Genomic DNA, 72,089 nt, shown 5'->3' with positions numbered 1-72,089 from the left:
CAGCTTTTCTGAAAAGGTGTCATTTGCTTTAATTTGATTGTTTTTTTGGGGCGGCCATTAATATGGCTTTTATTTAGCCCCCCTGTGGTTTTCCCTTTCTCGGCTCTCTGCAACCCACCGCACCTCCCTCCACGCACAAACGCACACACTCCTTTTTAGCGGGTTTCTTTTCCACAGGAAGTGCTGGAGGGCTAGGTATTAGTAGGGGGAAGAGTTGACAGCTGAAATGATCCTCCACGCTGCCACAGCAATGTACAGGAAAATCTCCCACCACCTCCCTGAATCTTAATTACAAGGTGTGATGCACGATGATGTTCGTTCCTCCGTGTGACAGAAGTTGAAGGCAATCATGGCTGCTCTGGCACTGAGTCAACGAAATCGTGCATAATGACACATCTGTAATGTGAGTTCTGAGACCTTTCAGCTTGACTGAGTAACGCGTCCCCCAAAAGAGAAAGACATGACTGTGTGTTGACAACGTTGGCGCCGTGCCTTCTACAGCTGGTTCACTGCTGTCATGTACTGTAGCTCTCTTACGTCTGCCACAGAGAGCAGTTTTCCTCAAATGTGCTCCCGGGTATGGTCTGACACGGGATGCTGTGATATCAGAAATGAGGTACCACATTAGCCCTGGAACCCTGGTTTGGGTCCTCCATTCCTCTCTGGTCCATTTAAAATGCCCCCTGCCTCCCGTCCTCCCTCCCTCTGTATCTGTCTCAGTGTCACCAGCCAGCTTCCTCCGTTCCTCATGCAGAAGGTAGCGACGAGCGAGCTAGAAAGCACGCTGTGATTTAGGACAGCTTAGCCGTTACAACTGTCAGCACCCCCTCCCGACACACAGGATTCATAGCCTCCGCCTCTTATTTTAATAAGGTCTGACTGCTCCCGGACTACACCATATTTCTAGCTGGGGGGTGGGGGAGTCTTTGAGGAGAGCCGTCATAATTCAGAAGCGGCCAATTATCACTTCCTGATGTGTCATGGGGTGTAGGGGGGAACGCCGCTTGCCAGGTTTGCTGTACACTGTGAGCGGGCATAAAAATGTGACAACAACCAGCCTCCCTACATCCTCCCAGTCTGTTGGATGGCGCTCCCCAGAGGATTGCCGAAGCTCTGACGTGACGTTTGCTGCCTGCATCATGAACTTGTCACTCCGAAACGGAAACAGCATCGCCGCAGATTGCAGGGGTTCGAGGTAGATCTGGAACAAGCTTCCTCAGCTCCCCAGCCTGGTGATGGGCCCGCTTCCCCACTCTTTGCCCTGTGCAGTGACACACATTTTCTTGAAATACACTTTTGGAATGATGACATCACTGTAGACAATACATCTCTGTTGTGATTCATTCACCGTGAGGGCCTTGATGACTTGTGTTGTGAGTAGAGGGGTACAGGACTGGATGTGGAGCAGAGTTATTGGGGAAGACTTCCGATCCAGGTGCTTGTATAAAGCGTTCGCTAACAGGCACAAGGCCCTTTTATAAACATTCATGTGTTAATAAGACGTAAATGTTAATACTATTAGTAAGGGTTAGTGTTAAGGTTAGTGTTATTGTTAGATGAGATAAAGGTTAGTTGAAAGATCATAAGACATGAATGTGTTAATAAGACTAACTTGGTCAGGCCTTATCAGCTATTAACTAATGCTCAACACAGGCACTAGCATCTAAAGTGTTGCCGTGTTGATGAAAGGGGAGGGATTGGGTGTGAGATGGCAGAAGAGCGACGGCACATTCATTCGAGCGCCAGCTGCTGAAGACGAGGCCCGGAAGGCCAATCTGCTTGAAACGCTGCACTCCCATTGATCTCCAAGTCCAGATCCCCTCCCAGCCCCCACCGTTACGTCACCGCTGGCTGGGCCACGTGGCCTCGCCAGGCTGGGTGTGCTCCGGGTCCAGCGGACCCTGCCCTACACTCAGGAAATTAGAAAATGGCAATCTTGATTTACAGATTAGCCCCCGAAAAGGCTGGTTCGCATCCATAGAGCTGCCAGTGGCTGTAGCTCCGAGATGGCTTGGAGGCTCCCTCGTGACATGCCGTTCACGTGGCAACACGCGCCCCGGCAGTGGACGTAACGACCCATGGTTTCGAAGGGGGGGACAGTGGTTTCATACCTCCAAATGACCACTTTGTGGTGGAGGTTTGTGGAAGCCCTCTAGTGAGCTGTCAGTGTCAGGGACTATTACTCTGGTTGAACCGTGTTGTTCTGCTGTGGGGTTATTTCAGTGGTCGGATCTCATCAGTCTGTTTGAGTGAGCTGTCTGTCAGTAAAATCAGCTATACCTACAAGAGGCAGCTATACCTACAAGATCCATCCATCCATACTATATATGGATGGATGAAACAAACCTTTGTTGCATAAGATAAATATTATTCAGTGAAAGCAAAGGAAAGCAGAACACAATGTCTTGTACAGATGATTAAATAATACAGTATATCTGGACTGATATCTACATTCCAATCCGTACTTAAACGGGAATAATCATAGCCACCCATCTGACTCGCACGCAAATCCTGGAGTTGAGAAATAAAATAAAAGTGAATTCCTCTGGGATGGTCCACTTCTCAAACTTGCCTGAGTACCAACTCCTCAGGGGATGTCTCCTCTCCCCTCCCCTGTCAGGAAGTCATCTCCCTCAAGGTAACACTCTCCTATCTCTCTTTTTCTCCAGAAATAAAAAGTAAGGCTAATATTGTTCAGCACTAAGCCTTCTGTTTACTTGTGGGTTTAATGCAGCAATGCCTTAATTGCATTCATTATCAGAGGCTGCAGGTCTGCTTCTAGGCTGTGGGAGATGGGGGATTTCACTTATCTCTTGTTTATTCAAAAATATATATAATAATAATAACTTCCTCGAGATAATAAATAATGAGAATGCATTGGAGAAATAAATAATGAAAAAATAACAGGATTTCCTCCTTTCTTTTATCTACTCCCCCATTCTCTCACTCAAAAGGAAATGGAGATATTTTGGCCATCTTCATCGAATGACTCAGAAACATATTTGTTTTTTAAATATTGGAATATAAAATGTTGCAAATAGGGACAGACGAAATAGTAACATTTCAAATAATCTGATGATCCTGTTTAGGGTCAAACACTTTTATGGTACAGCGTTCTTATTATGTTACATAAAACCGTGTTTTCCTCTATTTTGTGTTTCCTAACTCCAAGCATTCAGCATACTATAACTTTCATATATCTGTGGTATGTTAGTGTGGTTGTCTGAACGCACGGTCTTCTAAACATTCAGATCTGATCTAATCCTGACCATAAATCCTTCATTGCTGGTTAAAGATGAATAGCTTCTCATTCCATAAGACTTAGGCCTGGCTCTAGACTGGTACATCAGATGACATATGCAAAGGCAGATGGGATGGATGCTCTATCCAGGTTTTTATATCAGTGATGTCGGCAGCGTGTTGCACCAACCGGTCAAGCCAGGCGCCAAATCAGATACTGTAGCTAGCTGATTGATGCAAGCTCCTCTGCAAACAGGATATAGGAAACGTTGCTTCAGCTTCACGTGAATATGAATTTCAGAGCCTTGCTCGATGTACAGTCTGACTGTATGTATCAGCCTTACTGTATTGGGTTATAACTGTTAAATGGCCCATTGTAAAGTCATAGTTCATGTTATAACAGCTGGAGACAAAATTCCAAAATAACAAGCAAATAACCCTATTGCATTGCATAATGCGTTCGTATAGGCAGACTCTCCGTCGGCCTGCGGTCTAATGCTCTACCGCGGAACAATCCACAACACAGGACTTGAGTGCTTCTCAGCGCAGTGTTTTTTCCTCTCCATCGGTGGCGTCTAAAGTGACTGTGAAGTGTAAGAACGTGACAAGGGGAGCTGGGGCTCGCTGCACTGGCTGCCTCCGAGCTCCATGTCCGGGGAGAGGCCTGGTGCCATGCACTCCACAGGGACGGCGTCGTGAGGGAGGTCTGTCCATATGGACCTCTTTTCTTTTTTTGTGCTGTTCCTAGTGGACCTTAACCCACACACATACACACACACACACACACACACACACACAGTGAGAGGTCAGAGGACAGTACACCTGGCAGTCTTCCCAGAGTGCACCAACCTAATGGACTCGCTGGAAGCGTTACTTTGACACACACACACACACACAGAGAGACGGTTGCCGGAAAATGTCCGGAATATCCCGCACTCACAGCTTCTCTGGAAATAGACTTGGGAAGGGGCGGAAGTGTGTCATGTGACTCGTCACTGTTGACACCCCGCAAAGGGACAAAAGGACCAATGCCAAAGAGTTAGCCATTCCTGCATCCACCTCCACTTACCAGTCCCTCAGTGTTGATCCAAAATACAGGCAACAAACGATAGCCTTCCACCACTCCTGCAGGTGTGTGACCACTATCCTTGCAGGACACGTTCACATTGTTCCACGTACGCCACATTTCCTGAATAGTGCTTGGCCTCTCCTTGAACACTTACGGAGCGTTTCCTTGCGCGAGTCGCAAAGCTCTCCCCGCTCTCTGCTTCCTCCACGACTCCTCCTTTCAGACCACCTTTCCTATGCCTTTTTTTTGGCACCGACTCTCGCGAAACTCGTTCGTCTAATGAGGAAGCACATTTTGAATGGCATGTTAATAATCATATCACATCCGGAATGGGCCACCAGTTAGACACTAATTCATGGGCAGGTAAAAGCCTGGCTGGACATTAACAACGTTGTGATAAGATGTCGTCTCGAGGAAAGTGGGCAGAAGAATCCGGCGTGTCGGACTACTCCAGGTGCTAACTCGACAGCGGGGAGAGGAAGTCGTTTAGCATCGTTATGCAGATCCATCCCTCCTGCTCCCTCCGTCCTCTTTGGTTTTAGCCTGGCGGAGCAATAAAGAAAAAACAATTTCCAAGAGCATTTTGATAATGGCGTCACTCCCTTTCCAGACGTGTGTGTGGAGGTGAGATGGGACGAGGGAGAGGGGGGAGAGGGGAGGGGAGGGAGAGCTTATTGTTATCAGAGAGAGGGAGAGGGGGAGGAGGAATGACAGTTCCATTACCTGAAAGTCGAGGATGCCGTCCCTTATCCAACAAGTATGGTCCTTCTCCCCCCCTCTCTCTTCCTCTTCCCATTAGTGGTTTATCAATACAGGAGGTCAGCCATTTTGGGCCTCCACGCTGATGGCCGCCTCTCATCGATCAGACGTTGGAACAGCAATGATTGCTGTCACTAATCAAGACTCTGCCGTGAATTATCTGAGAGCGATGGACTATTTCCGCTTGGCCTACCCCGTAGGTAGACAGGGATGGTCTGTACTCACTGTGCTGTCAATGTCCCAACTGCAGGTTTTTTTTCTTTCTTTTTGTTTTACAGCGATTTATTTAGTAAAGTTTCATGCTTAGTTTGACTTTTCTGACTTGAGTATGTATGTATGTAATGTATCAGCGTTGCTCACTGTTATTGTGCCATCCTATGGACAGGTGTTTGTCTGAAACCACACCAGTGTTTCAGCATGCATCCATTACAATATTTTTTTTTTTTTAAGTATAAAATCGCATCGCCAGTTCTTTTCACCTGAGTAAACACCTGTAGATAATGAGCAGGGTGTGATGCAGGGTCACACGAGCAGCCGCCGACACATGTGGACTGACAATGGACGTTTCAGCGAAATGACAACAGCTCAAAACAGAGCGCTTGCCGTCCTTTTCAAGGGGACAGTCTGGTGGCAGCGTCGACATGGGAGGTGAGAGGGTGGGGGCCATTGGGTTGAGATAACAGTTTCAGGAAACCAATTCCGTTCTTGGGAGAAGGGGGGGGGGGGGCGGGTGGGGGGAACAGAGCCGGGTCACTTCCTCCCCGTTGCATTGATGTGTTGTCGGGGAGGCACAACTGGGTCACAACAGGTCTTCTTGAAGAGGACATCGAGCCATGATCAGCCTTCTGAACCGCCCATCCCGTCCCACGCACCCGTCAACCCCCGCCCCACCACCCGCCGCCTCCCCCATGTCGAGGCTGGACGTTGAGGCTGCCGTCAATAGTCAGTAATTAGTGTTGTCGAGTTGCCCGCGATGCCACCCACGTTCATCGACGATGCGCACAAGGCTAATGGCTTGCCGATGGTAATTAAACTTCAAATATAGACATGTAAGCAATCATCTTAGGGGCATCCAGGGCCCTAATGCAAAATGGTGCCCGAGCATGACTAACCAATTTGCTCAAAATGCCAGAGGTAGAATGGAAGATTCCAGTGGAACACTTGGCTCCACGTCGTATTTCCCACCGTGGTTGTAATCCTTTTCTTGCTGCCAGTTCTCAAGGGGGAGATGGAGAACAGTGAATTTCATGGTCACTGACACTTTCTGCTCCCCAGCGCAAAAAAACCCAAAAAACATCGGAGGATGACTTTTCTTTTGAAAAAAACGCTTGACTGATCGATTTGCAATTTGTTGTTTCCGCCTTGATAGGTGAATATTGTATTGATTTTTCGTCATGATAAAGCACTTCAAAAACAGAAATAAAGCACTTCAAAAACAGAAATGCACAAACATGGAATTTGAGTAGCATTTCAACAAAATATTTCCCCCTATAAAACGTCTGATATGGCCAACCTACATCATACATCCCAGGAGCTTTCCAATGTAAAATTAAATGTGTCTGAATAATTTAACTGGCGAGAGAAGACCATTTAGTTCGCCATTAAAAATTGAGGCCACTGCTGCCACAGTAACTCTTGAATTTGTCTTGAAATATACCTAATTTGATTGGTGCTAAACTGCTACCAACTTATTAAGCACGCAATAGGACCATCGTCACTTACCGCTCGCTTTGAAGGACCTTAGGATGCCTTCACAGCACAATACTAAACTACCTAACCACGTGAACTAATCAGTTCTCTACCTGACTACATGTGCTAATCATTTCTCTTTGACTCCAGGGCTCGTTCAGAGTTTTTCGGAGGTTTATGGTGTAAGCTGTAATACTGACAGGATTACTAGGCTTCAGCAGCAGACAGAATCTGACCAACAAGGCCTTCCCTGAGCTAGCAAGCTTAGCGCAACGAGGGAGCCCTGGATTGCCGTCCAGGGAGTGTGTGGAGTGTGTGTGTGTGTGTGTGCGTGTGTAAATATACTTAATCCAGACTTGCGACAGGATGCTCGGTTGGATGACTAATAAACAGAGATCAGGGGGAGCAACACAGCTCTTATTTCCAAAAGGGCAAAGAGAAGATAGTAAATGAAATCTCCTCAACCTTCCAGACGTTAAGTAGACAGCGGTACCGCCAGTGGGGAAGGAGGGAGAACGATGGGTCTGTTAGAAAAACAAGTCATGTCCAGAGATACAGTTTAATGCAGGCACTCTGAATCATCATCTTCACCCGCCATAATGACATTTGCCATCACTGCTGGGCAAACACCAACTTCATTACAGAGACGAAGGACTACGTGAAGGATGGGGCTGGGCGGTCGTTCATTTGCCGGAAAATAGGCTGACTCTCTCTCTTTTTCAATGGAATCCGTAATTAATGTTTTCAGGGAGCCATTAGCTTTTTTTTCTTCTTCCCCAGATCCTGTAAAACAAAGAGAAAGGAAGTGTGTGTCTGAGAGTGTGTGTGTGTGCTCTAGAGATTTTGCAGATGTCAGCATAGCCCAAAAACTGAGCTCTCCCTTTTGTGCTGTCCGGTGACCTTCCCCTCTGACATAGCAGCACCCAGAATCCCGTCACCTGACAGGAAAATCATCTCCTATTGGTGAAAGCCGGCATAGTGACCCCCCCCCCCCCCCTTCCTTCAAGCGCAGCCATGTCATGGCTCGCGCTTCCTGCTCCCAGTCCGGCCTCGTTCCCTCCTTCAGACTGACAGAGAGAGGGCAAACACACTGAACTCACCCCCTCGCCCCTGTCCTGATGGATGAGCCCCGGTGCCGGCAGCCCGGGTCGCTAGACGCTACAGCTCAGATAAATGCCAGTGTTTAAGGGTTAAAAGCACGCTCCTCCACTACTAAAGATGTCTATCAACAGAGAATAACTAACCCTCCTGACCTGCTAAGTCAGCGGCGAGCACAGAGGTGGCCAGGGAGATCCGCAGCCTGCAAATCAATCATGAAGTAAACATTGGGACAAGATGAACTCGCCGCGCGATAACAATTCTCCTGGAATATTGTGGGCTGGAAAAAGGGATAATGAGAGCGAGGGAGGGGAGTAGGTAGTCATAGTGGTAATAATAATGTGGAGCTAATAAAAAAGATAAGCCATCAAAACTGAAGCGGAGTGGCGGGTGGGTGGGTGGGTGGGTGGGGGGGATGGAGGAACAATATCAGTTTCCATTCTTCTGATGGCACAAGGGGGGTAGCTGTTCATTACGGGAGAGGCAAAACCCAGATCAGAACAAAGGCCCTTCAAAAATAAGGCCAAGATTTAAGCGCTAAGAAGGTAATTAAAATCAATCACTTAAAGACTATTGGGGCTTTGCGGAAATGCATGATGGGAATGGAAACATGGTGGTCGTTAAGTACATCGTGTGGGTCTGATGTAATTACGTCTGAAACCTCTCAAGTACGGGGATTAAACATGATCGTGCCAGAGTAGGTTAGGGAACAGATTAACGACGGGCTCTTGTGTAGGAATGAACTGGCCGGACCCGCAGTTTTTCCCTGACTGTGACATGCAGAAGTGCACCAATGACCGAGTGGTTTATGCATGTAAATAGATAGTCTGCCACCATGTTTCATGTTTATTTGCTTTTTTTTGCTCCCTACCGGTCTAAGATCTTCCTTATATGGCTGCAAATCTTCCTTTCTACATAAAAAGTGTCTATAATGGCTTAAATCTTATGTGAGCTACAATTCTTCTTATAAACCCTTTAGATTATCCCCTGAAGCCCGTATGACCATTTTACCAATTAGTTTGTTGTGATTGAAGTGTTTTCCGATTGCAAATTATTTTGACGTGGGTTTGAATGGGAACCAACCACTAACCAATCTGGAATTGTCCTCCAAAGTGTCCACCTGGAGCCAGAGACAGGCCAAGGCACGTATCGTCAACAACAGCCCTTAGAGGCAGGAGGAGTGTGTGTGTGTGCGCGTTGGGGGGTGGGCAGAACAGGAGCCGTTGGACTAGAATCTTCGTCATCCTCCCCACTCCATCAACTCCAATACACCCACTGAGATGATGCGTGAAAATACATTGATGGTACAAGTGAGAGGATGAGCGGGGAGACGCGAGGGAGAAGATGGAGGGAGGGGAGGCAGGGAGAGAGAGGAGGGTGGAGAGCTGTATTTCTGTGTGCAACGATGAGAAGCCCCAGCCAGTCAGCTGGGGGCCTGGGGTGGGGTCCGATGTTTACATTTAACAAAGCCGGGTGGTGCGCGTGGGAAGGGGGGGGCGAATCTCCCTTTCAATCCCCTCTCAACCGAAGAGGAGCAGAAGCCCTGTCAGCCTCGAGCAACTGGTGAGAAGAGCGTGAGCATCTTTCATTGTCTCTGTCAATGAGGGATGAAAACTCGCACATAAAAAAATAAAAAAATACTGTCTGGAGAAGGTGCAGCTGTCAGACAGAGGGTGCAGAACCATCCGGATAAAGCTTGATGAGGCCTCACCCAGCTAAGAGTTAGACTCTCTGTTTAGTTTTAGCACCAGAATCTGGCAGGACTCACCAGAGTCTTTGCCTTGTTGGCCCCCAAACATAACAGAACAGATAATAAAGAGATAGGTCCCGACCTGCAACAAGGTTAAGTAGGTTGAGTGAGTAAAAACAGTGCATGCCAACACTGCCGTTGTAAAAAAATCCACAACCTTTAAGCAATACACAAAGTTTATTTAGACATCGCAACCACGTCATTCAAATACACTTCAATATATGTCAAGTGTTGGTGCTGGTTTGGTGAATGACACATCAACAACCTCAACAGCCTTCCTCTTACAGTCCTTAATGCTGTCCTGGTGTAAGTATCGTCTCACTTCCGTGGTCCAGTCCTCTATCACAGCTCCTCTCTAGTACTTCATTATTTACATTATTATAATGGCGTCGAGGCATCCTATTTTCTCCCTGCAGAGCACCTGCTCAATCACAAAGAGATATGATGTGATTCAGAGAAATGCTAAGAGAACCAGCATGGGTTAGATTACTTTCATTAAGACAGCGCATTGGAATAGACAGCTCACTTTACACCCGGCTCAAGATACAAACCAAATAACGTCTCCCCCAACATCAGCCTAATAGATATTGTGAATTGGGAGCATAAAGGGATTCTTTTATCAAATGCCAACAAATGAGTACCATTAGAGCTACACACCCATAACAGCTATTCGGGAGAATGGCGAGAAAGTTTCAAACTCGGCAATGGGGCAAATGCATCAGTGATGCAGTGTTCTGTTTTTAAAGAAACACATCAGATTCTCAGTGTTGTTTTATTCTATGTAAACAAATGCGGTTGTAATAAGTGCTTTTTAAAGACTTAAACCAACATTTCCACATTAAACATAGTTGTCAGCACAGTGCCTCTGAACTACCCTGAGTTTGTGGGAACAATGGGTGGAACAGAAATGGCTTCCTTATTACCGACAGTATCAAAGTACGCTTGACGTTTACACGTTCACATTTCTTTAAACATTCTCGTTCTCAACAGCCATTGTAAAGGAAACACATTTAAGAAATGCCTCATGTATGCTTTCGAAACCTTGTTGGAGGGATCCCAACAGTTAATGTCCAGGTTGAATCGCTTGAGTCAACCTCAACAAAGAGTGACACATTTGCATTCACAACAATATTTGTCTTTTCCTCCTCTGAGAGGAACCTTGCATTTAACCCTCTACATCCCACAGCTGGCGAGACTGGTCATTCTACATATCGCTGTAACCATGTAACTAAAGTTTAACAGTGCAACCAGTTACAAAAGAAGCACCTTGTAAAAAGTATTCTAAACCTATGATGAACCATGTAACATTTCTGAAAAACAATTGGTTGACGTAACAACTGCAGACCTGTTCTTTAATTGTACAGTACAGACTTGTATACACATGGAAGGTGGTGACTGCTGAAATTCCATGAACAATCTCTCTCCAATCTGTCCACAGGAAGAATCAACGCCTGGCGGGCAACGAGACTACAAAGGGGTCCTGCACATCCCTTGTGACAGCAATGTGAGTAGAATGTGTTTTTCTTGACCTTAAAACAGTCCTTCTTCATGGAATGTCACCGGAGATGTTCCTGAGCCACATCACTGCTGTGGACCCAGGTGTTGAGGTTCTGCTGTAATTGCCCCCCCCCCCCCCCCCACGGCGCCAGTGACTGTGGCACACCTGCATGTTGTCAGAACATGGTGGCTCGTCTTTGCAACGTAAATAGATGGCGACGCTTGTGAACTTGTTTCTAGCTAAGGTGTGCGGAGGCCAACCTTTTTAAGTGAAATGTTAAAGTCCACATTTGAATTGGGGGCGAGAGAGATTGTTAACAGATGGTTGAAATATCCTTTTCTTTAGTGGAAAAGATACGTCTCTGCCCAAATTGAACTCTATAATATGAGTAATGAGAAAAGGTCAGACATAAAAGAATAGAGAAGCGTTTTTGCAGATAGTGAATTGGGAGGCTGGGCATCATCATACGAGGTCAGTGGACCACTAAATGAGATTTGCTCGAACATATATTTCTTTCACGCTCCCAATTGCCATCCAGTGACTAGCAAAACATATTCCAATGTCTTTCTCTGCACGAGGCTGTTTGAGTTCATTAAGCACAATACGATTGCAGGGACTTGGGTCTCACAGAGGACATATACCGTGGGTGAATATTTGCCACAAGGGGCAGTGTAGCAAAAAGTACAGGTACAGGACTTGCAGGTCAGATGGTTTTTCAGAAACCCCAGGTTTTGGGGATCTTTCAACGTGTGAAACTTGTTGCCCTAAAACAAAAGCCATAAATGAACTGCTCTTGGCACATTTGACATTTCTTCTGCTGAAATAATTGGATGAAAAGCATAAAGGCCCTTTACCGAGGACCCATAGCATGTCCAAATCAACCCCCTGTCTAACCCTCTCTGACCCATATAAGTGCTTCCAAACCAACATATGATCACCGTGGGAGACATGAGAAAACACAAACAAACAAAGGGTCTGTTTATCAAACGAAACCCCCGACGGGAGCAGGCGTCAAAAAGTCAATTTGTCTTGCTGAACGAGGTGGCAGAGGAAGGGCGGATTTAAAGAACTGGGTCTCCAGCCGCCTCTCACCTTCGGCGATCTCTCAGCTCGGAATGAGAGTGCTCCATCATCGGGTGTGCTCTGTGACACCGGCTGGGGGATCGGGCAGAAAGAGCAATGGTGGGTGTCGCACTCGCCGCCACCGCCACATGTTCCTCAAAGCGGGCTGAACTCATTGTGGTTTCACCTCACGCGCCGGCCCTAGAGATGCAGGAAGGAGCCAGTCCAGTGAGCTAGCTCGGTGACTGGTCACTGTAGAACTGGGCTCAACTCACAGCGGTACTACTGTAGCTTTATATCCTCAAGTGTTGAGAGATCTTGTCAGGGTTATGGTTCAAGTTCTGGTCGTAGAGTTTCTTTGCTACGCACGTCTTCCCTAGAACATTTTGAGCTAGGCATCTGACAAAACAAGCAAAGATACAAATGTAGTTGCATGGAAATGTTCAAGGAAGTTGTAAAAATATTCAAGATTGGACACTGAGGATTTACTGGGTCAACTTGTGTATGAACAGTGGGGGTTGTACCATTCTTCATTCTCCTTGAACTTGTTTTGAACAAGACTAATCTGCTTCCTCCCTGTATGAAATAATTAGAGATTGTGAGCATCACTGGACAACAACATGCATTTTAATTTAATCTAATTACCTGAAATGCAGGACTCTATCCATAACTGTCACTTTAATCATGAGGTGGATTCAGAAAATGTTGTTAAACACATAAAAAAGAGAGTACCATTTCTAAATCACCTCTTCTACAATAGTAAGGGAGTAAGTATTGATGCTCTCTTTGTGTTCGTGAAATAAGCAAATGTTTAAGTTTGCACTAAACATTTAAACAGACTAAATAATTTCCTGTCAATATCTCCCATGGATCCCACCCTCGTTTGCAGCCCCTCCACTCCATAACATAAATCTGGGTGCTTATTTCAAAGCACCTTTTAAGAGGCTGGAGAAAATGTCTATCTGGAATGCGCAGGGAGTTCCTTCACATCTGCCCCCAAACAGTCATGCTGAAAATCTAAGGCAAATTTTCATTTTACGGCCTGTCAGCTTTCTGATATGGAGCAAATGAGTGCGGCAGCAAACAAATCTATCAAATCCTACATCAAAACAACTGTGCTCTCTACCCCTGTGACTCGGGGACACAGACATGGCGGGAGGGAGAGCAGAGAGGGGATGAGAGGAGATGGAGGGAGGAGGTAGGGGAAGGGCTACTGGAGCTTTGATCTAGCCTGATGACACTATAGAAATACATTCGCTTCAATCAAGCGGGTATTTGCAGTAGACTTAACATGACCAGGGATAGGAAATTATTGCCTGCAGGGATCATATCCTACATACATTCACTAAAATATTCCATAAAACGCAGTCAGTTTGAGAAACTGCCAAAAAGGATGGTGGTATTTTAGGTATTTATATTATATTGCATTTTAAAATGCAATCAAGGATTGTTGGCCTTTAGGGCCGGTTTGTCAGTTGGTCTTTTCTTTTTCTTGGCCTTTTTTGGATGTATTTATATGGATAGAGACTGTAGGAGGGAAACAAGAAACCACGGAGAGAAAAAGGATACGATATGCAGGAAATGGCCCCCGGGACGGAATTAAAAACCAGGCTCTTGCGTGGGAGTCAGGTGGCTGAGCGGTGAGGGAATCGGGCTAGTAATCCGAAGGTTGCCAGTTTGATTCCCGGTCATGCAAACTGACGCTGTGTCCTTGGGCAAGACACTTCACCCTACTTGCCTCGGGGGAATGTCCCTGTACTTACTGTAAGTCGCTCTGGATAAGAGCGTCTGCTAAATGACTAAATGTAAATGTAAATGTGTACGCCTGAGCCTTAGTGGCAAGCGCTCTGCTGGGTGATCCACTGGGGCGCCTCCTGGTGGTCTTCATCACTGTTTCTGTTTCCCTAGCCGTAGATGTGGATCCAGGGAGCCAGGAGGGCAGACAATAGCCAATCCCTGGCCTCGTTTCACCGCCCTAGAGAAGCGAAAAACGAAGCTGGGAAGGAAGTTCCACTGTTCCTTCCAGAAACTTCAGAAGGCGGAAACTACCCCACGCCGATATCTGATAAACACTAGTTAGCATAGCACCCTGTGAGAACTTTTGAAAATCACCAGGTCCTGTCACTTTCAAAACACCATTGCCTTAGACGTGTGAGGTTGGAAAAAGTACTTATTGGCCGTGGAAAAGGAATGACAATAGGTCATTGAGAGGCACAGCAGCGTAAAGACGCAGGATGGAGCGAGAGGCCCGAAGCAGTCGAGGGTGCACACGGGCCCACGCACCAGTTCGATGCGTCCCCGCGAGAGACTCGATGGCAGGTTGAAAATGTCAATTTCATGGCGTTTAGACTTTGATTAAAGAGCTAATGGATACCTGCCTCGAACATGACAGGTTAATCAGTGGCTCTTCATCCGCCTTCTTTGTGCCATTTGAGCGTCCGCCGCTATAACAGCCCGGACGAGTCTCACACAACAAGACAAGACCTTTGATTGGAGCCACAGTCGCCTCGTCTCTGAGACCACTGAGTGGATCCCAGGCACTCAATGTATTGATGATCTCTGGAACTGTTCATTGGCAGTCATTGCTCTGGTTTCAATTCCCCCTCATCTAGCCAGCATGGTAGTGGATTGAATGTTTTGGGACACACAGGCTGATTGAAGGCTGACATCATGTTTAGGCTACAAGCTATGGATACGCAGCATCTCTGCATGGACACACAGAGCTCCTATGTTGGTGGGGAAAGTGTGTGTGTGTGTATTTACAGTTAGGTCCATCTGATTTGGACATTGACACAATTTTAATCATTTTGGCTCTGTATACCACCACAATGGATTTGAAATGAAACAATCAAGATGTGCTTTAAGTGCAGACTTTCAGCTTTAATTTCAGGGTATTTACATCCAAATCAGGTGAACGATGTAGGAATTACAATACATTTTATATGTGGCCCCCCCCTTTTTAAGGGACCAAAAGTAATTGGACAATTGGCTGCTCAGCTGTTCCATGGCCATGTATGTTATTCCCTCATAAAGGGAGTTCGTTATTTCATTGACAAGGATCAGATAAAAGGTCTAGAGTTCATTTCAAGTATGGTATTTGTGTTTGGAATCTGTTGCTGTCAACTCTCAATATGAAGTCCAAAGAGCTGTCACCATCAGTGAAGCAAGCCATCGTTAGGCTGAAAAATCAAAACAAACCTATCAGAGAGATAGCAAAAACATTAGGTGTGGCCAAATCAACTGTTTGGTACATTCTTAAAAAGAAAGAACGCACTGGTGAGCTCAGCAACACCAAAAGACCCGGAAGACCACGGAAAACAACTGTGGTGGATGACAGAAGAATTCTTTCCCTGGTGAAGAAAAACCCCTTCACAACAGTTGGCCAGATCAAGAACACTCTCCAGGAGGTAGGCGTATCTGTGTCAAAGTCAACAATTAAGAGAAGACTTCACCAGAGTAAATGCAGAGGGTTCACCACAAGATGTAAACCATTGGTGAGTCTCAAAAACAGGAAGACCAGATTAGAGTTTGCCAAAAAACATCTAAAAGAGCCTGTACAGTTCTGGAACAACATCCTATGGACAGATGAGACCAAGATCAACTTGTACCAGAATGATGGGAAGAGAAGAGTATGGAGAAGGGAAGGAACTGCTCATGATCCAAAGCATACCACCTCATCAGTGAAGCATGGTGGAGGTAGTGTTATGGCGTGGGCATGTATGGCTGCCAATGGAACTGGTTCCCTTGTATTTATCGATGATGTGACTGCTGACAAAAGCAGTAGGATGAATTCTGAAGTGTTTCGGGCAATATTATCTGCTCAGATTCAGCCAAATGCTTCAGAACTCATAGGACGGCGCTTCACAGTGCAGATGGACAATGACCTGAAGCATACTGCGAAAGCAACCAAAGAGTTTTTTAAGGCAAAGAAGTGGAATGTTCTGCAATGGCCAAGTCAATCACCTGACCTAAATCCAATTGAGCATGCATTTCACTTGCTAAAGACAAAACTGAAGGGAAAATGCCCCAAGAACAAGCAGGAACTGAAGACAGTTGCAGTAGAGGCCTGGCAGAGCATCACCAGGGACGAAACCCAGCGTCTGGTGATGTCTATGGGTTCCAGACTTCAGGCTGTAATTGACTGCAAAGGATTTGCAACCAAGTATTAAAAGTGACAATTAGATTTATGATTATGTTAGTTTGTCCAATTATTTTTGGTCCCTTAAAAAGGGGGGGGGCACATATAAAATGTGTTGTAATTCCTACACCGTTCACCTGATTTGGATGTAAATACCCTGAAATTAAAGCTGAAAGTCTGCACTTAAAGCACATCTTGATTGTTTCATTTCAAATCCATTGTGGTGGTATACAGAGCCAAAATGATGAAAATTGTGTCAATGTCCAAATACTTATGGACCTAACTGTATGTGTTGGGTGCTGGTTTTAGTAATCACCTTTCTCATGGTCAAAACCTCTGTGGCCTTGCCAAGTTGATTTCCCAGCATCTGTTCGCTGTCCTCACATGAACTGACTGGCAAACACAGTCAGAAACACACACACACAAACACACTATAGCATGTCTTTCCATCTGTGTGAGCAGGTACATGTCAACAGAAACAAACACACGCAGTTACACACACACATCAAATAATATCTACATTTGCTGTGATGTTAAGGCGTTTAGGACCTGCTCCGAATGTGCTCACAAAATGAAAACCTTGAACTCCCTCTTCCTAAGATTATTCATTTTTCTGACACTTCATTGCACTTCGGGATGACTTGAGAGAAATTAAAGTGCTGGGTTACTTTCAAAGGGTGAGAGAGTGAGAGTGTGTGTTTGTGTGTGGGAGGGGGCTAGGGGGGGGGAATGCAATCAGTCATCAGCAGCCATAAATCTCATTGGTGCTCATTGCAGAGTGAAGAGAGACTAGCACATTTTTGCTGACAACGTGAAATAGTTTGACGGAGCGCTGGCTGCTTCTGCAGTTATTTTTCCTCAATGAGATTTTCCATTAAGGAAACATTTCCCACCGTTCCCTACCCCAGAGCCCCATCTGTGTGTGTGTGTGTGTGTGTGTGTGTGTGTGTGTGTGTGTGTGTGTGTGTGTGTGTGTGTGTGTGTGTGAGGTCACGTCCATTCTGAAAAGCACAATTAAAAACATTTCGATTCATATACCGTAACTTATGGTATAAGTTAAGTTATAACTAATAACAAATCTTCTCAAAGACAAAGTCTTGTCAGTGTATGTCCAGTTTGGCTGTATTTTAAGCTCTTACGGTGCATATTCAGGGGATTGAAAAGCATTATTATTTTGTACATTCATATAGTATGCAGTATGGTGTTAAATTTGATGTAGTCCACCCTGACGTCCATATGGTAATCAATTCCAGACAGGCTAGAATGTTCTTAGTTGTGTTGTGTAAGAGGCTAAACTGTCATGTAAACAGTGAGAGTCTGCTTGAATGTTGTGACTTGGACCAACCAAACCACATAGCTTCTCAAATCAGAAATCATACAATCTGTGCAGTCTTGCAAGTAACAAAGAGAAGCGTTCTTAAATCCAAACCTGTTCAGGACTTGTTTGAGGCTAATCGAATGCTGTGTAAATTGCAGGTCTCCAATGTTTTTAGGATGGTGACCGTGAGATTTTTAAAACCCTGTTTTAGTCAGATGTTTTTACCGTGGTTTTCATCATTCTTTATGAGCACACCACAGCAATTATTATCTAGATATGAAGATCTAAAAATGAAATGCAACAATGACTGTAGCTGAATGTCTGAATGACTGTCAGAGTGAATGCTGATTAAAAAGGCACTAGGATTTGTTTAAAGGCAGAAACAGTACTGTATTTGGTCAGTTAGAGATAAGATGTGTCATCCCAGTTCATTTGGACAAACAATTTCTCCTAGTACTTCTCAGATTAAACCATCGAAGTGTAAACCCAGGAGTTCCATTTGAGACACACAAAAAGATTACAGAGGCAAAGCAGATAAATTAGCATTTTTCATTAGCTTTCATGAAAAGGTAGAACAATTTCTTTCTTCTGGCTGCAAATTGTATTTTCATGGATTACGGAGTGACTGGCCACAGTCAGTTTGAGCTACAAAGGATCTTATTAAGTCTTACAAGAGCATAAAAGGAAGGAACTGTAAAAAATAAAACATTGGTTACCACAAGCTATGTTTCAGCAGTTGACATATGCAAATGTGAAAAGACCCACAACCATTACCCTGCCTCTTGGGTGAGATGATTGGCTCCAGCTTGACATATTAAACAGTTGGCATGACAACCTGTTATCAAGTTCATTTACACCAGGAAGCCCCTGTTATGTGAATGACAGTCTAGCATGAGCAGAGCTTTTTTCTGAAGCCCTCGAAAATAAGTTGTTACAAAACATACCCTAGTCTTCCCTCCAAAAGCAATGTTTAACACCACAACGTAACAGGCAGGGTGTTACCTTATGCATTTCATTTTGTCGAATTGTTCTCAAAATAGGATGGGACTGCACCTACAAATAATGTACTGAGAATTTAGCTACGATGAGAATTGTATGGTACACTCGCAATACTACATCTACACTCTCGCTTTCTCTTTTCTTTAATGTGGTAATCAGATATTACAGTATGATGCGAAATGTAATTGTGTGTGTTTTTGGAGCAATGCGGTTAGACACTTAGTCAGAGGAGTGGTACAGTGGTCACCTGGTGGACATCTATCAGCCGTGTCAACCAGCAAGCTCCACCCCCCAGCTTACCCCACCACCCCACCATCACCAATCCATCTACACCCCCCCTCCTCGCCACACACACACAGCCCGTCTGAAGGAGTGACAGAGCATTGACCATTCCCCCGTACCTATTTACAGCGAGACCCCTTATCACACACACACACACACACACATCACCCACTCTCTAGCATTCCAATAATAGCTTTTTAAAAACAGTTTCCTGCTAACACTAAAGTTGAAGCCAAGCCTAAAGCTCTGTACTCAGTGATTAATTATGACCTCTGAGGTCATGAGGTCATACTGTACGATTGGCAGGGCAATTAGATCAATGTAGAGGTGAAAGGTTATTGGAGAATATAGCTCAGTGGTTAGAGCACTTGACAGAAGATCAAGAGGTCGCAGGGACAAATTCCCCCACAAACTGAACGTCGCTTTAGATAAAAATGTTCTGCTAAATAAATATTATTACTCTGAAGTACTGTGTAAAATGAGACAATTGACATTAATTTGAAATTATATCTGGACAAAATGTCAGCCTTCTGGCCATTCATTTGATACTATATCTGGACATTTGATACTATATCTGGACAAGAAATATCTTCTCTTTTGACATTTGATATTCATTTGATATTCATTTGATATTACATCTGGATAAAAAGTCAGCCTTCACGACACAACATGAAAGGGGCCAGAAATCTTGAGTTTTGTAGATAAGATCATGCTACATCTAGCCAGCCTATTGGATTTCTTGCATCATGTGTGTAAAAGTTTTATTTTTATTGATATTGTGAGACTGCATTGGACAGTGTATTCCCATGTTCTTGTTAGTTACTGAGTGGACTCATGCAAACACACTTTCCAAACATGACAGTGCCTGTGGCTCAGTTTGCTAAAGCATAGTGTCTGGAACACTGGAGCCAGTGGTTCCAAATGTCCATACAGACATTTCGAAATCTGCAGGATGAAATGTGCTTTTACAGTTCCTTTGTTGGCAGTTAAGTGTAACCCTCTAATATGTAAATCTTACAATAGTGTGCAATTTTGAGGAGGAATCCGCCATTGCTGCTTGCAGCTATGTTAATTAATAGTATTATTAGTAGTAGTAGTAGTAGTGGTAGTAGTATTGGTATTACATTATTCATTAAATGCGGTAACTTATTGTAAACAAGATAGAGCTCAGAGCCTGCATGCTGTGCAGTTCTACCTTCACCAATGGTTCTCCTCGACCAGCCATTCTGGTTGTTTGGATCATCATGTTCACCACTTATTTTCCTGGTGGTGAGGCGTGGACATCCATTTATACTTCATCATGTGTTTACAATGAGATTCCAGTCTTTGAGTTATGTGCTTCTAATTTGAAGTCCCCGAAAACATCAGTGTTGCCTTATTTCCTTAAGGTAAGCGAAGACTTGTGGTTGTTTCTTGATTGAAAATGCAAAAAGAGAGAACACTAAGACTGGTCCATCGAGCCTCCTAGTCTGGCCACAGCAGACATTTTGTTTTGATACGGAAGCTTTGCTGGGACACTCCCAGACCTGCAGCTCCGAACACTTATCGTGGTCCACCCCCAACCTCCCTTCCCCGCTCCAACCCATCCCCTCCTCCCTTGCTCATTCCCCCATCCCTCCCTCTCCTACACCTCTCCTATCGTGCTCCGGTGAGTTTCACATCCAGTGGAAAACAAACAAGCAATGTCATACCTCTATTATGTGCCTGACACCCGCGTAATGAGAAGTAGAAGTACATGCGTCTCCTGATGATCAGACACAAGCTCCATTAAAACACATCAAGCAGCTTTTGAAAGTGTTTGAGATTTGGCCAGCACTGGCACTGAAAGTGGACAATCAAATTGCTGTGTCGTTTGTTACGTTCCATTTTGTGTTGATACACATTTGGTGGGGAAATCCTTTTACATTTGAAACTGGATGTGAAATAAGCCATTGGTGTTGGCTCTCGCTCCAACATGGTTAGCATGCCGGCCAGCCATACCCAGTCCTCAAAAGAATGGAAAATGGTAATAGCTTGGTTCCTCAAGTAGCTTCAATCCCTCACAGCTTTGCTTTACAAACAACTCTACTGTGACGTTCAAATTAGCTTACCTTCTCTTGTCTGTGAGCTACAGCAAACAGCTTTGACGTTGGGATTTAAAATAGAGCAATGGGTCTCACGTGGCTCAACATAGATGCACTTTGGATACCATAAAAAAAGGGAAAATTAATTGGGAAACTCGGGGCTGGATTGCGATTGTGACTTTGATCAATGACTGGGGAAACTCATTACCAGCGTGGGCCAGTGCGCGAGGCGGACCCTAATTGTGTGCCAGTCTGTAACTCAGTGGAGTAATTGACAGCTGCAAGAAGCAGGTGTGCCCAGTGACACAATGACACGATGCAAAAAAAAAAGAAGAAAAAAAAGACTTGAAAGGAGAGAGGGAGGACAAAGACGGTAGTGTAGGCTGTGTAGAGAGAGAGTAAAAACCAGGGGGAGAAGATGCTGTGCAGGGACTTTCGGAGATCTCGATACACAATGAGAAGAATCCCCTCACCAGTGTCATCAAAGAACAGGACGTGCAGAGAGGCTCGTGTGCGTTAGTAACCTGATGTCCTGTGAGCAGCGACATCTGCAATTAGCAACTGGATTTGGAGGAAGACCGTCTTTCCACGCCTCCGTCAATGAACACGGAGCTCCGATTTTTAATTGGCGTTAGGCAAATCTCGTCCTGACGTTATTAGGCTTAGACAGACGGCTTTCGGGGGATACGTGGCACAGAGTGTTGCTTTAGATGTTGGGATAGGAAGAGCTTATGGCAGCCTGAAAACCCCAAAGAGGAAAATAATTGCATGGTACCCAAAGTCAGCATGTCAACAGCAGGCTTGTCAATCAATAGCATGGAAGGGAGCTTAAAAATGAAAAGGAGCAAAAAGTCTTTATGGATGGTTTCCTGTACTTTCATAATGAGTCATTCTTCTTTCATGTCACAGACTCTTCCACCTTCCGAACATGTAAAGGCGCCTCTGTGGCTCACCAGTTAAGAGTGCGCACCGTGTGGGCATTGGCCTTACGGCAGGGTTCAATCCCGGCTCTGGTCATCTTCACGGTGGCACAGCAAGCCACTGCCGCCTCACAGCTAGAAAGTCATGGGTTCGATTCCTGCATGCAGCACTGTTCAGTGCTCAGGAGGGGGAGCTCAGATCGCCCGGGCCTTTCTGCGTGGAGTTTGCATGTTCTCCCTGTGATCAAGGGTTACCTCTGCAAAGAACCCCAATGTAAAAACATGCGGAACAGATTGCTCTCTTTCCCATGTCCCTGGCCGCAACATGGATGAGAAGACGGACTTGGCCCACGGTGATGTTTCATGATGGGATGTGCCAGCTATGCATCATATAATGATGTGCCCCACATGTCCTGTTTTCCTTGCTAGACCAGCATCCGGGTGCCTTGAGTCATACTGAACAGTTGCACACATCATGCTAAAGCATGAGCCATTCATTTGGCAGGGTCTAGTTATTCAATGGTACCAAGCTTTACAGATTGCAACTGCAAGGATAACAGAGAGGCCGAGCGAGTTGAATTCAATCAAGCGTACCAGAATACCTTCCAGTCCATGAGTGGGGCTGACTCACAACTTTCTAATGGCCAGCCATAATCAAGCACTATGATTAAGCACTCAAGTGGCCCCATACCAGCAAACCCTTTGGAGACATCCCCTTTGTGCGCTCATTACCATGAGAAGGCGACAGGATTAGCTTTATGGCGTGCACGACCCGTTCTCTTGCGGTTTCATCATTTTCATTGGGAGTGGGGGACAATAGAAGAGTCCTCGAGTGCAACGATCTACGGTCGCCAGGACTGCTGGTCCAGCCACAGGAATCAGGCCACATTCCATTTCTTTTCTACAGTAGCGCCGGTGATTACACATGAATGGGCGATTGCAGGGGGAGAAAATGTATGTTTTTGAAAGGTACAGTAACTGTTTGGAAAGTATGTGTCAGCATTAAAGAGGCCTCACAAATAATTTTCCCCTTTGGGAATTTTAAGCTTTTGTGGGTGTGCTAAAAGATCAGAATTTTCAGAACAAGTATCAACCTGTACATTAGAACATAGAGACAAAAAAAAGGTTAGTCAAATACATGGTTTCGTCATGTTGATGGGAGTCTGGGAAGACAGACACATCTTCAGTCTGTAGGTCAAAGGTCAACAGGGAGCCAGCAGCCTCTATAAGGAAAAACCTAACAACCTGGTCAAAGCCTATTCATGGGGTCACATCCTCACCTGGCGTCCGGAAGGTTGATGACAGGAAGTGTGTCTCAGGTGACCAAACAGACGCTGCAGTCACCTGACTCATTAACAAGGTGAACAAGGTCCAGGATTGAAACCAGTAACTATGACCACAACCATCTGTATTCCCCTTTAAAACACCACCCATCTGTTTTAGCAACATCCCAGAAAGATCAAATTGTAGTTCATTCATAATTATCTAGACAGACAGGGAGACTATGTATAAATCGTCTCAAAAATCTTCCAGTTCTTTGCATGATAGAATGTGTATTATGCCTGATTGCCTTTGTACCAAAACAAGTACAGTATATATTACGGTTAATCATTCAAGCTTGAAAATGATACTGAACAGAAATCTTAAGATTTAAAATTGGACAATTGTGGACTTTTTGCATTTGTTTGACAACTTAAAACCTTCTTGCTTCAGGAGACACATGCAAATCGCTCTAGTGGGGTAAAGTAGTTTGAATATGGACTGGGAGGATACTCCAACAGTTTACTTGCTTCATTAGTGGAAGTTACATTGATGGTGCTGGCAGGAGGTGACCTCAGTCTCTGTTGAGTCAATGCTGTCCGCCTACAAAATCTATGTTCTGGGTTGTGCTGAAAATACTGAAGCTACAGCATTTGCAATTAAAATGGAGTCCTCATCTTACACAAATGTGATGGTTCAAACAATCACAGATAGAGTATTTGAAATGATTGGACAATACCAATCACAAGATTTTGGGGGAATTGGAATATGATTGAAAATGAAACTTTGGAAATGATTTCAAATGTATGTTTCTCTTTTTGCACTGAGTACCTAGAGAATATGTTTATTGGAAATGAATACAAACAGATAAAAGCATCTCTCAGGAGGGAACCACTTAGAATACATCTGTATCCTTGTTTGTAATGGTCCTCTGTGTGAGTGTGAATGTGTGTGTGCGCGCGCATCTGTGTCGATAAAACACCTAGAGAGATACCGTTGCAATACGCATAAAATACGATGCCAAGTGCATCCTACTAATTTTTGTCGATGGAAGGTGTCAGGAAGATTAAAATAATGAAATCGGGAATGAATAGTGTGGCAAAACTGACCGACAGGCCCCTGGAGTCGTGCCAAAAAAGAAACAGCCTATGTGACATATCTCTTATGAGATTTTCCATTTCATCTTTTTCCCTGTGCCTCTGGGCACACTAGAAGATGGATAGCCACTAAGCGCTTTCTCAAACATATTAAAGTCCATAGATTATAGCCATTATAGGTAAAGCTCCTGGCGAAAAGATTAGTCTCCTAATTCGTTTTCTCTTTAACTTCGCTCATCTTTGGTTGTACATTATTTGTGATGCATTACCTCTTTAACGCTGAAGTAGAGAGTGGAATGCCACTGTAATAGAGTGCTTTGTGTCTTCTAGTCTGTTTACTCTCATTGTCATAATGGTTCTCTTGATATGCTTTAATGGCCCCTGCAACACATTATGAGTAATGTCAGCACCCTGAATATTTGTCTTACACCAAAATGAGACTGCTTGGATGTAGAACATACTAGAAACATTCAAGTTCACGTCAAAGTCCTCCACACAGGAAGCGTCTTCCATCACCGCCGTCAAGATTTATTTGGTCGTCGAAAATATGGATTTGATGGTACTCCATCTCTCTCTTTCTAAAATAAGCACAGACGGATGCTTGACAAATGTTTGGGTTTCCATTGAAGGCCTATTTCCCAGCCACGGTCCGCCTGATGATCCATCACTGGTGCTGATCCCCGACTGTCCTCCCCGAATGTCACATAGCGTGCGTGTGTGCTTGTGTGTGCGATAGAGATAGTGGGAGAGCGAGGGAAAGGGAGAGAGAGAGAAACAGAGAGTCTCCTCCGGTCTTCTCCAGAGCGGGACAAATCCAATCGGTTTTCCCGGGGGCGAGGTTGGGATCGATGCCCCTCTCAGATGCGTGGTGATGAACCTCCCTCTCTGACAGGCCCGGGTCACTCAGCGCGGCCGTCCTCTCCGTCTCTGGGACAGCTGAGGAACCCCACTGTGACATTGGAAGCACATGTTGCTCAACGGCATCCCTCCATTTGCTGGTGCCTTCAAGATATGGCTCCGTCATGTCTAATTAAGATGGACTGGTCGACTACAGCGGCCCTTGACTGTTTTCGCGTTCATAGAGCAATGTGCCTCTAAATGTGACGAGTCCATTGAATCCCAAACGTTTTACATGATCATTAATAAGAAAAGCATGTGAACCTGGCTTCGACAGTATATCACAGGGAGACCAGAGGCAAATGTTCAGTCGCCAATGTGCCTGAGGATGTTTTCCTCATCGCGCAACTGCTAGCTCCACTCAAAGTCAGGAGGAGAAGGAGGTGAAGGAGGAGGAGGAGTGGAGCGAGGGATGGATGGAGAAGCAGGGAGGGTGAAGGAGGAGGAGTATCAAGCGGCGGGGCGATTATGAGATGTGTGTCTGACGCCTTTTTCAGACGGCATGTTTTGGCCGCCGCGCCAGTCAATCACAATTACAATGGGCGCCAGAAGACGAGGGCAGCGGCGCGGAAAGAGCAGGAGCGATAATTACAATGCAGGGGACAAGATAATGGGAGCGCTCCTCGTTCGCCCAATCATTTCATGTATCAACTGCTGACTGACCTCCGGCAACCGGCAATCACAGGTCATATTTGTGAAATCCAAAATGAATTAATTTGATGTTGCCGGCGCTCGTGGTTCTTTGTGCGTGTGTGTGTGTGTCTGTGCGTGTTGGTGCGTCTGTGCTTGAGTTTGAGAGTGTGCAAGAGTTGTGTCGGTGAGGGCGTTCGTTTACGTGTGCACGCGTGTCAATGAGTCCTCCTCTCCTTGCCATCAAAGGAGGCGTCCACTAGTGGGAGTGGGAGTCGATCTTGCCAACACAATAAACAGTCTAGTACACTTTTCGACCTAATCCAGTTCAGGGCGATTTAACAGAGGAAGGCCCTTCCATCATGTAGCCAGACCTTCTCCAGGACAGATGGGACAGCCCAGAACAGCGTCGAGATGAATGTGACGCAGATGTTCAACAACGTCAGCTTTGCCGCGTCGCCACCCAAAAATAGATCGACCCCAAACTCCTAAACATTCCCCCGAGCGCAACGTGCTTCCTAGACGGGATTTGATATCATCACCTCCGGTCCTCTCCTCATACCGTCGCCGGCTGAGAACATTAATCATGGCATGGTCTAAAACGAATTTTCCATTTAGCGTTAAGAGGCTTAATGAAAATGAAGTTGTTTATGATGCGCATGATTACGAGGGCATCCCTCTCTAATGTACATGCTGAAGATGAGCAATGGTGCTTACTACGACTATTTGGACAAGAGGACTTCCAGTCGTACTATGAATGCCCAGAAAGCACTTAGGTAATGCCTCTGCAGATATCCATCAAAGTGAAAAAAAAAGTATGGACATAAAAGTCTCCACATACATCTTAATACTTTAAAAGGCTGCAGTGGACTGAACACAACTTGGCGTCTTAAAGAGCAGTTTGATTTGTTCTTGGAGGGTGGACGTACAAAGATGGGCTCACCTATCTATGCAATGAACGTGTGTAGTTTGTTACAAGTTTAAATCTAGTTTAAAGGTGTAGGATCTAGCATTGTGACTGCTGATGATTCCACTGTACCCATGACTGGGATGTGCAATCAGTACACTTACTCTAGAGTCTAGACAAACATACTTGTTCGAAATGGTTTCGGATGAAAGTGTCCAAAACAGCCTGGCAAAACTGAGCAGCATGTACTGAACAAAACGTAGCAAAACTTGACATCACATGACAGGAAGTATGGCAGTCAGGACTGACCAGCCTATCTTAGACGGATCGTAAACGTGACGTTTGGTAAACATTCACCATGATGATCTGCTTGGTAGCATTCAGGCATCGACTGGATCCTACTAATGTGTCAGTCTGGTTGTCCCGGTGACCTCTGTCTCCTAGACGCCCAGCGGCTCACTCCTCACAACCTGTCAATCAGCCGCCTGACAGCAGCCGAGAGCGAGGACGCCACTGGAAACTGTTTACATATCAACAAACAATGTGTGTTGGATTACGGCATTCCCCACATACAAGCTCGCTGCCATTGTCTGTCGAGACTTGTGTCGAAGATAACAAGAAGGCTTTCCTCGTGAGCGCGTCAAACACTGATTGGTGAAGTCATGCACTCGCCAGGATGATTGAAGGGTAGATTATTAGCAGGCTGATTGTACACGCTGGGGAAGATAACGTGAAGCTTTTGTTGCGCCGTTGCAAATTATGCAAATAAGTGTTACATAAACGACCCTAATATGCAGGATGGAGTCGGAGAGTGCATCTCTAGTCTGTATCCTACGGCTCATGGTGCACACACACACACACAAACACACACACACATGCGTAAACACAGACAGACGCACACTCGCACACTCAGAAAACCCTGCACACTTTCTCACATACACACACACATACACAGAGACACACAACACCCATACAAACCACACACAAGCAAAGCTGCTTGAGGGGGAAGGGTGTGATAATCCCTGGTTATCAACACTTTTAAGCCTGCAGACTTCACAGCCATTTGGAAACGCTCCCTCCCTTTCAGACATATTAATATATATATTTACCCTGGTTTCCGTTTCACTCCTTTACCAACGTGTTTTCATCAGAAACCGTGACGGGCACAGCGGTTGCAAGTGGCAGCCAGGTAACGGTTACCAAGGAGACGGCAAAAAGCAACGCTACTGGATGTACAAGTGGTCCGTTGCGTTCCTCCCCACTCCCGCTCCAGAATACAGCGGCCATCAAGTCGTTCTGTCAGCTGATGTTTACCTCACTCGCTGCACCAAAAAGCCAGGCTAATGTGCGGGGGCTCCTTGCTGTCCAAGTTCCAACAAAGTTGCACTCAAATAATAACATGATGGGAAATGTATGTAGCAACTCTGGAACTGTCTAACAGAAAAGATCACTTAATCCAGAAACCCTTTTCAAACACCTCAGGGGTGTTTTGTTCAAACAAATGGAAAGCTTCCTGTAGGCGATCGAGGGGTTGAATCGGTATATCATGACACATCACTTGGTTCTTGGACATACAGTATACAACACATCTTCAGTTACTTCAGCTACAACACAAGGACCATGCAGGTTGCCTTCGGGATTGGAACGGAAAGAAGATGTGGATCAATCTAAAATGTCCCCTTTAATATGTCCCCCACTTAAAATCTGGAAATCTTGGGAGTCCTCTTTGGTACTCGTTTTGCTTTAGTCCTTGTGCAAGAACTCAGGTCAGAACTCTGACTGCCATCACAGTCTGAACTAAATTACACTCGTAGGGCCCATGTATGTTACAGCTGGGGTTGTCATTAAACTGGACTTGAGTGGGGATAGGACGTGATTGATTTAGAATACTGCCACGGGTCAGAGTGTTAATATGTTAATACCGTCTGACCTCTTTGGGAGGAAATTATGAAAGATTATTATTAGTGGACAAAAAAAAAGTGTTTTCTGCCTCAAAGGGATTAAACCTTTCGAGAAGCTATTAAACACTTCAACAGTAGCAGAGAGAAAAAGCTCAAACCGAGACAGTTATTCATGAAGGCCCCTCCAGTCCTCTGTTTTGTCTTCCTTGCTCTCTTTCTTTCTCTCTGCCATGCTAATCCTCATGTTGAGCTAACGCCTGTGAGGAACTGAGCTTTTCCATCAAGACATGTCATTAACACAGTCTTAGAAATCAAGTGACCTCGAACTGAGTGCTTTAAAACCAAAAAGGACGACATGCAACGTGAAGATATCTCAAACGCATTCGTAAGGTGTCAGGATGGCATGAAGGTGGCACCATGGGACTGATCTCACCACATACCCTAGCAGCTTGGCACACCTTGTGCACGGCTTGGCAATTGTCCGCCTTTTTGGTGTCGTTTTATGTGAAATGTAATTTTCCCTCTCCTAGGTTTGGCTTGTGTCTCTGTACCGTGCAGTCAGTGCAGTGATGCTTTCTGATGCAGATGAGGATGCATGGGTGGGGAAGAGACATGTGGAAGTCCATTATCCTGGCAGCAGCTGTAGTTTGAGTCCGAATGATGTGATACATCACTGCCCCCTTGTGGAGATGGGTAGTAAGGTGAAAATTAAACTCGCATTGATGTAAAAGACACTTCACCTTCTGAATTGAGTTGATTCTGGATGTTCCAAATCCATGGCATGGATTTACCAAAAGGTTGAATGGTTGGTAAATATCCAGTGATATCTTATCCAAATAAAAACATGATTTTTCTAAATAAATGTAAAAAAAGCTCAAAGATGGAAAGGGAGACGGGGGGACTTTTTATGTATCGTTAAAAAGTAATTTTCAGAGTTTTTATAAATATAGTACAGTAGTTACAATGTAAAGTAAATTCTCTCTCTAAAATGCTTTCCCAGGCTCCAGCTGTTATTGGCCGGGTTTCCCAGATTCGCTAAGAAGCTCATAGCGTTAAGAGCTTCTTAACGAATCTGGGAAACCCTGCCATTATTGGTTCTGGTGTAAGGTCAGAGGACATCTTTTGCTCAAATTAAATATTTTACACAGTTACATTTGGGTGGGGGTTTAAAAAAAGGAAATCTCCCAAAATGTTGCTTTTTTTCCTAAATTGTATTCACTTTTTGCTAAGGTCCAGGGAACCGTTTTATAAAGAGTCAAATAAAAGCTGGATATTGCTAAAAAGCCATAATATTTAGTAATTTCTTGTACATACTGTATGTATGTAAAGGTTTTCTTTTCATCTATTTACATTTACATTTAGTCATTTAGCAGACGCTCTTATCCAGAGCGACTTACAGTAAGTACAGGGACATTCTCCCCGAGGCAAGTAGGGTGAAGTGCCTTGCCCAGGGACACAACGTCATTTGTCGCAGCCAAGAATCGAACCACAAACCTTCTGATTGGTAGCCCGATTCCCTAACCACTCATCCATCTGACCCCCATCTATAAAATACTTCCCAGGCCCCAGCTTGTATTACTAGTGGTGGCCTAAGGTACAGGGACATCTATTGTTCAAATAAAATAAAGCAAAAACATACTTTTTATATATATATATATATATATATTCATACAGTTTTAGCATTTCTATTCGTACATTTCATCCAGCTTTTTTTTACTTTCAAAGAATGTTGAAAGGTGGAGTTTTATTCAAGTTCTCTTCTTCCAAAAATGATTACCTTAGACCCTGGAGGCTTTTATCAGTGGTAGGCCATTTTCCATGACATCTTCTGTTCAAATAAAAACATTTAATACAGAATGTGTCCTAAAAAAAAACCTAAAAAAACAGGCAGAATAGAAAGAATGAGAGGATGGGAGAGAGAAGGAAGGTAGATTAGGAGAAAACTCAGGCAGAGAAAAAAAGAGCGAGGGGGGTGGATAGAGTAAGAAATCACATGTAGATGGTGTGTGAGCGAGCGAGCGAGAGGTAGGGAGAAGAAGAGCGAGCGAGCGAGAGGTTGGGAGAGGAAGAGGGAGAGAGGGAAACGAGGAAGCAGGAGCCTGCCTCTGACAGTCCGCCCGGTTCAGCTGACGGCTCCTAATGAAGTAAGCCAGCTGCGGAGGAGGAGCCCATGTTGACAGGGATCCTGCACACACACACCTTCACATACTCTCACACACACACCTTCACATACACTCACAGCCTCTTATTCACACACACTCACTGGCAAACAAACTCAAATATCACTTAAAATACACAGACAGCTAAGCCTCAAACATCCAAACTTGGTGACAGATAACTCTTGCAGTCAGGAGACTGCCACCCCGATGGTACAGACGATGCACACAGATATACAACCCTCACTACATATCTCAACTAGGTATTGGGAAGTCTGTGGTTTGCAAACTCTGTCCTACCACCTAGGACGGAATACCTCAAGATTAGAATTAGCCATGCCAATCCATGTGATATAACAAAAATATAGTCATCTAAAAAGATACAGGTTCAAGTTCAAGCCTGCTTGAATGTGATGATTAGACACTCCTATCTGTATATGACCATGAGTTTCTTTGCAAGCTGTTTATTATAAACATGGATGTGCAGTCTGTTAGATTTTCACTAGTGATCAGAAGTTTGCTGGGGATAGAGTGGTGTCATTTGTCATGTTTAGGCCAGGCTGCCCTCTAGAGTTTGAATAAAAGGATGGCTGTGAAGGGATGAACAGTAAAAAGCGAAGGAAAGCTTTAAGCATCCCTGTCAGCCTGTATGAGAGGAAGTGCTTAATTTTCTGAAGGCCTTTTTGCGGGAAATTGGGATTGGGATCGGTGACGGCGTGTAAAGATGTGGGCCTACTCTGGTGACATCGCCACCTGCCTTCTAGTTTGACAAGGTGTAGAGTGGGAGTGCAGTGTTGGAAGGGGGGACACATGATGTGGGATACAGGACAGTGTGTGTAGGCAGGGGCGCCGTATAGGGGGGAAAAGGACAATTCCAAGGGCCCCTGACTGACAGGGGCCCCAAAACATAAGAAACCGAATGTAAATGATCAACCTTTTTCCTTCATGAGGCCCAAAATTCCTGCGGGCGCCCCTGTGTGTAGGCATCGTCCGGTGGTTTCACATGTTGGTCATGATTGAGTATTGGTATCTGTTTAAAAATGCATCTGGATACACTGTGCATCAGCCACACGGCTCAAAAGGTTCAGTAAACGTAGAATTAAAGCCGTTATCATATTTTACTGAAAGGAATTATTGTCACCCAATCAACTAAATTAACAATGCATAATTTAAATAAAAAACAAAACCTGTTAGGTTTAGCTAAATTTCTAGAGTAGAAAACAAGGAAATGCTTTGCTATGAACAACTGTGAACAATCTTCACAAAAAAAATAAAATTCAGTCAATTCCACAGGATCTGTCGACCTACGATGTGAGCAGCCCTTCTCGCTCTCCAGACCACATTTTTGTCCTGATGGCGTCTGCGTCTGGGGACTTTGTCGTTGCCCATAAATTACAGGGCCAAGACTTTACCGCTTCATCAGGGAGGACCTTTCCTTGTCACGTGTTTAGTCAGTTAATTAGCTGTGAGATTTGCCCATCTGGCGAATGAAAACCCACATCGTTTGCCTTCATTCTCCTCCCTCTCCCCCCCATCCCTCAGGTACTGGGGCCACAGTTGTGACTCCTGAGTAGGCCCACCCCTCTAAAGATGTCGCCTTCTAAATGACATCCTAGAGACAAACCAACTTCATGCTAATGTCGTTCACTGACAGTTACGGTTAGTGATGGGGCTATTTATGTCATTCATTTGCACTAACGCTTCAAACAATAGTAAAACGATTCATGTCATTCATTTGCACAAACACTTCTAACAATAGTAAAACGATTCAATGTTGCTCCTCAGGATAAGGCACATTTTGAATACGGTGGGCTTGTGTAGATAGGAAGTAGAGTGGATGACCGGAAAAGCACTGTAAATGTTAGGCTGAAACACTTTTCTGTGTGTTTTATTATTCATTGAGAACTTGAACTTGTCTGCCGATAAAGTATGCCACAATGACACTCCCTGTTCAGGATCTCACTACATGACATTTATGACAGCAGGCTTTTATTTTGTTATTATTTAATTGCGTATCGTATTCACCCCAATATTTATTTCCTTGATAAACAAATTTTTATCCAGATTAACAAGTGCCTTCAACAGTCTAGTAAATCCTTGATAACTTATCAATTGCTTCAGTCAATTTAGTTTAGAAACCATGGTGCCTCATTTATAAAAAAAACCTTGCTAGGATTTGATCCTAAATTTCACTGTAAGACAATCATTTCAATATATTTTTAATGTATAAAATGATCATCAGCTTGATGAAAGCTGCCAGAACACACGCACTTTTAATCTATAAATGGCAAACTTCAAATTGAGCACAGCCATGGCTAATGTACCGTAACGTTAATGAATAGCCGACCTGTCCTCATTAATGAACTTCCCTTTATGAACAACATCTGTGGGGACTAAGAGGCTTGCATTCATGATCAGTATTTTATTGAAACAAAAAACAACGTTTTATGTGCTAAATTATGGTTTATGAAAAGCCTAAAACAATTGAAATAGAAATGGCCACAACCCTAACCGTATTTGGTGATATGTTTATGTTTATTAAACCTACATCACCGCAGTACTGTAACAGATGTAATAACTGGTTTACTGGATTAAACCTTGTTTGTGTATCGGTAGTGTTTACAATGTGAGTTGATGTGCCAAAGGGCTTTGCTACCACCATGTCCATAATAATGGGTTGCAAACAAAATAGAGCCTTCTGTTTGTGTTTTGCGCCATATTGCATCTAATGCCAGCAATACGCCAGCAATGCTGCTGGAAAATGTTCAGTCTGGTCAAAGGTAAAGTTCATACCATTGGAATCAGCAACTGAGAGACAGGTCTGGTTTGTCTTTGAAAGAAGGCTGACCTTCCTTTAAAAAAGTTTGAGTTGCTATTTTGTTAATAAATTTTTTTTTTTAGAAAGGGTACTCCTATTCATTTACAGTATAAATATGTTCTTCTCATTGTTGCCATGCAGTCATATGTACAGCAGATGGTAGCAGAGTAATGTCGCTCCAATCCATTGACAGGGCAAACTTTGATAAAGCATGTCTCATTTATTCATAGTGGAATGTTAATGCCATCATTTCTGAATAAGGGCTGTTTTGTGATAGATATGTTCAGTTAATGCTTTAGATAAAGACGTCCCCATCAAAAGAAGAGGTAAAGATGTTTGAACATTACTTTGGAAACTGAAAAAAATACCTTGATGAATGCTATTAGTATACAAACAGATACACTGGCTTTGTTATGGTTAAATTAAATTGTTTATTAAACACTTGTTAATCAATACAAATGAAATTATAAAATAATTTCCAATTACATTTTGTACAAACCCATGGCTCCTATTCAAACTTGTGACATAGAAAAATAGAAAGGCACTGTGCATCAAATCTGCTGAGCAATATATATATATATATATATATAAAACACGGAAATAAATCGAAAACATTAATTTACAGAATTAGTCGCCAAACTGAACGAAAAGGACGTGTAAATCTACGCACGGCTGATCTCTGGGGTCCTGCTCCAACCCACCTTGCTCAGAAACACCTCAAGCACATTAAGACACTCTTCAATCCTTTCAGAACATGACTGACTCTCACCACTACACAAACAGATTTGTTAAGGAAGTCCAATTGTTCAAAGAAGCATTCGTCTGACTTACTGGAGAGATGTCATCTCCCTTACGTAAAAACCTTATACCTCGGGTGCAAAGAATCAACACGAACGAAGGACAAAAGCTTATGAACTGGAAGGAGTGTGCAAGTAAAGGGTCTCCTAACTTGGAATGAAAAGTCCTAACACAGTTAAGCGGGGGTGGGCGGGGAGGGGGGGGGTCAAAAGGCAGCAAGGACGTGTGCCACAATGCTCTAAGACTGCCTCTTGAACTAGCCAACATTAAACACATTCACCCCCTCTTCACCTTGTGCCCTACCAGGAGCTAAGGGCGTCCATTTTAAAGTGCTGCTCCTAGACATGTGACTATCATAACTATTCACAATCTACCAAAAACCCTTGTTCCTAAAAGTCATCAGGAGGGAACCTGCTCGAGGCTGAAGGACCTGTACGTTGTATCATCACATAAAAATACAGCAGGCCTAGGATAGCCGCCAGAAACGAGGGTGATTCAACAAAGTTCTACTAATATTCCATGGCTTACTTACATAGAAGTTAGGGATATTACGTAGAAGTGAACTTTTTAATCTCTTGAGGGGGAAGTGGCTTGTAGGGAGACATTCTTTCACCACACAACCCTTGGGTCAACAGCTAGATGTTTCCTTAATCAACAACATATTACCATCCAGGGTATGGATCCTTTTTAGTCGCTGTTTATTTTGACTTTCTTCTGTGCATAATCAGTGCCATATAGAGGCACAAACCATTACTGCAGGGCCGAGTCACAAAGGAGCCATCCCATTCTGAAGACACGCTACACTTTCATTCACTGCCTCGCATGAACAATCTCTTTGGCATCTGGATCCACAATTTGCTGTCTGAGGAGCCATCTGTATAAGCATTTCAACATCCTCCTGACAGGGCTGTCAGCACAGTCCATGAGGGATACAAGTGGGTTTGGCTATTTACTACTATTATTCCACCGGAACCGTTTTTTTTCCCATCAAAGATACCCATGTTCATCCAGTCCCTTCGAAGTGACGGGGTACCATTTGGCGGTGGGTTTGCTGGTGGAGTAACTTGATTCGGCCCTCGCCTTGGGGGGCTCTGCGGGCTGGGCCGCGGGAACAGGGAGCCCGCCGTCGTCCGGGTCGCTCTCCCCCGACGAGCTGCGCTCCCCGCCTTTCGAGTCGGTCATCAGGTACAGAACGGGTCTCTTGTGGTACTTGGCCCGGTATGTGTCCGTCATGCAGCTGTCCACTGAGAAGTAGGTGGTGGGAAGAGCCATTTCGTTGGGCGCGGGGGAGTCGGGATCGCCGCCGTCGTCGCCGGGCCGGGGGCTGGGGTACCTCTCCTCGCTCTCGCTGGCCGACAGCTCATTCCGGTCCTGGTCGGAGGAGCCCGACTTGGAGCTGGCGTCCGAGGACTGCTTGTGCTCGGCGGGCGTCTCGATCCACCTGCGCAGGGAGAGGGTGGACGGGCTGCTTTTGGGCTGGTTCCGCGCTGGGCCGGTGCGGGGCGGAACGTCCAGGCGGCGGGCGAGGATGCCCAGCTCCAGCTCGGAGGGGCGGGGGCCAGGGGTCTTGGGGGGCGGCGGCGGGGGGAGGTTGTGGGAGCGTGGCTGGGCTGGGAGGACGGGGTCGTCTTGTTCGGAGAAGGGTCCGGCCAGATCGTCGGAGCTGTTCCACTCCGAGCTGCTGGTCTTTGCCAGGTAGGGGGCCGCGGGGCTCCGGGGTCTGCCGTCCACCTCTTGCTCCTCGTTCACGCCGTCTCTCCTCTCCAGCAACCCGGGGCTGTATCTGAAGGCTCTTGTCCTGCACCAGAGAGGGGACCCATCAATTTGCTTCCAAATAAGCAAACACTGTTTAGCCAAAACAGTCCAACATCTAATGCAGTTTCTATTTTTCATGATTTACATTTAGTCATTTTACATTGAGTAATTTATAGATCTGCATATTGTATACAGATAAATTAAATATATATTATATATTTTGTCCCATGCTGACATTCATTAAAAAAAATGGAAGGAATAGCATGTGTTACCTTTGTATATTTGGACTAGGCAACATGGGAATTCCATCTTGAAGGTCAGGAGATTTTCTTGGATGCTCGCCTGGAAGAGAAGGATGTGTGTGAGTAGGTTCACACACTGCAAAAGAAGCCAATCATGCATCCATCTGACCCGTCCTTGGTCAGTCCTTCAGCGTCTCTCACAGACACAGGCATGTCCCTGCTCAACGTTCTCAGCAACTGCTCTGAAGCACTCAAACTACAGCTGAAGGGCAGCACCATCATCTGCTGAGTGGCACTTTTCTGGTGCCTTTTTCAGCTTTATTTGTAGTAAAGACAGTTGGAGAGAGGGAGAGAGAGAGAGAGACAGAGAGAGACAGAGACAGAGAGAGACAGGAGAGCAGGGAGAAAGAGGGGAAGACATGTAGGACATTTCCCCTGACTGGCTAAGGGGCTCGCTCTTCCCCTTTGAGCCACCGGAGGGCGCCTCATCTGCTGAGTAGCTGTGTTTGAACACGGACTTCATGGGGAGGGGGACACGTTTCCTACCCGGGGTCAAAGCGGGGTCCCAGTCTGGCTGGGGGAGGAAATATCAAAGCAGAGAGGGCTGTCTGGCAGCCCTCTCTGCTTTGGTCACACAGACGTGTGTGTGTGTGTGGTCACACAGACGTGTGTGTGTGTGTGCTTAGCCATCATTCTAGGGTCTCAATTCTTTTAGGCCGCTCTTTTTCAGAGAGGTTTGTGCTGCTTGAAAAGGTGGGCTTGCATGCGGTGATCGTAGGGTCAAAGGTGAGAACATGGAAGAAGGCGTGGCACTGTGTGTGTGTGTGTGTGTGTGAGAACAACCGACAGACAGAAAAGGGATAGAGTGAGTGGATTAGGTGCGTCTGTGATGGTCGACCCGTGGGCCTTTCTCTATCCCTCGCTCTCTCTCTCTTTTTTTTCTCTCATGTGCTCCCCGGCAGCATTAGTGTCTAAATCCCTTCTGCTGGCATGCAATTAGGCCTAGGGTCTGCCTCCAAACTCTGCTCCCCCCCCCCCCCCCTCCCCTACCCACTGCACTGCAGCGTGTTTAAGCCATTAAGTCCTTGTGGCGATTCTCAGTCTGATGCTGTTGATTTGCGATGTTGGCAAGCAACGGTAACAATATCCATAGGAAAAAAAAGCAAAGCAGGGTTGCCGTTTGCAGGCCGGGCAACATTGCTCTTTAGCAAATCCCCTTTATGGTCATGTGGGCCGATGCCAGGAGAGAGCCCGGGGGAACAGGACTGTTGTGTAACGAAGCGTAAAAGCTGATGTGCTCTCAAGAGTCTCTGGTAAGCATTGTGAATCACAAGACACTCCTTTACGGGGCTGTGAGAATCCTTGATGCTCCCCCGACGGACTGAGCACCGGGGCTGCCCGGGTTTAACTGAGGTTTTCACCTAACTCGGGTGGGTTGCACAGTTTGAACCGCCAGTCCCCTCACTGCGTTAAAGGGCACATGAGATCATTTGGACAAACACGATATGGCAGTTACGCACGCAGATCGTGGCTGGGACTGAAGAATGCTCCCTGGTGTGCTGCCCTTTCAGCTCTCCGCCGGGATCCATATGAAGATGCTAGTTTCACGGGACGTTAATCACGGAAATCACCCTCCAGTGGCTGGGATTACATTTGAGCTACGATACTGTCCTTGAGTCACACCCCTTAAACTTGTTTCTGGTAAATGTAGACAGACGATCACCAAAGAGAATTCGGACTGATGTCATGAAACCAAATCAATGTCCACTGCAATCTCTGAACTTTGAGACACCCTGCAGTTCCAATGTGTCACGCAAAGACCACAAATGAAAGATGATAGAAGCACATTTTTGACAGCTCTTTGATGCAGCAAAATGAGACAACTTAACTCTTTTCAATTTCACGACTGTACGAGTTGAGATTTGTGGCACGCCATTTCTGCTTGATCTGCGGTCCTTAAGAAACCTTAGCATCAATCATACTTTCATGCGCATTTTGTGCGATTCAATTATGAGAAGAGAGAAAGTGAGTGCAGTGCATAAATGTCAACCATTCGACAATTTTAAAAGCCATCTCTTGGTAGATCCCCAAAAAAGCTGCCTTCTACATATAGCTCTTTTTACTGTGTGTCACCAGAAAGCATGTGGACTCTGACACAGTATGCCTGACACAAACAAATGAGAATGTTTGTGTGCGCAACACCAGCCCTGAAACACTCAACATCCCTTTCACTTAGTGAGATTAAAATAATAAAATCAAGAAAAAAAAAAAAGAAGATAAAAAATCAGGCCAGTACCCAAGTTGTGATTTTAATTAACGTTCATTTCACAAAAGTCCTTAGGTGGGAAATGCCCATTAACCCCAACCTGAGAACATGTTGCTGAATATGAAAATATGATCAAGTGTTTTATCAGACCATGTCACTTAACATAATCCCCCCACTCAATTTGGCTTATGCGAGTGTTGACTCAACCCTGGTCTGGGAACCATTAAGCCAAACGATGTGATGTAAATGGGGCCTCATCCCAGGGCATTAACACTACGGTTAGCACATCAGTCACTGGACTTGTTAAGTGCCGTCAATGACGTTTAAAGCCAGGCAATGTTTTAGGCTACCAACGCCCTGAGTCAGAGACAGACATGCACATCATGGCATAGACAGCGCATAACCGCAATGGATATTATTATATTAATCTCTTCATCCTTTTATAAATACTAAGAAATAATTCAGAGTGTAGTGCATTCAATCGTATCTCTTTTCAGACACGTGTTTCAGACACGTTTTAAAAAAAGGTGGATGAATGTGAATGTCTGAATAGGCAAACAGGGTGCTTTAATCCCTCTTGAACATGGAAATGGCTTTGAATGAGCCTGGTTAGCCACAGGGAGCCAGAGGCCTTCCTTTCATCTTGACAGGCAGAGACAGTAGAGCCAAGGCACGCAGCGCACACACACACACACACACCAAAAGGCGTGCACTTGGACACACTTGGGCCATACTTCAACTCACTTTTATATATTTATTCAATCCAATTTTTTTTTTTCACCGAAACAAAAGTTGCATTATTTCACTGCAGTTGCACGTACAACTGAGATTATTACAAGTTATGATATTATGTGAATGGCTACTTCTTTTAGACGGTCAGTTAGTGAGTGTGATGTTAGCAGATCAGCCCCGGCCAATGAAGAGACTGTCTCCACATTCTCCAGGCGAGAGTCTGGGAAACAGCGAGAGCCAATCAGAGTAAATCGAGCGAGCCTATGATTTGCTGCCCAGATAAAGACATTTGAGGTGGTGGACTTACAGCAACCCTGACCTTTTCAGCCGTCAGCCAGACAAAATGTCTCTCTAAGGTATCTGACAGCACAGGTCCAAGCAGCAAGGATGCCACGCCACCATTTAGGTTAACATCTGGACAGCTCAATGAGACATATTCCATTTTTGTTTCTATGTGTCAAACAAACAAACAAACAATGTTTACTAGACCCATGGCCACATTGAGTAAAAATGGCCTTTGTTGTTTTAATGTCTGATCTGAGCAGGTGATGGATCTGTGCACTGTAGGATCTCAGATCTGTCTGTATAAGATATAATTACCACACTAGAGTCATGTTTCCATCAAACACATTTGCTGTCATTTGTCACTGCAGTATGATGGCAGGGAGTGGATATATCTCCAGAGCTCCAAAACAGTGATTACATAAAAAGCATCAAATATTAAGAAGTATGGAAATACATACATTTCTCAAATTTAAGTATATTGCCAGAGCTACTAAACTGTAGTAAATATGTATATTATATAATATAATAAATATAAAATGTTTTTAAAAAAATCAATCTGGCGCAATTCTAGAATTAAAAGTGACTGCTAGGGTTGGCCATTCCAGGAAATAAAAGGGATATCAAAAGGGATATCAAAAGGCAGAAATGAAAAATACGGTGAAAACCCCATCAATGCTTCAGAAGTGTTTGTTTCTCTGCCAGGGCCCGCTTCCACATGGACCGCTGGGTGTACAAAGGCTCTCACGGGCCAACACGGCGCCGACATTAAAAGCTACCCTTTTCCGCTTGAATTTGTCAGCTCACCAAACTTACGTAAAGGCACCTTCGCTCTGATATAAACACAGTGGCCGTTTCACCCCATGCGAATTGCAATCATCGCAAATTAGCAGGAAAGATGACGTCCCTTTCATTTTCCTCACTTTCACACTCCAAAACCACAGGATAAACTGGTCACAGAAAACATGCGTGAGCCCCACAAAATAGCTTTTTATTTACGTGATCATGTGAAAGCCACCTTCTGACAGGCCTGGTCGTGGCATTTTCTGCCTGTCTGGGCACAGCTGGGAGAGCAGCGCCTGCTCGCTCTTCATCCCTTCTTTGTGAGGATAAACAGCATGGATTCCAATTCGGGGAATTGCCGTTTTATTTATTTCTTATATATTTATTTTTGGGAATACCGTGTTCCCTCTTACTATGATATATCACATGCTAGGCACGTGATGATGAGTGGAGACAGAGAATGTGAGGGGTGTCCGGCTGGTGAACCATTTGCTGCTATTCATGTAAACTAATCTCTCTATCCTGTCTGGAGGCTAAAAATAGCTGCTATAGCTAGTTGCGGACCTGCCTTGTGTTCAGAGGGTTTGTACTTAAAGCCTTAGTTCAACATGGGGAGTTTTTTCTTGTTGTTGCGTGTGTTCTTTTACTAATGAAGCTGCTCGCGAAAAACCTCCAGTAGTACATGAATTAATATTTGTTTGTGCTGCAGACCTCATGCACACAGTATGTTCATAGCTCACGGCTGGACACATTACACTGGGCTCTGCAAAACAGCCATTAACTTTACTCCGGGAAAAAAAAGGTCAAGTTCAGTGAATGAGGAAGCAGAACATGTATTTCCATACTGCAGCCTTTTTGCCCAGCACTGACCTTACCACTCCTGATGAGAACATAAATCAGCTGCCCTCTTCATATCTGTGTACCTTATTAAACGTCAAACTTCTGGGGGTTCTCAGGGAGAAGGGAACTTAACTGAGCCAAATAAAGCTTTATCTTTTGTGTTTAATTATGACTCTGTCTGTGGCACCAGAGGCTATTTTTCCTGCTAGATTAAGAGCCTGAAATGCCTCCTTTTACAGAATAATTTCCCCCCAAAATGTAGCAAATGATGTGTGATTTCAAATATTTAAAAACTAGAATATTTGCCCATTTTCATGTTTTTTTTGTGTGACTATGCAGTTAATGGCTATGCAAATCTGCTTTTCGGACCAAAAAACCATAAAGCCTAGAGTTTGTAGAGTCAAAATGCAGTTTTGCACAGTACACTGAGGGAAGACAGTGTTTTGGTATTGTCTTACCGTACGACAGTGAGGAGTGCAAGAGGTCTGCCTTTGAATCCTCACTTCTCCGCTGAGGGTTTGGGTCCCTAAAAAACACATCTGTCAAATTACTCACTTCCACACTACGTGACAAAGTCATGCATGTTTACGCATCTTGGCATTCAGGCCTGTTTTCTGCTAGCAACCTTTTAAAGAGATTAAGTTGGATATAAACAGAATAGCGTAAACAGGGAAAAAAGCCCCCCTCCCACTCACCTCAACCACTTGATGTGATTCACTATAGTGTAATGGATACTAATCCATTACACCGTTATTTCCCCTTTAGTACATAGGTGGCCTGCGTCCATCTTTATTTTAATATAGTGGTCGAGCATTAAGGAAACTCAACAATGTTAACTTGTAGATTGAGGCATTGCTTTACCATCACATAATTTTGGAAGGATCTAAAAGAAACACAGAAACGGATGTTTCTCCTTACATTTAGACATGCACCGCAAATAAACTTTCAGCAAAATTTAAACTTAAACTTTTTTTTTTTTTTTTATGCAGATATTTTGTCCATATTAGTTTCCTGAAATAATCAATCATTTAAGTGTTGTCTACAAATATTACACAATGGTTTGCATAATGCAAACTAGTTAGAACAGCGTCAACCATCGACTGACCGCCCCTCTTGGGAGGCAAACAGTTGTCAGCTACTTGAGATCGTTATCCTCCACAACTGGCACTTCCCTTCCAACCAATGACGACCTAGCACAATAACCTGGCCAGATCTGCTCTGTGTGCACTTATGTAAAAAAAAAAAAAAAACACTCGCTATTCTTAGAAGAGATTGTTTGTGCTGTTTAATTATTCAGAAATGGCAGTGAGTTAGACATTCAGCCGAGTGCTAACACACAAGACAAACGGGAATAATTGCTTCAGGTGTGGAATGATGCCTGTTCACTAAAGGTGAAAGGTGTTTAAAAACTGCAGAAAATCTGCACTTTTTTTCACTTGAGTAAATAAATCTTAAATCCTACAATTTCACGTCAAGTCCAAGTATTAAGGGGAAAACAAAATAAACACATTCACAAGGGAAATGAACCAAGAGGTTTATTTTACCTTGTACGATACACATCAGTTGTGGTCTTCAGGTCTCTGGATGCTAGGTTCTCTACGACGGGAGAGTCCAGGTTTGCAGATCCATTGCTCAACCGGTCGCTGCTCTCGTACCCCGACTCGGTCCGCTGGATCTTCCAGTTGTCGTTGCGCACCTTTAGGGTGGCCGTCCCCTTCGACCTGTCCTTGTCACCATGACCGCCGCGGCCCTCGGAGTCCAGCGAGCTGCGACTTCCTCCCGTCTCGTGCTTCAGCTCGTCCTCGTAGATGGTCATCAGGCTTTTAGGCTTCCGCTCGTCCCGCCCGTCGCCGCCGCCCCAGGTCCTATCCTGGTCACGCTCTCTCTCCTGGGGCAGCGCCCTCTCCTGGCCAGAAGGTCTCCGCCGGGGACTGTGCTGCCTCCGTTCCTGGCCGCCCCCGCCGCCAATCACGCTGTCCACGTTTAGCGCTTCGCGCAAGGGCTTCCAAGGCCGGCTGGGCCTGCTGCTGCCGCGGCTGGCTTCTCCGTTCCCCTGGCGCACCCGAGAGTCCTGGCTGCTGTCCGTGTCGTAGCCGTTGGACGGCTGGTCTAGCCTCCGGCTGTAGTGACCCCCACCACCGGTAGCCGTGGAGGGGAGTACCTGCACCCTGGAGCTGGAGTGGGAGCGGGGGGGTTCGTAGGAGGACATGCCCCCTATGTGGGGGGTTCTCTCGGTCCTGGAAGGGCCTTTGCCTTGGCTGCTGAACATGCGGGTCTCCAGGTACTGTCTGAAACCGTTCTCCGGTGGGGAGGCAGAGCGGGAGTAGCTTCGATCTGGGACTGGTTCTGGAAGACGAAAAGGAGGAGGAAACTGAAGTGTGTTTGCGAGAAAAACAAAATCCACATTATTTCCCCATACGTGAGCAATATGAAAAGATTCTTTGGAATAACACATGAACTATGCTTGAATGTTACTCCTTACAAAGAAGGCTAGGCAATATCCCCCCAAAACTGTGTTCACACAGAAGGGAGGCGACCCCATATAAACGCCACATGTTCAACCAAGGCTGATGAGGAGATTGGGATCGCCTTAATGCCCCACACAACCTTTCCAGATGGCGAGGCAAAGTCACTTTTTCCTGCAGGCCAATGCCAATTCTGACATTGTATTCTGGCTAGCTATCCCACTGGCTCCAAAACACCAAATGCCTGTGTTGAATGTCACGTTGCCAAGGGCATCAACTTCGGACTTTCTATGCTACCCTAAGACAGCAGGGGGTGGGGTGAAGGGTGAGGGGTGCAGCGGGGGGGGGGGGGGGGATTCTGTGGGACGTCTGCAGAGAAGAAGAAGGTGTTAATAATGGACGGCGGGAGACTGCGTGTAAGCCTCCACGGTGGCGACACTGAGGGCAGTGACCTCACACGTTACCAGCGTCGGTGTTGTTATTAACGATGGAAAGTGTGCATATGTGTGTCACTCTCAAGGGCACAGTGAGTCATGTTGGACACTTGAAAAATATTGCTCAACACCTCCACTGGATCCTGGTGCAGTTATGTTACCAAGCTGAGACATAAGACCTGGTGACATTTGGACCATGTCTTAACTTCCTATACATTTGTTGGCTTTATATAGACAGTGTGTTGCGGTGTGTCACGACAACTTTCAGAAGTGATACAGATAACTTGCTGACATCCTGTCATACATAAATGGCATACGTCAAACAAAGAGACTAAATCCATCTCCAAAAACGTGTTGGATCAAAGTTAGATCCAGTCACATGGCAAAATGTGATGATAAAGTTGCCACTAGAGACCCATGTAAAAGGCAGTGCCTGGCTGACATCCCCATACAGATAACATAATGATCTACAGTGGAGTTACGGTCTCAGGTTAGGAAGATAAATGATGGGAGCCCCCATGAATGTGACCCCTCCTCAGAGATGAAGTTGCTATGGAGATGGATTCTGCTGACCGTGTGAGTTAAATCACTTCAATCCCTTGGCACATATCTTGCGATGTTCACATGGGCCGCATCACAGAGCCTTATTTTGTGCGCTTGCTTGAGGAACTGTAGCCAGTCTGAGATGTAGGTGTGCTGTCTACATTGATACACAACTTTGGGTCACCCCATGGATACAACTAAGTCTTTCAATATGACCTGAAGTACTTTGGAAGGGTTTTCTTCCCTGAGTGGTTCCCAGCTCCAAGGTGTACATTTTTTTTGTGCTGGCCGGTGCACGGGCAATTCTAGGCTAGATTTATACCACTTACATTAACTGGAGTGTCACCTCCAGCCTAGCTATCCATCACTGGGGGATGACGCTAGCCTCTGTTAGCCGACTGCATTCAATCATAATAGGACGTGAGCCTGGTGCTAACAGGACTGCTGGTTGTGGGAGTCCATTTCGAATCTGGTCTTTCTCAATAGGTCCTTTTAATCTCTTAATATTGACACATCTTGATGGAATGACAGATCTGGAGGTGTGGAGCCAGAGCTGTAAGTTGTCAGAGCGTGGTCTCTGTTGCCCAGGCAGACTGAGGCCAGCGACCACCATCATAATTGACAGTCTGATTTGATACTATATCCAATCCTTCTCTGTAAGCAGTGAATGGGGTAAGACTGATTGCAGCCAGGACTCTAAAATGAACACAACATTGCAGCAGTGGGATAGTTGTGTTATGTACATTTACATTTAGTCATTTAGCAGACGCTCTTATCCAGAGCGACTTACAGTAAGTACAGGGACATTCCCCCCGAGGCAAGTAGGGTGAAGTGCCTTGCCCAAGGACACAACGTCATTTGGCACGGCCGGGAATTGAACTGGCAACCTTCGGATTACTAGCCCGCTTCCCTAACCGCTCAGCCACCTGACTCCCCATGTTATGTTGTGTCACACCGAGAGGGAAACCGCTGTGTCAGTTGATGAGGGCGAGAGATCGAGACGAGCTGGAACAGACGTCAGTGTTTAATCCCCTTTCACCATGGATTACGTAAAGGCCGGTTGACTGGGAAGCTGTAGCCTTTTTGCCCTGCTGAAGCCCAGTGGAGTTTGTTTTCCCTTTCAAGTGTGCGCATATTCGTAAGCAGGGTTGCGTGTGGAGGCCGCTGGAAAAGTGTCCAAAGTTGAAAGTTGCCGTTGCGCAGCCTTTTGCGTGCGCGTGTTTGCGGGCCTATGCATTTCTTTACGTATGCAGTGCACGTCGAGTGCCGTCGTACAATTATTTAGTCCTTTGCTTTTCTCTCTTCCTCTCCCGCTCTACCCCTCTCACCCTCCTCTCTCTCTCTCTCCTTCCCCCTCTCTGTCTCCCTCCTCTCTCCATTTATCTCTCTGTTTCTCTCTCTCTGTCCTTCCTGCCCTCTGTGTGTCAGACCACATGCCTGCATCGCTCTCCCTGCATCGGTGCGAACGCGTGACAACAGCGTGCGTGTTTAGCGACATGCCTTACCGCGGTACCGAGGGTCTGGTCTCCTCTGGCCCCGGTCGGCCTCTCTCCTGGACGGCTGCATCCCCCGGAGCTCCCCTGCTTTCTGGGCAACCTCCCTGGAGATGTCCCTGATACGACTCTTAGGATCACCAGGGCCCATCTTCACTGCAGAGACAAGGGGAGAAGGCATGCACCACTGCAGTTATTAATCAAGACAGTGCTGGCCACAGTGAGTGACATTACTGGTAGGGTTGGTGTGAGGGGGCCACAGGGATTGTTCCGGCCTGGTGCTGAGCAAGCACGTCAGGACGCCAACTGCACCCGAAACGCCACCGCAGACATTTAACCTGGCCGTTCCGGCAACGTGAAGAGCCCTTAAACCACCAAAGACGTGATCGATGTCCACTCGTCAGAGCTTTTAGTCTTCGCTTGGGATTCCCAACCCCCCCCCCCTCCCCCCCCTTCCCCAAACCTCCTTCCCCACAAACCCGACCTTCACTTCCTCAAAAGCCCCCTCCCTTCCGTCCTCAGAGGCATGGCACAGTGCTGAGTGTGTGAGCGGGGACGGGGAGGGGGGGGGGGAACTTTGGGCCAGATCGATGTGCTGATGTATACGGCTGCTCTTTTCTGCTGCAGCGGGGGGAAAACCGTGCGAGGCGGAACCACGGCGACGCCGCAGCCAATCCTGGCCCCCCTGGCTTACGTCTTAGCTCTGCAGAACCCTCTCCCAGTCAGAGGACGGAGCCCATACGCGCTACTGTACTGCGGGGGTAAAGGATGGGGTTCGCTTTCGATAAGGTGGGACTTTTACATTAGGAACCTGGCGATGACTCTACCGGGTGTCAAGAGCTTGTCAGGGAAGCGCGTCTCCAAAAACAAATGACGGCGGTACGCGTCCGCAATCCCCCCTTTTTCACAGTGATGCACGCTCTCTGTCCACAAACGGGCGCACATTCTCTCACCTCGCCGACTACCAATTCCCCCAAGGTGGAGACAGAATTGAAATCAATGAGAATACAATTAGGTCTAATAGGAAAAACGGTGACAGTTCATTGCCCACACGGAAAAGTTATCCCCTCAACTCATTGGTTTTCCCACACATTTCCCCACTCCTGTTTGCTCTTCGGTCTAAGCACTCCAGAGTAGAGTTTATGTCTCAAAAACTCAAAGCACCCAGTAACATTGTTCAGCGCTCAGAGACAGAAAACACATCAAACGGATTTGAGCTTCTGGCTGTAACTCGCACTGACAACCAAGAGTACAGGAAACAAGGGCAGACATAGCATAATACTGGATAATAACAAAGGAATGTGCAATAACAACACAAGGAGTCACGACCCCCACCATCTGCACCCCCCCATCCCTCTTGCTTTTCTCCCCTCCCTCGTTCCCACACTCCTTCCCTCACATTGTCTTTGATAGCCTCACTAATGGTCTCTTCCCTCTCTCTCCCCTTTGATTGTGAATATTGACCTAATACTCTTAACTGCGCATCTGCAGACATATCTAGACTGTCCATCTCCCTCTGGAGTCATACCTGAAAAGGGCTCGTAAACTGTTCACTCTTAGTTCTCTCTATACTCCGCGAGCCCTTCCAGAACTGCACTCTACTTCTCTGTACTCTCCAAGCCCCGCAATCCCTTTTAGTCCACACAAATCCCTACTCTCCCATTCTCAAGTAACTCATAACTAGTGTAAAGGGGTGATCTTTCCCCTCTCTCTATTCCTCTCCCCCGGTTTCGCTCCTTTCTCCTCCTCCTCAGACTCGTACCTGGTCCTCTCCCCCCGCTGGTCTGGCCGCTGCCTCTGCTGAAGGTGGAAGGGGTCTGGGTGTTATTTCTGAAGCTGCCCTGGCCCAGGAGGGAGTTGAGGTTATCCTTGGTGAGGTCCAGCTTCCTGGGGACTAGGGTTGGTGAGTCTGGTCCTGGGTGGTGGAGACACAGCAGAGGTGGAGGGTTAAGAGTTTGGACACAGTCTCTCAACGGTCGTGAGGTGTAGAGCCATGTGTACTAGCCATGGTGGAGTTTTTGTTCAGATGACACACCGATTCTACAATTCTTTGACACATCCAAAAACTGACAGAATCAAAGAAAAAATCGGAACACAAACTGAAAACATGGACAGTAAATACACGGCAATGCACAATGCAAGTCAAACTTACGGAAACAGAGACAACAAAAGCCAAAATCAACGACACATATTTCTCCTGTGTTTTTCCACTTGTTACGGCTCATCCAAGCCTGACTAACGCTTCCCCACCACTGACAGTCAGCAAGCTGGTCCTGTCACCGTGACGACCTGGGGCAGGGCCAGATCGGGGAGTTTGGTCATTAACGGGGGATAAAGCCCTCCCCTCCCAAAAGGATCCAGAGGTTTTTAATCCACAGCACAAACGCTCAGCTGTTTTCATCAACAACTTCTTGCAGTTGCCAACTGTCGCGAATATTATGGTATGCTGTAATAGGTTGCAACCCAAAATATAAATTCTTCCCTATTATGCCTTCTGTTGATGTCTCATGGGTTTCGATGTGAAACAGCGATGGCTGGCAAATATGTGTTGGCAGTTGACAAGATCCAGGAAGTAAAGTGTTGCCTGTAAGTAACTCAATGGAGGGACATATTCACGCGTCTTCTAGAAAGATCTGTAGCGTACAGTATGGTAGGAGGATCAAACAGCTGTCCACCGTGGGGTTTCAGTAGCAAACAGAATGACTGAGCGTTCAAACCCCAGTCAGCCGTGTGGTTCATCTCAGTCCCTGCGATGAGGAATTCAAACCCCGGTCCTGGAAAACCTTGCTGGTATTACTTCCAACCGGCTGGTGTTTCAGAACCACTCTTAAGAGGACTTATTTTAAGACTTTCATATATACTGTACTGCAGCAACTTAAATGTAGCCGTCCCTTGTTAAGCATGACCTGAAGGAGAGATTAATAACAAGGGCCGTGGTTCTCATAGATTGGTTTCAGTGAAGGGGGACTGGGGTGCTGTTTGGGGGGGTTGACAAGGCTGTTTTGATCGTTCCTCTTTGGGGTAGATGGCCAGTCCCAGATCCATTCGACGCGATAAGACGCACACCCAGACTGAGAATGTTTCTCATTGATTGATGTTTAGGCCAAATCATTTATAGCTCATTAGATATAAACTGTGGTCTAACAACAAACAATCTGAGTAAGATGGGGGTTTTTTTGTAAAGAGTGGAGTGAAAAGGTTGTTCAAACCTCTGCTTTCCCCCAACCAGAGTGCACACGCCTCATTTCATCTTGTCTGACATAATGGGACTGTGTTTCCAACAGAGCTGACATGATGATAACGACCCTAAAGTACAGACGATAATGATAATGACCAATTTCACAGTGTAAAAGCCCGAGGCCGCCATTACTGGGAGTCGCATTGCATTGAAACCCCCCCCCCCCCCCCAAGGGCAAACAGGTCAAACATGCATAAGAGACATGTTGAAATTAGAACCATCAAGAATGTTTTTACATTTACATTTAGTCATTTAGCAGACGCTCTTATCCAGAGCGACTTACAGTAAGTACAGGGACATTCCCCCGAGGCAAGCAGGGTGAAGTGCCTTGCCCAAGGACACAACTTCATTTTGCACGGCCGGGAATCGAACTGGCAACCTTCAGATTACTAGCCCGATTACCTAACCGCTCAGCCATTCTCTGGTGTCCAGAGAATACACTATGCTTTGGTGTTAAAACAGGCACCTGGGGGGGGGGGGGGGAGTTGTCACACACACCGCACCTGGGAAATCTCCGTTGAGGGGAGACTTGTAGTGAGAGGGGACGTGGTTTTGGCGCGAGACGTCTTCTGCTGAGATGGCGCTGCCGTCAGGGTTGGAGTAGAAGAGGAGGAGGGGCTGGAAGTGACCTTTGATGCATTTGGTGACCACGTCTTTCCACCTGGAGCCAATCTATGGGGCACACAAAGGAAAGAGGCAGAGGTCAATACGCATGCATATTCATGGAGAGACTTTCAGATGGGATTAAGGCGCACAAATAGACTGACTGGCATTTTCCCAATTTTACAGGAAAATCGGACTCGCACACACACTTGCGCGCACACAAAGTCTAACACACACACACCCGCACCTTACTGGAATTGGTAGGATTTCCCATTTGGCTTATTATACAAAGAGCCAACTTCTTTTGCCAAAAACATCAATATCAATTCTGACTCCAAGCTCTAATGTATTCCTTGTCGTGAACAATAGAAGCTAAAATGTCAATCCCAGGACCTCGATCCGCAACCATTGGTTGTTTTTCCCTTCTAAACTATATCTTCATTTGAGGGCATGGCGTCAAATGGAACGTTCCAAGACATTACAGTTGGAAGACAGTACGGAGAACAGCTGAACAGGATGGCACACACCAACTGGATGGGACACACTTTGCACAAAAGTCACACGACACCAAACAGAACAGGAGGGATTTCGTCTTTAGTGTCGGATCGGGGGGGTCTGTTGGTCTGCGAGGCCGTCGTGTCTCACGGTCGCTAGGCTGCGCTAGTGTAGGTGCGTGCTTCTCCACACACGCCACACAGGCAGACCGGAGGCTAAACAGATGCCAGCGTGCTCTCCTTAATTAACCAAATGAGGAAAGGGGGGAGAGGAGAGGAGGGAGGCAGAAGGTATGGGGAGGGAGACCAGAGAGATGGAGGGAAAGAGACCGAGGAGAGAGATACAGAGCAGAGAGGAGCTTACAGGAATCATCGAGGAGCGATGAAGAAAAGGAGAGGGGGGGGAGTGGAGGGTGAGACACCGCAGTAAACGAACAGAAAAGAAGTCCAAAAGAAGGAAATGAAGTGGAAGAGGGAGGAGAGAGAGAGAGACACAGGAGAGAGGCACAGCAGAAGAGTCATCTCCTGGAGTGGCCCACAGTGCACATTGCTCACATGTGCAGAAAACAAAGCCTGAGTTCCCCCGCGTCCTGAGGGTGTTAACCCTCAGTTTTATTGAAATTCGCCTCATATCCCTACACCGCATATACTGTCTGAACCCTCCCTCTGCACTTCCACCGCATGCTTTAAATTCGAGGCCCTAATATTTAGACGCATGCTACCAAAGTGGAAAGGAAAGGATAAAAGCAAAAAAATAAACAATTTTTATTACTAATAAAGCCAGACCTGTAAAACAGTTGATGAAAAAGTGCCCAGTAATGGAGATGAATGTAGACTTTTCTATGTGTTGAAACTTGGCAGTGGATTTGGAGAGGGACACCCGGGTGTTTGGATAAGGTGTGTGTGTGTGTGTGTGTGTATGTGTGTGGAGGGGGGGCTGGCAGGCTTGGGGTGATGTGGCCCCCCCATCCAAGGAAGGAAGTGCACACACAGCACAAGCTGCTGATGGATTGACACAGAGCCAGCCGGACGCTGCAGTCCAGGAAGAAATGGACCCGGTAGACACACACACGCACGCACAAGCACTCACACAAGACAAAAAACACAGAGGTACGCTACACAATCAGACCCATCCTTTTTAAGGCCCAGAAACACAGAGGCTTTTAGTATCCATAGAACAACAGTGAGCGCGAGCAGCGCGGTAGCAGCAGGAGGAGGTGCTGGAGCCGGGAAGGGAGGGGGGCAGCAAACGTCCCACCCCACAGAAGGCTCACCAACCCCGGGCTGGTGAAGGGCGATCGATGGGGCCTCTTATTGGACGATAACGAGAGTGGTGATGGAGATAAAAGATGGAACACTGGCGCTTCCCCCTGCCCCTCGCTCGCAAAGCACTCCCAACTTATCAGCCCAGACAAGCACGTCCACGCAGGGGGGGCTTTGAGTCATGGAGCAGGGGGCGGGGGAGAGGAGGGGGGCACTGGGGAGGCTGTGGACTGCATAGATCGTATACAGGGGCAGACTCTGGTGTCCTGTTAAGTGGGATACATGTGGAGACTTGTGGACGAGAGCTGCCTTGCAAATTTCGATTCCAGGCAATGCGGTACTGGTATTGGCATACACATGCAAAACGTGCATGGGTCTGTGTATCTGTCTATGTAGGTGTGTGTGTGTGTGTGTGTGTGTGTGTATGCTTGCCTCTTTCACTGTGGCGTCGTCAAAGAAGACCCATTTGGAGGACTTGGTGTGGAAGGCGAAGGCACAGTAGTGACGGCTGGAGTAGCATATCATCCCAACCAGCTGTAGCTCACCCCTCTTAGCATGCTCGTCTGTCACCCGGTAGAAGAGCTGATGGAACACACACACACACACAACGCACAAACACACACCCACAAGACACACACAGACACAATACACACATCATTATTCAACTGCACATATAAAATGACATGGTGTGATTAATGTCGATAGGCAGACGGTATCAGGAAGTCCATCTGTTTATGGATTCAACTGGTTCGGGAATGAAACACACATTGATCCACTGATCATCCACTGATCAACCTGCCATCAGGGATGGGTCCAATCAGAGCTGTCACTGCAGTGTTTACAGCTTCTCTACAGCCCACACACACACACACACACACACACACCACACGTACTTCTGTACTGGACAAACACAAAAGAATACTACAGTCTGGCTTTGATCCATGATCCTTGTATGAGCATGTATGCCATGTAACCATATCTGACCCTGGGAACAGTAGCAGGGCCTGGAGTGTAATACTATGCTTGTAACATAACACCATCTGTCCATCCACATACATACAGCCTCCGCACGGAAAGTTCCACAACCCTGACACCTCAACCTTTATCACAGTACAAGGCTTTCCTCGAAACTTCCTACAGAGTTGAGAATAAACCTCTCTACTGGGTCCGGGAGAGGGGAGTTGTTGAGAAAGCACTTGTTTCTGCCCGGTGTGTGTTTCCTGAATGGCCGGTTCTGTCTGGATATCTGACACAATAGATTCCTGCGCTGGGGGAGGCTTTCTCCAACACCCAACAGTCACATGAAGAGTGGGCATGAATCAAGGCCTTTGTGCTGCTTTGTTGGGTACTGGGTAATCCTGGGCTGGAATGCTTCTTAGAACACTGGAGAGGGGGGAAGAGGAGTCAGGGGGAAGTGAAGTTTTTCAAAGAGAGATCTTGCATAACGTGTTAGGCAACGGCCATATGAGAGCTGGCCGGGGCTCTGTGTTGGCGTGCGTCTGTGTTGATCACCGCTGATCATCCCATTTACCAAGTGGTGTCTGCACAAATGGGCTGTTGGCAAACGGCGAGATTTGAAAGGCACTTGGAAACGGACGTAAATACTGCAGGCCGCTCTGTCCCAAACACACGTCTGCAGTCAAGTGTAACACGGGCGCGCTGCAGTCCAGAGTGATGGAGGGAGATTCTCGTGCGCGCACACACACACACACACAAACACACACACACTTGCTCTCTTCCCCGCCCCCAAACCCCACACACACTTACACACTCACACTCCCATCATAGAGCGGGGGCTTGACACATGTTGACCTCATCCAGCGTGGGTTCTTTGATCAGCTTCGTGGGCCAACTGGGCAGTGGGCAGCTTACGCAACAGTCCCGACTTACGCAGGGATAAAGCCCCACTTTATTCTCACATAGGCTTCGTAGCACCAATATAAACTGACCCCAGCAAGGCAGCTGTGAAGCCTTCAGATAAACAAACAAACAAACAAACAAGCCCCAACAACTCGGTAAGCAAAGCAAACAATCCCAGAAAAAGTCGGATATAATTTTGTCTTCTTTTTTTCCTTCTTTTTTTTTCTTGACGATTTCAAGGATCTAAATTTGGGGCCAAAGCAGCCATTTTGTTCCTGTGCAATCAGCGCCTTTTGCCATTTAATCAGACCTAATCTGTTTAATACAAGCTGACAAGAAAAGATTATATTGAGTCTTTGAAAAACTTATTCTAATCTTATAAGGAAAGGTCTTGCCACATCGGACTATCTTTAAAGCTCTCTGACATGTTCTGGACAAATGCACTGGTGATAATACTGATGTACTTTGAATGTTCCTATCAACAATCCAGTCAGAACAGTCTTTAAAAATAATAACAATAACATGACTTGATGGAGCTAAACTAACTAATGTTGAGTCCATTGGTATCATAAATGACCAAAAGAGTCCGTTATTTAGGTGATATTGTGGTGTGGTCATGCTTACCCCTGACAGGTTGAGGTGTAGTCCTAGCGAGCGGATCACGTCCTCTGTCAGATCAGACTGGTCCGAGTCCCAAACAAAGCCGATAGTGATGATCTCCGGAGAGTTCATTAGCACACGGCGTATTTTGATCCTCTGGCCACAGTTACTCTAGCGGCAGAGAGAGAGGAGAATACAGATCACTTCTGGTGTTCCCTGAACGACAACAATGCCCTGTTCAATTTGATCAGGCAGCAGGGTAGCTACCTACCGGACAGTTCCGAAGGTCCCCAATGGTGCTGGCTGCTTGCAGGAGCTCCCCAAATGACTCTTCCCTCCTCTGAAACATCTGCTGGCTGAGAGACAACAAGAGGACTAATAAAGTTAGGATAGGCTAAAGACAAAAAAGGCTATAAAGAGATATGGATTTTGTTTTTTCCTTTTTCAAATGACTAAACTTGCAAGCTCAGGTCTGTCATCCAAAGCAATTATCTCAATCCATTTAACATGAATTGACTTTCTCTTTGGTTGTTCTGTGTCTAGGGAGACAGGGGGCAAACAAATATAGGTACAGTGTTCGTCAGTGTGCGCCTTAGCAACAAGCGACACTGCTTTCAATACAAAACGTTATATTTATCACATCAAAATAATCACCACAGGGGAAGAAGGAAGCCATGACAGTCTCCAAAGAAAACAGTAAAACCGTGCTTCTCTAACAAAAGATCCTAGGGTGGCACATGTTCCTAGACTAGTGTTCTTAACAGGTGTAAACAACATGACGAGATGTATACCCACTGGCAGCTTTCCTGTCCCCTTGCCCCCTGTGTGAATGACCAAACAAAATAAAGCCACTGTACCGCATACAGGCACAAACAGAAATAACCCGACACTAAACGAGAGGATGATTAACATTTGCATCAAACACAGAACAGTCGACGGCAACGAATTACACAAATGCAGGATCAATCGGCTCTAATGAACAGCACCTTTAGGGAGACGGGATTTTAACATCCACAAGAGAGAACACCTACATGTAATGTATCAGCTTTACATGTAAAACAGCAGATTTAGAACATTATAAGATTAGGGTGTATGGGCAAAAAAACTAAAAACAAGAAGAAAAGACTCAGTTTTAACATTGCCGAAAAGGAAACAGGAAGTCCAAGTTGTTTACCAAAGGGCGGAGGTGGAGACGTAGTGCACCAGCTCAGTGAAGGGCAAGGGGTCGGATGACGCCCCACAGCTCCGACAAACCGACTGCAAGAGAGGAAGGAGACACAGGGAAACACATGAGGCACCACTTAGCTGCTGCCAAACGCTAAATTATCAAATCAGCATGTCAGTTTGCGACGGAAGGAGCTGGATATCCGTTTAAAATAAGTACTTGGGGTGTTTTGTGTAAACTGGTAAAGAGAGTGGAGGGAGCAATTTAGTGTGTGGTGTACAATTAAGCAAGTCTGTGCATGTAAGTCTTTAATTATAATCATATTGCATTTGATGATGTTAAGTGTTTCTACAGAATCTTTCCATCACATGGCCCAAGCGAAATGTTGAAGTCAACCATCTCTTAGAAATGCACTTTCCATGTTCTGCAGAGCCCAGAAACACAATTGTTTCAGGAGTGGCCAACCTTCTGTTTCTCTTGAAACAGAAAGTCCTCAACAGGCCAGTGCCATAACAGTAGCAACAGATATCATTTGATCCAGGCTACCACGGGCTACAAAAAGCTCCCAACCAGCTACGTATGAGCTCTGACACGAACCCTGGACCCAGTTTTGCTGTGCATGCTTTAGTCTAACTGAGGAGTTCACCATCAAAGCCCGAGGGCGTGTCCGCTGTGGAGATGACGGCGGTGAGGGACAGGGTATCAGTGATGGGACATCACAGCCCAGAGGCCAGGAAGGAGGGGGGGGGTAAGAGTGGGCAGGGAGGGGTTGGGTTGTTTACGCGTGTCCGCGATCTATCTTGCACTGCAGGAATCAGAAGTGAAACACCCTCTATATTCCAGAAGAGTAACCTAATCTTCGAGGATGACGGATTGGATGGCTGCTATCTCAGACAGTGATCCATGTGCTTGTGTTGCAGTGTCTGTCCGTCGGTGTGTGTGTGCTGCACTCGTGTGTGTGTGTAATGTGATATGGGCATGCTCCGCTACTGTCTATTGGCTCAAAAAGCAATTGCTGAAAGTAGGACCCATATTTACAAACATTTAATCATTTTTCAATTTCCCAACACACCTGCAGTACAAAGGCTTAAAAACTCAAATGTTTTCATATTTGCGAGAGCAGCCCCTCCTTAAACTGTCTGCCTGTACCATATGATATCAAATGCCACCCCCCATATTGAAATGAATGCGGCACATCAACAGGAACAGGAAGACAACAGTACTGAAGTGTTCAACTCCAGTCAACCTGAAGATGAGTCGTTTCAAGGATGCTGTCCTCGTACCTGCTCATACAGCGTCATGGCGAACTTCTGGTGAGTGATGCAAGACTTGGAGGTGCAGGCGTCAGGCTCCCCAGGCACAATGTGCAGGTGGATCCTCTCCAGAATGTTCTCCTGTGAGAGTGGAGGTAACGGTGGAGAAACAAACACGGCTCAGCGTTTTGCCGTGAGGCCCGCCGGGTGAGAACTGACAAATCCATCCCCGGTGGAGTCAAACAGTTAAGAGTTTTACAGAGAGTGAGAGACTGGCGTGCGTGTTGACTCGAGGACCTTCAGAAAGCAGACTCTTTTTTTACTTCTGTTGCTATGGAATCCCAGTGGGTTTAAAACATTCATGCTGTTTTTAGACCAGCAGTAAGAAAGAAGTCATAGTTTGTCATTCATCTGCAATTTGTTCATAAACAAATCCACAGCATCGTGCTGCCTATGCATTACAGTGTGCTGGCATCTAAATCCAATATTCATGATGGCTTTTAAATGTACCAATTGCCTTATGAAAGCGATAGCAATTGAAATATGCAGGCAGATAAAGCTATTTAATGAATACTGATATTTAAATAAAAAAGAGTTGTCTCCCAGTTACAACCACACCTGGGTCAAATAGACCTGTCAAGTAGGTAATTTAGGGAACAGCATTTCTTTCGTTTTTGTCAGGCTACCTAGTACAAGATCAAAACAGCAAAGGTTTGTTTTGACTGGGACGTGAGCCCTCAGCCCCCCGCTGTCACACTGTGCTCGGTTGCTTGAACGTCATGACTTATTCATTCAGGCTAGCGCTCCAGTCGGAGATCTAGTGAGCAGGAGTTAGAGGTAAACGCACGTGTGGGTGGGCTGCTCGCTTGCACACAGAGCGCAAAGACTGCAGCCCTGCTATTGGTTTAGCAGCTCGGAACCATAGCTCTCTCTCTCTCTCTGCTTCTTATTAAAGAGACCCATCATTCTATGTGCTGTATACATGAGTCATCTAAAGTGAATGACCCATGCATTGCAAGACCTGCTGCACTAAACACAAAATGATAATAATGTCTCTGCTGTTTAGATTTACAGCTATTTCAGTGCAGACTAAACGAAGGTAGGCCAAGCACAAAGTGTTCCCTGGCTTTCTCAAGATGAAAGAAACTCGCAAATAAACTGTAAAAAAAACCTCTTGCACTTTTGCTAAGAGAGCGTTAAGCACTGAGTACGTAATAACCTTTTTCTCAGATTTTTTTGTGGCTGAAATAAAAAAAGAACCACATAAAGAAGCATTACATCACGACAGCAAGTTCGGTGGGATAATGCTTTTGGAAGTACGCCAAAACAATTGGACTAGCTGTGGTCCTAAATGACTCAGAGGATGCATGAAACCCACTTAAAAGCACTTACATAGAGAACCCCCTCCAGTGACGAAACGGAAGCGATGCCCAGTGATTCTGCGGCGGGCGCTTACGTAACCGGCCACCGTGACATTTAGAGGCAGTGTGGGAGGGGTGGATGGGAGGTCCTCTCAGACTGTGCCCTTGCCAAACGGTTTGTTACACTACATTGCCTTTTCTGCGCCTCAGTCCACCCTCGCAAACACACACACATTCCACTGCATCCTTGTGTCGACTCTCCCCGGAGTGCACCCCCCCAGAAGTGCAGACCCCCCGCCCCCCCCCCCCCCTTCTTCTCAACTGGATACTAGGGTTACCCCGGAGAGCCCGGTTGCCACGCAAACTCACAAAGCATTCTGCGGCGTCGTCCATGAACCCCAGCTGAAAGCGATGCTCGTCCTTAAAGGTCTCTGCCAGGGCGTAACGCAGGTTGTCTGAGGGCAGCGCACGCTCCCTGCTGTGCTGGAACTGGGAGAAGATGCCCTGTGGAGGGAAAATCTTTTTTATTTACCTAAGAAAATGACTTTGACACCCTCTGAACTTAATACCCTTCTGTCTGGCTGTGATCAAAGTATTTGGAGAACAATAACTCGAGGGACAACGTGTCGAATTAAATTAATTACGCTCTCGTCCAGAATAATGCAAATAGATTGTACCTTCAGTGCACAGAAAATGCAGTTTGCAGAGTCTCCGAGACAGGAGTGAGTAGGGAGTTGTCTCAAACTTCGCCTGAAGATATCCAGCTGCCATAATACCTGGAAATAGGCATGAAAAATACTCAGAACAGATGGACCATACCCTACAAATGGATATCTCTGGTCCAAGTACACCTAACTGAACTGATACAGATATCCCTTTGCGGAAATGATTAAGACATTTGCTGAATCAGAGAATCATTAGTCAGTCAGACGGACCACCAATAAAGGGGTCAGAATCCCAAATACAGCACTGTATCTTGTAAGACACTACAAACGTAGCTACATGAGGGGTGTCCTTCCTTGTCTGGTGTTTAGGGGGAGTAGGGATTCTTTGAGGACAGGGAGAGGGAAGCAGGACAGGGAAGGACATCCTCTTCTCAGAAAACAAAGCCCTGGGTAGAGAACGCCTCCCCCCAGCTCAGCCACATCACAGCCCTGGAGACTGACCTCACTGCGGGCTACTCAAACCAACCTACCCCTCTAGTCTGTTGACTTCCCTCCAGACTGGCCAATTTAGAGAATGACTAAGCTTTGAACGTTTATTTTGGGGGGTTTTGGCCAGTGTAACTTGTTCTCCAGACCCGTCTAGTGAAGAGGGGTTGTTATGTTCTTGGAAAACGTGTCACTTTTCCTGTTCAACCTACAAGTAGCAAACAGTAGCAGGGGATTGAGCAATCGCTCCTTAGGAACTAAACCTGGGTGTGGAACTCGCATATCTCACCGACTCCATAGTGAGAGACTTGTTATTCTGCTTGCATCTAGTATCATACTAACTTATGTCAGCACTTATGCTTATGAAATCCAGGTTGGCACTGCGACAGAGAATATAATATGTGCAATGACAGTATAATCTGGGAGCGTTAAGAGATCAAATTTCATGTTGTACATGAAGAACAGTAAAATGACTCACTCATTCAAAACGGTAATACTGGTTAACTGACTGAGATTTGTCTAACCAGCAGAGAGATCTGAGTCAATTTTTCATCCATTTAAAACACTGTGTCCCACTGTCACTTGGCGTTAACTTGGGTTAAGGTCACGTGAAAGATCGAACTTTTACTGGTAGAAATCAGTACTTTTGAAATCCAATAGGCTTTCAAAAGCCTGTCATCGAAGCCAATCAATTATTATTGGCTTGACAGTGAGAAATTAGCCATTAACTTTCCAGGAAAACGGGTCTGAACAAAGTCTCACCTGCACGGCACTGTTGAGGAAGCAGCTGTTTTGTCCCGGCTCGTTTAGCAGGCCTTTGGTGGGGGCCAGGGAGAGCATGCTCCCTGGCTGGTAAGATTTGGCAAGATTGCCCCCCGGCTTCCTGAAGAACTTGACCCATGCCATTGGATAGAGGGTCTGCCTTCGGGACAGGTGTAAGGTGAGGGCCCGGGCCTTGTCGGCACTGGGTTGGCGCCTCCCTCCTTAAAAGACTGAGGCTACGTTATTCCACAAGCAGCAACTGCTGCCCTTCTGCACATGGGGGTCTAATCCCACCTCTCCCCAGCTCCAGAGGAAGGTGACTCAATCCCGCCCAGAAACCCCGAAGAAACGTCTGGAAGCAACCTTCTCCAAACTCCAGTCTCAATTCAGATAAAGCCGTTTGAAATCAAGTCAGTGGTCGAGAGGTCCGTGGATAATCCTTTTCCGCTTTTTGGAGACTTTTGTTGGACTGTTGAGGAAGGAGCTTCAGTCATTTCCTTGATGACTGGGCGCTGGGGGCTTTCAGAGCTGGAGAGGCAGTGTGGCCCGGGAATCTCTGACAGCCCTCCTCATAGCCCTGACGTTGCTGCGGTCAGTCAAACGGAATCATTCAGCCCTCTCCAAAGTTCATCCATACGGGGATCTACGCAGCTCTTACCATTGGATTTAATGGGGTCTGATCTGTTCCAAAAAAAGAGATTATAAAAGAGTAGAGCTGTCATTTCTGAGACATTATTTAAGATTAAGTACACAGCCACACTGTATGCATTGAAATATATACGGTATCTGGCAGCCCGCTGGATCCACCCCCGAGCCATGTAGGCACTTCCTGCTTCAACGAGACAGGCGGTGTCTCGTTGACAGGTTAGTTGATTGGGTGGTTGCCTATAAAAGGATGTACAGTTAGGTCCGTAAATATTTGGACATTGACACAATTTTCATCATTTTGGCTCTGTATACCACCACATGGAATTTGAAATGAAACAATCAAGATGTGCTTTAAGTGCAGACTTTCAGCTTTAATTTCAGGGTATTTACATCCAAATCAGGTGAACGGTGTAGGAATTACAATACATTTTATATGTGGCCCCCCCCTTTTTAAGGGACCAAAAGTAATTGGACAATTGGCTGCTCAGCTGTTCCATGGCCAGGTGTATGTTATTCCCTCATGGGAGTTCGTTATTTCATTGACAAGGAGCAGATAAAAGGTCTAGAGTTCATTTCAAGTATGGTATTTGTGTTTGGAATCTGTTGCTGTCAACTCTCAATATGAAGTCCAAAGAGCTGTCACCATCAGTGAAGCAAGCCATCGTTAGGCTGAAAAATCAAAACAAACCTATCAGAGAGATAGCAAAAACATTAGGTGTGGCCATATCAACTGTTTGGTACATTCTTAAACAGAAAGAACGCACTGGTGAGCTCAGCAACACCAAAAGACCCGGAAGACCACGGAAAACAACTGTGGTGGATGACAGAAGAATTCTTTCCCTGGTGAAGAAAAACCCCTTCACAACAGTTGGCCAGATCAAGAACACTCTCCAGGAGGTAGGCGTATCTGTGTCAAAGTCAACAATTAAGAGAAGACTTCACCAGAGTAAATACAGAGGGTTCACCACAAGATGTAAACCATTGGTGAGTCTCAAAAACAGGAAGACCAGATTAGAGTTTGCCAAAAAACATCTAAAAGAGCCTGTACAGTTCTGGAACAACATCCTATGGACAGATGAGACCAAGATCAACTTGTACCAGAATGATGGGAAGAGAAGAGTATGGAGAAGGGAAGGAACTGCTCATGATCCAAAGCATACCACCTCATCAGTGAAGCATGGTGGAGGTAGTGTTATGGCGTGGGCATGTATGGCTGCCAATGGAACTGGTTCCCTTGTATTTATCGATGATGTGACTGCTGACAAAAGCAGTAGGATGAATTCTGAAGTGTTTCGGGCAATATTATCTGCTCAGATTCAGCCAAATGCTTCAGAACTCATAGGACGGCGCTTCACAGTGCAGATGGACAATGACCCGAAGCATACTGCGAAAGCAACCAAAGAGTTTAAGGCAAAGAAGTGGAATGTTCTGCAATGGCCAAGTCAATCACCTGACCTAAATCCAATTGAGCATGCATTTCACTTGCTAAAGACAAAACTGAAGGGAAAATGCCCCAAGAACAAGCAGGAACTGAAGACAGTTGCAGTAGAGGCCTGGCAGAGCATCACCAGGGACGAAACCCAGCGTCTGGTGATGTCTATGGGTTCCAGACTTCAGGCTGTCATTGACTGCAAAGGATTTGCACCCAAGTATTAAAAGTGACAATTAGATTTATGATTATGTTAGTTTGTCCAATTATTTTTGGTCCCTTAAAAAAGGGGGGGCCACATATAAAATGTGTTGTAATTCCTACACCGTTCACCTGATTTGGGTGTAAATACCCTGAAATTAAAGCTGAAAGTCTGCACTTAAAGCACATCTTGATTGTTTCATTTCAAATCCATTGTGGTGGTATACAGAGCCAAAATGATGAAAATTGTTTCAATGTCCAAATACTTATGGACCTAACTGTATGTCAGCATTAAGGCAGTATTAAGAACAAGCAGTAATAGAGGAATTTTGTTCCAAGTTTGCCCAGTTACAGCGCAGCATGTTTACCATGAAAGTTCATCCAAGAAGTGATTTAAGATGCATCCATGACTCGTCAACTGCCAGCCTTGTTGGCAGTCAACTTGCATTAGAATGGCAATGGGCCGACCTGCCCTGACCTGGTCTGATGCTTGAGTAAGCTCGCATAAAAAAAATGACCTGGGCTGTACAGCATGACACAAGCCAGTCACTAGGTTCTCCACTGATGGTTAAAGCATGAACCCAAAAAGATAAACCTGCAGGTCCTAACAAACAGAGACTAGCCGTTGGTGCACAATCCTGCCCGTTAGCCACCGTCCCCAGGGTTCACCACAGGTCTAAGGCTGTTGAAGTGCGATGCAGGCTCGGGTTTGTTCTAATAAATGGAAGCGAAAACTATCAAGGTTATGATAGTTGCATATTCCATTAGGGGGTTTGGGGTGGTCCAAGTGCACAAACCAATGGTCACGGCATGAAAATCCAAATGTTGACCCACACGTAGTTTTTCTTTTGGTGACTGCATGACAGAGCATGCAGACAATACCTAACTTTCTCTGGGCAGTCTCCAGTTTCACCCCAAACTAGTCTGGCAACATTTCTGTAGTGGCATCCAAGAAATGTCCTCCTTAAGAAAATGTGACAACAGCAGTGAAACTAGTTTAATAGCAGTGGAACTGGTTAATAGCCAACCCGATTCTGACCACTGACCAAGTCTGTGTGTGACCCCATCCTCCTCTGCCTTAAACTCAGCCAAACCCTTGCTCTAGGCTCCAAGTCTCTCATTTGCAACCACCCTCCTTAGCAACAACATTCCAAAGCAATCACTTAGGCCCAGTGTTGCTAAAGATCTCTCGTCTTTGGGATTAGATGCAATGCTGGAGGGGGGAGAGGGGGGAAACTAAACACTCCCTAACCGCCCACCTTCTAACTCCTCCACCTGACCCATGCACACTGAATATCCATACTGCGAACCCTCTAGCAGACAACACCTCACACACAGCAAATCATCGACCGTAAGCCTATTGGCTCTCAAAGCTCATGTGATCCAATGTGCCCATCAATTCAAGGAAGTGACAAGCAAAAACAAAATTTATCCTGAGTGTCCAATATGTGCCTGAAATGATGGAGAGAGATTGACCAAGTCAGCTGTAAGAAGCTACAATAAATTTCCCTCATTTTTAATGTTGAGTCTCATAGGCATAACTCTGATGTGTCCAACCCTCTAGGTTACATAGACAGGAAGCCACCATTATGATCTAATATTACTGTCATCCAAGGAACCATATTTTGAACGGATATGAATTCTTGATTACCGCTATTAGAGAAGGGTATTTTCTGGCATCTGAAGATATCACATAAACCTCCAATATAAATGACTTGGAACCAAGAGCATTAGCCTTGCAAGCCCATTAGCCCTGCAAGCCCATCATGGCTATGAACGAGAGCACCACAGAAAGAACATTAAGCTTGATAATGAACTTGGCCATTTTCCATTGTTTTATAAAATCAATTTCTTAGGAGATAAATTGTGATGAAAACATCACATCAAAACACATAGAAAAATACAAAAAAGTGGTTGAAAACAGATTGTGTAAGAAAGCCATCCTTTAATTACAAATATACCTTCAAATGACAGGGTACGTGTCTACTGCATATGCTTACTTTAGAAAATAATATTGTATTACAATACTCCCTTTTACTAACTCTGTGTTATCTTCTGTTTCACAGACTGAGCGAAAAATGACTCACATCTACCTTGAGAATAGGTTATATGAGTGTGTCTCAACAACACTTCACTGAGGGCAGAGCTTGGCTCTGTCTACATTCCATGTTGCGTCTTTTCAAACAATGCCATCACAGGCAGCCATCTCGGGTTTCTCTGTTACCCCGCGCATTTATGACCATCACACTTAACAATGATTACCAAAGTTCATACGAGTGTCATCTCATTTTCTTTCATGGCATGCCGTTGTTTCGGAGAGTGCATTCCCATCAGGGCATTTACTTGTCTTATAATCAGCCATTTCATTGTAATTTGTGTCAGAGAACCCGAAAACGCCATGCAGGCTGTCAGAATGAAATGTGTGTCCTGGTGAGGTGACAGACAGCATGCCTAAGGAAGAAGCAATACCGGACAAACAGACCTGGATTGGCTGAATACCAACTCCCAGGGGACATACCTTATCTTTCATTCCAAACCGACACATACCAAAACCATGTTACGTTCCCAAAGGTCTACAAAGGAGTGGAGCTCATATTAACAGAATACACGATGACAGAACCAAAGCCCTTTCTTACTGCTAGATCAAAGCTTGCTGTCAGCGTCAGTGACAGACCGATTATCATGTTCAAAATGCATCACGGTTTCAATGAGAGCACAGTGGTCAAAGATGTGTAAACTATCTGCTTCCTGAAGTCCTGGGGTAGACATAACGGCCTGATCCTCACGAGACCTGAGATGTCCGTCCACACAGTGCTCCTTCCAGTCTGGAGCCTGGATTACATCATTTCCTCCATGGTGTTGTTCATTAAGCGTTTGGACAGTTTTAGAGGACTGAATGATGTGTTGAAGAGCTTCCGGTTTGTTGCACATTCAAACTACATGAGAAGAAAGAAGTTATTATTGTATTCAAGACGGTTGGACTTCGGTTGAACAATTGTGGTGTACCTGACAGAATCTAAAAGCACCTCTCATTGCTCAAAAGCATTTATAGATCCACCTCAACAAAGAGCGATCATCTGAAAATTGACCATGACCTTAGTAACTTATAATTCACTAGAACAAAACGAAATATCAAGCAGAACTTTACCATGTCCATCGTTAACCTGCCAATCAAGGTTTGATGAGGAGCCAAGCAAAAAGGTCATTTCACTTTCCAGGATTTGGCCGAAGTTGCAGGAAGCTGTGAGACTTCCTGTGTAACACAGGGGCTTGGGAGATAATTGTCTAGTGACTTTCAGGACTGACTTAGTTTCATGATGTGGCAAAAACACCAAGGCTAGCACCTTTAAGCAATCAGCCGAACAGTCTGTGTTGTGAATCAGCATATTTGACAGGGTGACGCTGTCAGTTAAGACGTGACCGTCACATACGTGACCTGAGCGCCGGGGCGGGGGAAAGTGAAGTCATCTGTTACAGTCATTTATCAAATATTGGATAGCCTCGTTAGGAGTGATGTAATTGATCCCTTGTATATGCTTGTATATGTCAAGAGCATATAATGAAATTTATCGGTTGTCAAACATAACCAGTTAATCCAATACATTCAAGGTGAACGGACACCACAAACCAAGAAGACAGATGGCATAGTCCTGATTAAATGTAAAACACATGTTTGTTGCTGGGTCTCAAATCTTGTCTAAGCTTTGCTGTACATCATATACTCTAATGGGCCATTTTCTGTACATTCAAAGATCAGGTGCTCTCGGAATTCAATGTCCATTCCTGCAGCACAAGATTTTCTTCATTATCAATATTTACTGTCTCCATCTAAAAGTAAGAACACGATGTGTTCATTCTCATTGTGTTTTACAAATCTTGTCTAAGCTTTGCTGTACATCATATACTCTAATGGGCCATTTTCTGTACATTCAAAGATCAGGTGCTCTCGGAATTCAATGTCCATTCCTGCAGCACAAGATTTTCTTCATTATCAATATTTACTGTCTCCATCTAAAAGTAAGAACACGATGTGTTCATTCTCATTGTGTTTTACGACATTATACATACAGTCCAAAAGCACTTACCACCAAACACAAAACAGGTCCACGATGATCTGCTGTACTTACTACGTGCACCATTTGTGCGGCTATGGATAAAAGCATGTGCTCAATGAATGGAGTGTAAACTTCGTTCTAGTCTCTTCCTAACCAACTTAGGATAAATATATCGTGGCTGTAGCTCAGTGTGCTTTTGCTCAATGCAGATCAATACATCATCCCCCCAAGTTGGCACGTTCCACACCTGCGTGACGGCTCCTACTCTGCAACCCCTCCACTGTCTCCGTTCTGATGGATGGCTCTCCGAATAGGAGAAAACACTCGACGGCAGAAGGGGCTCCCAAGGGGTTGCAAAAAACTGTTCCCTGTGGCCGACTGCGGCAAAACCGCGTGTCCGACTCCAATCTTGTTTATGGGATGGTTGAGCATAGTATGCCTCATTTTCAAAGGTCATGTTGGAACAAGTTGCTGTTCTCTTTCGGTACTTTATTGGATTCAAAGTGAACTGTCTGTATTAGAGGAGTAACAGACATTATGTATCGTGTATACTTTTGTTTGGGTTGAAACAAAACATGAAGCAACCGTCAAGTGACTCACACAAGTATGACGCCTGATCCCTCTGACTAGCTGCATTCACTGGGAACAAGAATGACAGAATCGGTTAACTTCTTAGATAAATACCAAGAAGGGGAACAGATTCTGGCATCAATGTTGACACACTTGAAAGGTTTGTAAGTATAATGACCTACCCAGCAGTGGCGTTCTACACTCCAGAGCTGCGTTTGTTCATGAACGTCTCTGGCCATTTCAGAGAACTACCATAACAAACAGCGCTGTCTCGTGCAGCTGGAGACTTGCGTTGCTGGGTCGTGGTCTCAAACTTTCAAAACTACAGTGAGTAACGGTGAAGGGAGAGTTTAACTTGATATTAGTCAAGTCAAGCTTCACAGCTGCAACTGATTGTGGAGGATCTTAACCCCCCCCCACACACACACACACACACACACACACACACACACACACACACACACACACACACACACACACACACCAACTCCCAACACCTTGTACAGGCAATTTATAGACTGTATATATATGGTTTTCCTACTGTGGTGTCTTAATTTCCAGAGATATTGCTTCGAAACCCTTGACAATCCGGCAAATGTCCCCACTTGGACTAATAAAGGATTATCTTATCTTATAATTCCTGTACAAGTTATATAAGTATTTTTCTTTACTACTGTAGTGTGTCAATTTCTTGGAATATTGCTTTGAAACCCTTGACTCACAACAGAACAAACATTGCATAACTGCTACTCCTTTGAATATCTTAAGTATAACTACTGCACAGTGTAACTGATAGTTCTGACCATTTACAAAAGAGGACCCGCGAGGACAAGCACACACAAACCCCAGCTTAGAGAAATGAAACGTGACCCTCGACTCCAACCCAGTAATAACAGGCCGAAACAGAACTTGTGAATTCCCACTGGACAGGAGACGTGGTTGAAGGCTACTGGCAACAATACAGCAGTGGTTTCCTGTAGAGGGCTTCCTGCTGAAAGCTCACCACGTTCCAACACATGGTCACCGCTTTGAACCCTGTGACACTGAATAGGTCATCCCCACCTCGCTGAGTCACTCAGCACACCCACCTTTATCGTCCTCTGAGGAAAAGCAGAACAAACGTATCTGTTCCTGGACTCTGTCCCTGTTTTAAATGACTTCATTGAAATAGAACATCCTCCCCTCGACTATGCAGATTACTTCCTAAATGTTTTCCTGCTTCCCAGCAGCTTGCCAATAAATGTCAGAGCCACAATGCTGGTCAACAGCATTATTTCCCTTCTTTCTAAAACCTGATTAATGAGTTTCTTAAATTCCAGCAGCAATTTACATGCGGCAGGTGATGAGCACATGTATTTTAGGTGGTCAGCACCATCTGTGCTGATGTCTAGTTTCATGACATAACGCTTGATGATGCAAGTCTAGTACAACAGGACTAAAACAAGATAATTAAAGGCATTATATGTGTTAACTAAACTAATCCTTGCCGTGCACAGTTTTTTTGTTGTTGTTTATAATGCCATTCTTTTAGATGCCTTATTGTTTTATAAAAAAATATCAGAAAATATAAAAAGGCACTGAACTATGCAGTATAAAATTGAACGTAATATCACAGTTGGACTATCAAAATGATTATGGTGCATTTTAAGTTAAGAGCTTTTTATGGGAAAGAAAAGAAAGAAAATAAGAAAAAACTACTCTTAAAGTTCTGAGTGAACTAACAATAATTGTGATTAGTATATCTTATTTCTAAAGTGTTTATCAACTTTTCAAATAACTAGTCTATTAAGCTTGTTAACATGACTGTGTCATTGTAGGCGATGTCTACTGGAGAACGTAGGAACAGTTGCTTAGAATGACACAAACTGTGCATGTTATTATGGATCTGAATGATTCGTGCCACAGAGACAACAATAGCGCCTCTGAGGGCTAGAGTTGTCTGTCAAACAAGTGTGTTAATGAGTCCAGGCAACTGGGTGTGTGGGAGGGGAAACTTACTGCATTATCTTTAAAACCCACCAAGGAGTACAAGTTGTACTCACTGGTCTTACAATAGAAACAGTATTTTAGAAATCCTGGTTTATAGGAAGGATATCAAGACTACATTTCTATACTCTAATTGTTCATGCCGTTATATCAGACCGTATGTGGAAACCGAAGCTCGTGTCTCGTTGAAGCATCCTCTCCTGTGCATTGCGTTATTATAGGAAATATAATCGTGGTTAATGGCCTGTAGGAGTAGCCTTTGAAGCACTATGAGTAGTAGGCTAATTCTTCCCACCCATTTTAGTCACACATTTTTAAACGGCTCGACAGACCACACATTACGATGTGTATCGTTATTTGTTAGCTTGTGTTTATTATTATAAAACAAATTCTTCAATACTGACCTGACAACACAAATGCAAGACGTCTTTGTGACCAATAATGTTGCATACAGGAAATAACACGACCAACTGCATTATTTTTGCACTTTAACAATCTAACCTTGTATAATTAACTAAAAATTAGCCGTTTAGATACCACCGATATTCCAATGGCATCTCAAAGTGTCTCCTAATATAATTTAGGGTGATGTAGTAATGCAACAACGTTTTGAGTTCACAATGGACATATGTTTTCAGCTCACCTGAGAGCAGGTACATTTCTTCCGCCTCATGCGCATTGATGCAAGAAAAATGGCGATGAAAAGTTTGAAGAGCTTCAATTTAATACAAACTTAAGAAAGCGAAACTCACCTTGTAAAAGAGAATTAAAAAAATATATCCAGTAGCCTATCTCTATGTAAAAACTGCAAAGGTTCCAAAAGCGATATCCAGTTTAAACGGAGTAATTTGGTTGAGCGCTGTGTGAAATTTGACGTTCTACCCTAGAGTCCTTCTGAGTGGGAAAAAATCTTGGCTGTGAGTTATAAACGTTAACAAATCATGTTACCGACATTTTCGTAAGAGAAGTTCACTGTGTTATTGATCTTAACTTATGCTGTCTCTCCAGTTATCTGCGCTGTCCCATTCAGTTGCCGGTTTCCGGAGTCTTGTAATTCTATTGCAGTTGTTGATGTGCGGCGGTAGTGAGCAATGGTCGACTTCGGCACCTGGAACTCTGGATTAGTGATGTTTTCAGAGCTGCGAGGTCAAACCCCGCCTCTTCAGCACTGTATTTACTGCAGTCTCTCACACACTGTACACGACTGCACGTTCGGACGCACCGATTCAGACCGTCTCAATGCGAAAGGGGGAGTCACACTCGCAGTTAGGACACTTCACACTTTCAATCACGTAGTTGCATCAGTCGTTTTAAACTGTAGTAGATAGAGATTGGTTGCAAACCCTTTGACAGTGTGTGCGTTTGGATCTAGCTCTACCTGTCATCGGTTTTAATGATTCAGGTATCCAACCAAATTTCCAGAATGATGTAGTTCAGAGCATCAATTATAACACTGCTTGAGGATTATGAAGTGAAAGCCGTCCGAGAGAATTGTGATGTAAGGCTCCCTTCATCCAAACACCATCTGCCTGATTCTGTTATATAAAAAGTAATGAAACACAATTAAAGCATTTCGTGGTTTTCCCCGTCACATTCACTATCCTAACTACATCACTACATTCTATTCTGTAGTGTATTTAGTTACAATAGACACCATATGTGTCCCAATATGTTATGGGCACAATGGACAGAAGTTATTAATTTGAGAAAACTAATTTCACAACATGTTAACACATGTTGATGGATATTAAGTTTTATAGTTCTTGCTCTAGCCATTACTAACTGAAGGGAGGTAGTTTGCTATGCCAAATCTTCACTGAATGAACTATGGCCCAATATCCCTAGTTTCTTCTTTCTAAGAAAATGTAACATTTTAACTGCTGCAGCAATTGCCTGTAGGTTGGGAGGTTAAGAAAAAATAAACAACTATGCAAGTACCTCAAAAAAGGAATGTTAGTCAAAGTGATCATAATTAGAATCAAATACAAATCACACAAAGGAAGTTGTGTGTTTGTTTTTGGTTTGATAGGGGGCTTTCCTTATGGAGGTACTTGGGATGCACCGATACATTATGCTCTTGTCTGTGATTGACATACTACACACAGACTGGACACATGCAGGTGATAATCGGCAAACTCATCAGCACACCTCCTGATGCACTCTGGACTTACCTTACGCTAGCCGGAGACTTTCAATAGCCATATCTCATACTGCAAGGTCTGGTCCATTGTTCTCTGAGAAGCAATTGAGGTGCTCTCTGGCTATATCCCTGGTCTTGGTATGTTACATGGCAGTATTTTCTGTTGCCCAGCTCCACATATCTTGCCAAATTTAGAGTTACAGCACCATTGCACCCTTTGCTCACAACATAATGTTATGTTAAGGAGACTAAGGCTTTGGGAAACTAGTTTTGGCATATCATTTGGTCATGTTTTCTTTGTGTATTTCCCAATCTTTTGCAGAGTTATATAATGGGATATTTTCCCAGTCTGAGTGTGGTCACTTTTCTGTGCATTTAACAAAGCACATTCACACCAAAGGTTGTAAACTGATGTTTATTGTAAATACATAAAAATCTAATTGTTGCAGCTAGGCACTGGTTATGCTGTAATGACCTGTAGTTGGGACCATAGATACTGTCAGTTGTCCAATATGGCTCAATCGTCTTTACTCAGACCAAAGGTCTAACCGTGTTTGTGAGGGATAAACATTGATTCTGTAATAACACTGTAAAAGAGTCAGAGGAGATTTGGAGACAATGATGAGACTGTGAGGGTTCACAGTCTCTCCGGAAGGCATGGGCCTTCCCCAGGAAGTACTCGAAAGAACCCATAGAGAACACAATGCCAAACGTTTTCCTCTGGGTCGCATTAAGTTCCCACTTAGACTCAGAGCAGGTTTTGGAGTGTGTTCATCATTTTAAGCGATAGAGAAACTAAGAGTCAGGCCACTGTTGTCTCTGTCTGGTCAGTCACAAATCAGAACTCTGTGGGCTGGTAGGCACAGGCTTTCTTCCCCTGTAGGGAATGTTTTTCACTAGAGACAGGGTGGAACACTTCAAATAACATGGCCAGGAACCTACCTATGGCAGAAGGCTTTAATATTAAACAAGATGCAGCAGGAAGCCTGTAAGAAGTCGACCACATGACCTGGCCTCATGTTAGGACTTTAAAGTGATGGCGAACTGAAAATATTGTGGTTTGATTTTACATGATGCCAAATGACAACTAGAGGGCGGGAATTTAGCTTCTGAGCACACATGATGG

At 45.2% G+C, this 72,089-nt stretch overlaps 1 protein-coding gene across 3 annotated transcripts; it reads right to left on the bottom strand.

The window, feature by feature from the left end:
* Positions 1–33,958: 33,958 nt before the first annotated feature.
* Positions 33,959–69,954, bottom strand: LOC134009635 (inactive ubiquitin carboxyl-terminal hydrolase 53). Of its 3 annotated transcripts, none has more exons than XM_062449198.1 (16): positions 69,467–69,954; positions 59,935–60,615; positions 58,699–58,797; positions 58,391–58,525; positions 56,691–56,801; positions 55,417–55,499; positions 54,514–54,598; positions 54,267–54,413; positions 52,215–52,364; positions 49,926–50,094; positions 47,947–48,099; positions 46,197–46,340; positions 42,794–43,595; positions 41,708–41,775; positions 36,377–36,446; positions 33,959–36,147 (listed from the first exon to the last, which is right to left on the bottom strand). In XM_062449198.1, the coding sequence occupies exons 2-16, from the start codon at positions 60,076–60,078 to the stop codon at positions 35,337–35,339; spliced, it is 3,171 nt and encodes a 1,056-aa protein (XP_062305182.1). In that variant the 5' UTR covers positions 60,079–60,615; positions 69,467–69,954; the 3' UTR covers positions 33,959–35,336. The 3 variants fall into 3 exon arrangements, with proteins under 3 accessions (XP_062305182.1, XP_062305181.1, XP_062305183.1); XM_062449197.1 differs by having other exon boundaries at positions 69,576–69,954; XM_062449199.1 differs by lacking the exon at positions 69,467–69,954 and having other exon boundaries at positions 59,935–60,632.
* Positions 69,955–72,089: the final 2,135 nt, after the last annotated feature.

This window comes from Osmerus eperlanus, chromosome 23 (genome assembly GCF_963692335.1).
Source record: "Osmerus eperlanus chromosome 23, fOsmEpe2.1, whole genome shotgun sequence".
Classification (NCBI taxonomy): domain Eukaryota; kingdom Metazoa; phylum Chordata; class Actinopteri; order Osmeriformes; family Osmeridae; genus Osmerus; species Osmerus eperlanus.
This window is presented reverse-complemented; position numbering and strand designations above follow the sequence as displayed.

Bases quoted from the DNA above. Each gene is read 5' to 3' on its own strand.
- LOC134009635 (XM_062449198.1), bottom strand. From the start codon at position 60,078: ATGGCATGGGTCAAGTTCTTCAGGAAGCCGGGGGGCAATCTTGCCAAA. The intron at 46,341-47,946 runs GTACGAGTCTGA...TTGTCTCTGCAG, and splicing joins CAGCGGGGGGAGAGGACCAG to TGAAGATGGGCCCTGGTGAT. The intron at 41,776-42,793 runs GTAAAATAAACC...TGTGTTTTTTAG, and splicing joins ACTGATGTGTATCGTACAAG to GGACCCAAACCCTCAGCGGA.